This window comes from Melanotaenia boesemani, chromosome 15 (assembly GCF_017639745.1).
Source record: "Melanotaenia boesemani isolate fMelBoe1 chromosome 15, fMelBoe1.pri, whole genome shotgun sequence".
Taxonomy (NCBI): Eukaryota; Metazoa; Chordata; class Actinopteri; order Atheriniformes; family Melanotaeniidae; genus Melanotaenia; species Melanotaenia boesemani.
Window position 1 is genome coordinate 28607002 of NC_055696.1, and position 72089 is coordinate 28679090.

A 72089-nucleotide genomic window follows, 5' to 3' on the forward strand; every position below is an offset into this window, starting at 1 on the left:
TTACTTTTTTTAAAAAAAGAATTGTAGTTAATAGCTTCCATGTTATTAATTATTTATTAAATTCATCCTGTGGGTTAGAGTAGACCCTCTGATGGGCTGATTTAGACAAAAGGCTGAATTTGGGGAGTAAAACTGAACTAATACAAGTTAGTATAGTGTAATTATATCTGTATATAGAGGATTAAATAAAATGTACCATAAGCGAGGTCATGGCTATCTAAAATCCAGTTTTACAGCAGATAAAGTGTCAGAGTGGGTCCATCCTGTTATGATACCAGTACATGCTGGAGACGTGTATTAGTCTGTCCACCTGACATGTGTGTCTCAGTCTGAATGGGACTTTTATAGCAGCTAGAGTTAAACACAAACACGTCATGAAAAATGTAAAGATAATTAATAAATTATTTGGATTTAATCACATCAAACGTAACCAAATTATTGTGAATGAAAATATCTAATAATAATGAATAATAATAATAATAAAAATAATAATAATAATGCAGTGTATCTTTACCCATGTATTAGCTATAAATAAAATCTGTGAGTGAGAGACAGGCATCCCTACAGTGAATACCAAAACAGGGACTTTAAGCACAGGCAGAATATTGGAAACATGCATTGATCCTTCTTGCTTTTGTAGCCCAATGATGATGAAAACATCTGGTGTGCTGTACCCAGGAGGACACGAACTAACCTGAACTAAACTGACTTATATATCAGTGGCAGTTTGATAAAGTTCAGTGTAGAAAATAACTGTGTTGAGATGAAGACACACAACAAGATGAGTAATGAAAGGTGGACAGAAAGGTGGGCCCAGACACAGGATGCAAGAATAAATTTACTCTATTTATCCAAAGGTAAACTAAACAGATTCCCAAACAAAACACTGAAATGAGGAATGGAATGAGATGGGAGGAAGAAACGATGGAACAAATAAGTCAAGGTTAAATTTGTAGCACATTTCTAACAGCTCATGGTTCCCAAAGTGCTTTATCACCTCCATGGTTCCAATGGAGCATGAATAAGCAAGATAAGAAGAAGCTCGGCCACTAAGAGACTTAAAAACAAAGAGTAAAATTTTAATCCAGATCCTGTAAGTAACTGGAAGCCAATAAAGAGCTGTAATATTGGAGTTATTTTCTCTTGCTTTGTACCAGTCAGCAGATAAGTGGCCGCATTTTGGACCAAAGATGACAAACAGAGGACTAAACCAGTACAAAGAGTTGCAGCAGTCCAGTCTGCAAGTAATGAACAGGTGGCAGGAAGGTTTGGCTTTACCTTAACTAACTGTCTGAGATGGAAAAAGCTAGGTTGGACTACTGCACTCACCTGTCAACAAAGTTTAAAGGAACCATCCAAGTACACTCCGAGGTTTTTAACGTTCTTACAATAAGATAAATAACCAAGAGCACGGTCAACATCTGGAATAACAGAGTTACCAAAGAAAGACAATTTCTGTTTAATTTTGATTTAATATTTAATGCTGACAAGGCAACACAATAACAGATTAAATGAGTCTCTCCCTGATTTTAAAAGCAAATAAATCTGTAGGTCATCTGTAAAGCAGTGAAAAGAGATGTTAGAATTAGAAAAGATGGACCCCAGGGGCAACCTTTACAGTGCAAGCAAAGCTGGACCCACAACTGAGCCTTGCGGCAGACCACAAGAGGAGCCATTTTTAAGCAGTTTAGACCCATGTTTACAGAAAAAGTACTTCCAGATAAATATGACTGTAACCACTGAAGAACAGATCCTGTAAGGTCAACACAACATTCCAGCCACGGAGTATATCTACTGTGTGTGTGTAGCTTAAAGTAAGTGAACCCAGGTGTGAAATAAAAAGTATGCAAGACTAAACAAAAACAAGAGGAGAAAAAGCTGTTCAGACTCAAACGTGAAGAGAAACTGAAGAAGGAGCAAAGGAAAAATTGATTTGGAAAAGGCCAAAGGGATTTGGGGCTTAATAGATTTAAATGTGTGTGTGTAAAGGTTAGGATAAATTAATAAAAGGAAGACAGAATGTGTTTGTCACGAAAAATGCTTCATACACAGATAGAGTCCACTAAATTTTATTCAGACTTTGTGTGTTAAATTCATTCCTAAAGCCCTGCTGAGCCTCATATCCTCACAAAAGAGCAAATCTGAATTTTAGATTCACTGCTGAATAGATGAATGGCTAGGAGGGAGACCACACACTCCCATGAGTACAAGGTTTTGCATTCAAGGTTTACCAATAAAGAAAAAATTAATAACTAAGTACATCCTGGACAGGTCGCCAGTCCATCGAAGGGCAGACAGACAACCAACCACATACACTCACATTTACTCCCAGGGAGAATTTAGAGTGACTAATAAACCTCACATGGAAATACAAATGTAATAACTGCAACCAGTAATATAAAAGTGGATAAATTGGATCACATTCTTAGATTCTTTTATAGTTTTTGTGCAGTTTGCTCATCATAAATACATACAGTGGATATCAAGAGTTCTCTCTATGCAGCCTTCTTTCTCTCAATGATGGTGGTTGTAAAAGACAATTTGAGAATTATTTGCTGCTAAAAATCTTTATTTAGGACATTCTTTGAGATTCAAGCTGTTTATTTGTCACATGCTCGATTGTACATCCAGATACTGTACAATATGTAACATAATAAGGATAATATTCATATATGTTATCACTATTAATATTATTGCTATATTTTTTGTATAACATGATTATTATTATTATGATATAGGTTTTATTGTGTAGACTGAGTATTGTTACTTAGCACTACTGTCTCTATAAGATTATCTAGTGGCGGGTAGTGGTTGTGTTATTGTTATAATCTCTGAAGATTGTTGTAATTTACTGAGGTGGGATTTTATAAGTTTATGCTTCCACCCACTCCTTTTAAACTGTGTTTCCTTTTTTTTTAATTAATTTAATTTTGTTTTGGTTTTTATATTTGTCATTATGTTCAAATAAATTTTCAATCAATCAATCAATCAATCAATCAATCAATCAATCAATCAATCAATCAATCAATCAATCAATCAATCAATCAATCAATCAATCAATCAATCAATCAATCAATCAATGTCTAGAAAATAAATAAGAAAAAAACCCATATATATATATATATATATGTGTGTGTGTGTGTGTATGTGTGTGTATTATTGTATTAATGGCTGCTCTTATTATTTTTCCAAAGGATTTGTTTGTCATGCTATGCCAATAATGTGATAAATATTTTTTTATTTGCTTTATTACATTTAAACCTGCCAAATTGATTACATCATTGGCTGTTGTTTTCTCATAAATAGCTGATAACATACAGTTTAGAGGGACAGCTGAATGATGGGTTGAAGCACAGAAGACTCATGACATTACAAGCAACATTCATGTTCAGTTTCAGGTTTAACCAACTGCATCTAAATGATGAAGACCACCTGAAGATGTGAGGAGGTCTTTGCTACATGTGAAAACACAAGCAGCTCCTGTGATGAAAGCAGGTAAATCCAGGTGAATCTTAGATGTCTGCACAGCTTTGTATCCTCAGTCTGCCTCTGCTGGTGCAGATGAAAGGCCAGAGGAAGGTTTAAACACATCAGTGTTTGGAGCCTGAAGCTGCAAATCAGAAAGGTGTTACATTTGTACTCCGTCTTTCCTCCCTGTGGCAGTACAACTCTGCTAAAATATCCAAAGAAACAAGGAGGAAAAATACTAATTAAAAATCTAACAGACGCTCTGAGTTCATCCTCACCTCTCTCAGGCTTCAGTAGAAGTGATTCATGGTCTGGCAGCTCTGACATGATCCGCCTTAACATCACCTTAGGCTACCATCAGCTTCAATGTGGATCAGCTGCCAGCAGAGAGCAGAGGTGGGCTACTTTCTCTGAGGGATGTGGACCAGCAGGTTTCAGCTATAAGTCGCCACCAGGTGGTGGTAGAAGTCAGACTTCCAGGTCAACAACACAGTTTCCTCCTCTTGGCAGAGAGCCACATTTATATTAGGCACAAGTTATTCTGGGCTAATTTGCACCTGATGTTCACTTAACGAAGACAGAGACAGCCGAGGGGGGCCTGGGGAGAGCAGCCGGGGCAAATCTCTTGACATCATGTAACAGTGATCCCACCTCCCAGTAATTAACACTCCACCATCTACTTAACACACAAAAACACACAAAACACTAATGAGCTCAACAACCCGTTTTAATCAAAACATCATCAAGCCAATTAACAGGAGAATCTCTCACTTATCCAGATTTTATTTAATGATTAGTATCTGACTGCTCTTCAACAGATTAGCTAAAAAAATGTTTTAAGCCAGATTAACTTATTTCCAGCATTGTTTACAGAAGCAAAGTTTAGAAAAAGATTATCAGCAGTCCATTCCTTTTATTAAAATAAAAAAAAAATCATTTTTATATAATTTATTAAATACTTTGTGGAACATTCAGTTCCCAGGCGCAACTCTTTCACCATCTACAGTAATTTAACCGCCAATAAAAATGTCAGAGTAAGAAAGTGCAGGTTTAAATTCTGAACTTGGCTTCTGGATCCTGGTATTCTGCTATGTGATTAATAATTCATGAGAAACACTGACACAAGTGTCCTGTAATTTCATTTGAGCATCTAAAACAGTGTGTAAATAAAGACCCACTTTATCAGCTCCACCTGTTCAATAGCTTGTTAACGCAAGTATCTAATTGGCCAATCACATGGCAGCAACTCAATACATGTAGACATGGTAAGTATGACTTTCTGAAGTTCAAACTGAGCATCAGAATGAGGAAGAAAAGGGATTTAAGTTGCTTTGTATGTGACATGGTTGTTGGTCTGAGTATTCACTGGGATTTTCACACACACCCATCTCTAGGGTTTACAGAGAATGGTCTGAAGAAGAGGAAATATCCAGTGAGCAGCAGTTGTCTGGACCAGAATGACTTGTTGATGTCAGAGGTTAGAGGAGAATGGGCAGACTGGTTGGAGATGATAGAAAGACAACAGGAAATCCAATAAGTACTGGTTCCAGCAGAATAGCATCTCTGAACACACAACACGTCCAACCTTGAAGCAGATGGACTACAGCAGCAGAAGACCACACCGGGTGCCTCCTGTCAGCTAAGAACAAGAAACTGAGGCTACAATTCACACAGACTCACCAACACTAGACAATAGAAGATGGAGAAACGTTGCTGGTCTGACGAGTCTCCATTTCAGCTCCACATTCAGATGCTAGAATCAGAATTTGGTGGAAACATCATAAAAACATGGATCCATCCTGCCTTGTATCAACGCTTCAGGCTGCTGCTGGTGTAATGGTGTGGGGGATATTTTCTTGGTCCACTTTGGGCCCCTTAGTACCAACATTGCCTGGTTTAACCAGCACAGCCTACCTGAGTATTGTTGCTAACCATGTCCATCCCTTTATGACCACAGTGTAGCATCTTCTGATGCTACTTCCAGCAGGATAATGCACCATGTCACAAACTAGAACATGACAATGAGTTCACTGGACTCCAACGGCCTCCACAGTCACCAGATCTCAGTCCAGTAGAGCAGCTTTGGGATGTGGTGGAACGGGAGATTCTCATCATGGATGCAGCCGACAAACCTGCAGCAACTGTGTGATGCTGTCATGTCAACATGGAGCAAAACCTCTGAGACATGTTTCCAACACCTTGTTCTGTCTAACACACCAAGAAGCAAGACAGTTCTGAAGATAAAAGGGTGTCCAACTAAAAGGTGGACCTGATGAAATGGACGGTGAGTTTACACTGTCACTGATGATATAATATGATTCTTTATGAATATCTATAATTTCATTCTGTTAATAACTGCACATTACAGACAGAATTAAAAGTAGAGAATGATTTTGGAAAACAAACAAACAAACAAACAAAAATAAATAGATTTCATCCATCAGTTGTCACATTTGTCCAAAATAAAAAAAGCTGTTCATTTAAATAAATATTAATTGTCATCTACAATATCATCAATTACTCAACATGGCAAATAAGTTACATTATAAGTGCTTCTTCATACTTTCACAGCCATGTTGTGATAAGAAATTTTGACCCATTTTTTAAAATTATAAACCTTTTTAATAATGTCTGTGGCTAATATCAGTACAATGTATTTATATTTTATTTTAGTGTCAACAGTGGCAGAGGATGAATTACTGCTTCATAAAGGATTTGCTTACAGTATTTATTTTATTTAAAATTTAACTTTACAGTGTATTCTACGCTTCTCTCTACACAATTTTTTTTCTTTATAAACTCTCCAGACTGCAATTAGCAGTGTGGAGTTGACACACATCCTAGAAAACCTGATATATTTCTACATGCTGACTTTAGCATTTGCTCTAAAAAAAAAAAAAAAAAAAAAAATATATATATATACAGTATATATATATATATATATATATACATATATATATATATATATATATTCATATATATATATATATTTATATATATATTAGTGCTGGGCAACGAATAAAATTTTTTAATCGTGATTAATTGCATCGTTACGCGCAAAATGTCTCTTTCCTTTAAAAAAAGGCCTACAGCTATAAAAAGAAAATGCAGTAAGTTTTGGTTTACAAACACGACATCAGGGGTCTCCAGCCTGCGACTCTGGAGCTGCAAGTGTCTCTCTGGACCTTCCACAATGCCTCTAAATACGTGGCTAAAATATCTTTTTAAATCTATCTTTCTTGTCATTAGGTTGGAAACCATGGACTTTTTTTTCCTTTCTTTTACATCATTTTCCACAAATATCTACATTCCTTAGCAGAAAGTCTGTCTATCCTCTTTTTTTTTATAAAGGTTTTAGGTTTTTCTTTATTTTAAAACCTTAAAAATGGAAATAAAAATGTGGTTCTTCAAAAATAACAAACATCCTATGGTGGCTCTTCATTAAAAATATATATTAACTTACCTTTTTGAAAAGTTTCGTAACATTTGCGTCTCTAAAGGAGTTTTATTTAGCTGGCAAAGGGAAAAATGGCTCTTTGGATTGGAAAGGCTGCAGACCCCTGCACTAAACACATAAACAGGTTTAGCAGCAATTTTCAGATAAAATATTTCTTTATATATATTTATAAAATCAAATATTTATGACAAAGAAGGATGAAATGTTCAGGATTTACTAACTAAAAGGTAAAAAGTCAGCAGGATGAATTTAAAGCTGTGAAGCTGCTTCCTTCTAAACACAGAAGGAACAATATGTGATGAATATCAGCATCAGGTGAACAGACAGAAAGCAGGATGAGAATCTCACAGCTTCTAGATGGTGAGGAGAGAGAAATATTCACAATATGCACAATAACTTCCATCCATGCACCTTTACTGCTTCATTATCCAGGTTTCTGGCCTATAATTTCTCTAAACTTTAATTTTCAGCCTCTGCTACCGGGAGTTAAGGGGTTAACAGACTAACTGCTGCTGCCAGTAACAGAGGAAAATCGGCCTGACTGCCACATAACATAACGTTTTCCATTTTTTGCCGTGCTATGTGAATGCAAGTCTTCTTAACCTAACTGACTCTGTGTTTCATTAGTACAAAGATTTATGAAAAGACTTCATTAAAATTGCATTCAGCATTTCTGTGGCTGTAATGAAAGATAGTGTGAGTGTCAAAACCTCTTCCATTAACCAAACTCCCCCTGCGCTGCTCCTCTGGAGCTTCATCTGGTCTAAACCCTGGACTCGCTGCTCTGAGACAAAAAAGTCAGCATTCGCAGTCAAACAAGGATCATGTTCTTCAGCAAGCTGGTAAATTATCTGCAAAGCTGCAGATAGGTGTGTTAACTTAACACCCTGCTCATAAATATTGTCCTCCTTTTCTGTTGTTATAGATGGTAAATGGACTGTACTTATGCACCATAGGAAACAGATGTACAGCTAAAAGGCAGGTGAAACAATTCTGCTTCATCACAACATCAACCAAGTATACTGAACTTCATCCAACTTTTTCTTTTCACATTCAGCATTATTTATGTTTCAGGGTCTATTATAGATGTAACATATATAAATTTCATTATTTTCAAATTGCTGTAAAATAGACAAATAATAATGACAATAAATAAATAAATAAATAAATAAAATTCTGCAGTATTTTGTCTGTTTACCTTCTCTGCTTGTGGGGAGCAGGTCTGATTACTGTTCAAAGAACATGATTAGTCATATATATATATATATATATATATATATATATATAATAGAAATACTTTATTAATCCTTTTGGAGAGTCCTCAGGGAAATTTGGGTACCAGCAGCAATACAACACCAACAGTAAAGCAGGACAAGCAGAAGACACAATATATAAAGGTACAAAGCAAAATAGAGGCAACAAGGTGCAAGAAAAGCACAAATAAAATGCAATAAATAACAATAAGATAAGTTAAATAAAACAATATAAACAAGCATATATATATATATATATATATATAATTATATATATATATATATATAAAGAAAACATTAGGCTGTGACCAGCTGGGAGAGAAAAGGTTTTGTTTAATACTCGTTTTACAGTAGTTAATGAGACAAAAACAAATCAAAACAATAAACAAACAAAAAAAATTAAGGATTCCCTGAGGATTTCATTGTGTAATTGTGTCTAAACCTAAACAAAGAAAAGAAGCAAACAGACAGAAAAAAACCCCTAAAAACATGACTTCTTGTCACACAACTTTGTCTCTCCAATGAAATTCTTGAAGCTGATTTGTCCACCAACCTCAAAAAATGGATCATTCCTAACTCAGGAAGCTGCAGGTCAATGATGCTAAAGGTGTAGCAACAGCATGAAAGTGTGTCACCATAGGTGTGTCCCAATTCACGGTCTGCACTTACGCCACATACGTCATCGCGGTGCGTGAAGTGGAGGGTGACAGAGGAGTGCATTATTACTCCTGTCCCATCCCACTCCCACAGAAAAAAATCTTGTCCCGACCCAATCCTGAGCCAAAGCAAAAGAAAAAATCCTGTCCTGTCCCAATCCCAAAAAATTACTCCCGATCCCATCCTGCTCCCATTTAGAATGACTCCCACTCCCATTTTTTTAAAATTTATTTAGTCTTTAGGTAATACATTGAATTTGATTAAATGTTCTCATCCTTCTTTTTTAGACCAGCTGCAAAGTGTTTCTAGCTTTTTTTAGTGGTAAATTACAATTATAAAAAAACAAAAAAAACAAAAAAACAAACAAAAAACAAACAAACAAAAAAAAAAACACACAGGGGGGAACAGCAATCAAACAGTACATGGTTCCCACCATGTCTACCAAAATCGAATAAACCCAAACAGAACATATAAAGTTGTATTTCACTCATTTCTAAATGTCATTAACTAAACATGTTTTACAAGCGGCATACACTGTGTTGACATATGTCCGCCTTTTCTAACCAGTTCTGCCAACCTAATACACACGTCATTACTTCTAACTTTGAGTTGTAAATAATTTTTTGCCATATCGGTTTCTCCGCGGGTGTTTGCTAACTCCATTCCTTTTCTTATTTCAATTCCGGCAGGGAAGCAGTGGCCAGAAAGCAGTGTTGGCTTCTGGGTAGTGTAGTTTTTTTTTTTATACTTGGTTACAGTTTAGGTTTATTGAGCAAAAACTACAAAATGCCTGTCTTTTTTTTTTTTGGTTCCTGCTCCCGTCTGCTCCTGTTAACTTTTTATCCTGTACCGTCCCAATCACGTAATTAATAGTAACTCCCATCCTGTGGGAATCCCGCAGGAATCCCGTGACCCATGGGATTCCTGAAAAAATCTCAGCATGTAGAGCGAAGTACTGTCCCAATTTATGGAATTTGAAGGACCCTCCAGAATTCATTGCACATAGGATGGTGGTGAATAAAGAAAAAAAAAAAAAAGGATGTTTTTTTTTAACTACACTTTAGTCGAAACGTTACAAAACGTTAAGGGGTTAATGATGTGTGTACCAACTGGAAAACAACAGCGCTTAAGACTGTTTTTTTTTTTTTTTTACTGTTGGTGTTACCGCTCGGTTTTAACGCCCACTGAGGTGTCCTATGAGTAATTTCAGAGGTTTAAATGATTCAGCATCCTGTGTTGTTGCCATGGGAAATTCTTGTTGATTAGATAGACTGTCCCATTTCACAAATGTTAAGCGGACTTCGAAGTGTGTAGACTACGGAGGACACTATGTAGCCTACGTAGTCTGCCACAAACATTTGATACTGAATTTGGTATTGATTTTATGAATTTGTACAGTGTTTTAATTTTAATAAAAATAAGGAAACAATTCTTTTTGTCAGAAGCTACAGATTAAGTTAGTAGAGAAACTTTAATTATTGCTCTTCTATTTTCACTAAAACATTGCCATCCCCTGCTTTTTAAAAATGTTTTAGGACTGAGGACACCCACAGTTCATGAATATCTCCATCCATACTTTTAGATTAGATTCTGGCTCACCGTAATTAAAGAGACACAAAGCCTGAGACACAAACATTAGCTGTACCACAGACTTTCAGTCAGCTAAAACTATTCATTGTTCCCAGTTTATTGAGTCTTTCATAGACCAGCTGGACACTAAATGCATCGCTATTTGTTTAAAATTACTTTTCAGTCTCCTACTTTGTGTGTCAGATTGACTTCAAATCATTAAAATGACAAAATCATGAAAAAAAAAGTGCTCCAAACAACATGTGGATGCTAACACACCACCGAATAAAGTCTAAAACAAGCTCCCGGACAAGCCCCCACTTATGACACCACAACAATGCAGAGAAATCCTTTTCTTTTCTTTTTACTGGAAAAATCACTTCCAAGTTGTCCAGATGATGAATAGTTCAGGGGTCTGAGCTGTGGGAGTCACTCCAGGTCCATCAGCACCAGTCCTCACCGACTCTCTCTCCTCTTCTAATTGCTTAGACAGTATCCCATTAGTATAATAGCCATTAGTCTTCCTTTCCTTCCCTCAGACCACCACTCCCCATCTTTACTACACCTCTGAGACACTTGCAGGAAAAAGTGTCTGCAAGCAGAATAACAAGAGTTGAGTTTTTTCTTTGTACATATTTATTGTGTTTTTTTAACATTCTAATTTGCTTCAGTTTAAATTTTACCTTAAAATGCCCCAAATAACACCATAATAACCTTTAAACAACATAAAATTCAACATTTTTTCTGTTGTTTTAGCATGAGAACATTATGAAAAAGTTTACATGTAATGAGCTTTGAAGCCAAATGATTTTATCATTTACATTTATCATCTCATGTTTATAACAGCTTACATATCACAATGGATGTAGTCAATCACAAAACATTAATCAAAGGTATCTGGAACTGGAAAAACATAGGAAATGATATGACTAGAATAACTTGTCATGATGTGGAAATTATTTTAAATATAAACACATTTGGCCACCTGAACTGTCTCAAGTCAGAAAGATGTTAGATAAAAGGTATTAAAGTTGTCGCCCTGCTTTGTATGTTTTATGTTTTTACATATAAAATACAAACTTCAGTGTAAGGAACTGCACTAACTTCTATTAAAAAATTGCATTTAATGTTTACTAATACTAAAAGAAATGGATGTAATAATACTCTGGAGTTGATACTTTGATATCTGCCAGTCATATATTGGATTTGATATTGTGCTCATACAAAACATGCAATCTGCTTTCACTTCTTAGTAGTTAAAATTGGCAGTAAATCCAGTCATGGTGTATTCCTGTGTCTTCTGTGTCACATGACTATGGCAACAAATCAGATGTTATTATGTCATGATGGTACTGCTAATCTCAGTGATGATGATGATGATGTGTTTTAATTAAGGCCGTTAACAATGCGTTAACGTAATTTAAGCATTTTTTTTTCAAGTGTAGTTTCAGGAAGTGATGCAGAAATAAAGCTGTGGTTCTGAAGCAGAAATGGACCCAGAATGGTTCCACTTCTTCCAGCAGAGACGTCCTGATAATTCAAACATTCAACAGCTGATTTGGATAAACTGAAGAAGTTGAAAATGGTGCTCAGAGCCTCACCACTCATAGGTGCTCAGAGCCAGATACCACTTCACCTGTTCCTTATTGGTCCCTGTGTAATTATGCCCATTGGTTTCGGTTTTCCTCTGTCAGATCCTTGTTGTGTTTCTTGTTGAGTTTTTTGGTGTGTTCAAACTAAATTTTGTTTGGACCCATCTACCTCCTGCCTCTCAGTCCTGCTATTGGGTCCTCACCTCTGCCGCACCATGACAAGATCATTACAATAATTACTCATTGTTGTTTTCAACTCATCACCATCATGATTTCACTACTGACTGAAAGGAGCAGGTTTGCATGTCATCTCCTGAGGGCTAAGCCAACCCCCCTACATTTAAATCCAAGCCACATCCCGGCATCAGAATCAATGAACCACGTTCATTTTTTCGCTAAGTTTTTGTCATATGCACTTTCCTATTTTCACATTAAGTGTGAAATCCAATCACTGATGCTAGGTTGATTTAAAGTTGAAGGTTCTGGATATATGAACTGGAGACATGACAGAAAATTAAAACAAAGACAGAAATAATCTGGTGCCAGAAGATGAGAGACAACAGGCTCTCGTAGCATCATTATTTCATAGTCTGAGGACGCAGATCAACATGAAGCTTCGCACCATGTCAAACAGTCACCCAGCATCAAGGTTTGCGTGTACTGTATGTATGTGGTGAGGGGGGGTCAGGGGGGTGTCTGTCACTGGTACATTTTAAAAATTTCATTCAGTGCTATGTATCTGTCATTCATTGCTTTGGGGCAATAGAAATGGCAGAATTGCAGGTGAATTTCACAAAGCTCAAAAGATTAAATATTAAATTTGTACCCCTTTGACTGACCTGGAAATATGCAGCAAACTGATCAGAGAGAGGTCAGGCCTTTAAAAGGTCAGAGGCTGAAATGTAGTATGCCAGTACAGAGGACGAGGAGGTGCTGGGGGACCTGTCATCCTCCCTCATCTCCATCCTCGGCCTGCAGCCTCGAGGCAATTTACTGCAGCAGTTTCAGACAGCTAAAGAGCAGCCTGACTCTGGCCCATCAGTTGTCCAGGAGCAGGAGAAGTTATGGTGATACCTGGTGTCAGTCACAGGAGATGAAGCACGGCGTCGCTCGGCTTGGTGGGATTCTCCTGCGTCCAGCTGTAGAGACCCAAACCTGCTTCAGTCTGGACTCAAGTTTGCATTACATGTGTCAGCCAAACAAACATGAGCTGACTCTCACTCTCCCCCAGGCATGAAAGAAAGATGATGGCATGAATGATGTATTGTACTGTTACACACTACAAACACAGACACACTTAGAAGGCACAGGCCAAAAACCAGAGCGAGATGATGGTTTCTATAATACAGTCTGCTGTAGGGACATGAAGAAGAGCAGGCTGAGTGACACAATGTTCTCCCACCTTATCAAGTCCATATAAAAAGGTATGAGTGAGCCTCAGGTATTTAATCCACACTGGCACAACTCAATGGGATATTTTAATTGCTTTGAGAAGAGAAATTTATCTACTGTAGCTCTGAAGTTTTCCTGTAAAATAAAAAGAAATGACTCTGAGGTATTCTATAAGTTATGAGCTGCACCATACTCGCCTCTTTTTTTCTTCTTTCTGTACAATGATTTACAGTTTTCTATCATTGTTTACCTGCTAAAAAATAACTCATCCCACAGTTGGCAAAACTTTACACTCAAGGAGCAGAACAGCAGCCCAGATGTGTACAGCTATACACACAATCTGAGCTTCATACTTTCTGCAAAACATTAAACACATTCATCTGCATGTGATACAGAAAGATGTCATGGTTTCATTTCAAAGCTCTGGCTTTCCATATGATCCCACCTATGAACTAGTGATGTGCGGATTGATACTTAAATATCGATACTTCCGATACCAGCTTTTCATGTTTTAGAATATTTATTTAGTTTGGGGTAAAAATGTATGGAATACAGTGGAAAGTAACTATAATATCAGGATCTTCTCTAAATTATACCCCAGTTGGCAGAAACTAGTCATATGTGAAACGGTCCAGGGTAGCGGCGCAGCAGCACATCTCTCAGGCCGTGGCATCACATGTGGAGCTAAACAGCAAAGGTACGATGTATGTGTGTGGGAAGAATGGTGTTATAGCAACACCACAAACCTTAAACATCTGAGAGTCAGTCATAACACAGAATATAATGAAAGTAGGATGAGGAAGATGAGGAAGAGGAGGAGAGGAGAGGGAGGTGCTGCAAGGACAGGACAGTCACTCGTGGAGTCCCGTGATTCTGCAGGCAGGTACTAACCACCATTCAGGGGGAGAAAATGTGGAGCTGTGGACTACTGATGCTAAATTTTGGCAAAGTGATTTTCATCTATCTGCTAGGTTCAGGTCTTTGTGTTGATGTTCAAACAACAGGCGCTCCCCTCGTTCTAAAGACTATTGCGTCCTGTTTTGTTATGCAGAGTAATAAATATGCTTATGAAATAAGAAATTGCTACAATTAATATCTGTGTGAGTTTAGCTTGAAGTGAAACGTGTCCCTGAGATCAACTCACATCAATTCATCAGGCCTAGATTCAGTCGGTAGGAAGCTACAGAGGCCGATGTCATTAAATATTTCGTACAACAGCCATTTTAGAGTTTTTAAAAATAAAAAGATGGATGAAAAATATTTAAAAGGATAGAAAGACAACATCAATCCCTCTCATTTGCTTAGACTGATGGTTAATATTCAGATTTGATTATTTTTTATTTATATTTAATAGATGTTGACACACACATGCAATTATTGTTGCCTTTATATATATTTATTTGTGCACTTTACTGACAATTTCAGTTTGAGTCACAAGGTATTCTATAAAAATGTCAGCATAGGCTGCTTTGAAAGTGATTTTCCAAATACATTTTTTTGTACAAGTATCGGTATTGGATCAGAATCGCTGATACTGGCTTGAAAATGAGTGGTATTCCTTTTTACCTTTTTAAAAGGAAAAAACTCAGCAGATATACGGTGGGGTCCATCATCTGGACCTTTCATCAAGAACACTGATAAAAACTGTTTTCTGTCTCCAGAAAACACTCTTCAATAAATCAGCAGCTTACATCAGCACCTTTGGCAGCCATTACTTACCTTATCTTTAAGGAGGATACATGGATTGTTTCTTGGTCTTTTGCAGGATTTAGGGTCAACAATGCGAAGGTGGAGCTCCATGTTCACTTGGGAACAGAGAGCTATTCTAAACATTTTGACAAAAATGCTTAGACTATGAGCCAGTGACCAGTTTTCACATCCATTTGGTGTGTCTGTCACCACTAACCTGAAACCTTAAAAAACAAAAATCAGGCACATATGAAGCAACTTTTTCAGGTCCTGTTTGGCACAGATTCAGAGAGGATAAACTTCTGTTATTTTTCCCTAAAGTCACTATAAGTGTACTAGATACAGTATTTTTATTTGTTCAAATTTTTATTCTTAAATTTATCATTTATTTTTGAAAAAAAATTCAGCTCTATCTGCTAATTTTTGCGTATGGATGTAATTGGTACTAAGGGGCCTAAAGTGGACCAAGAAAATATCCCCCACACCATCACACCAGCAGCAGCCTGAAGTGTTGATCCAAGGGAGGATGGATCCATGTTTTCATGATGTTAACCAACAGATTCTGAGCCTAGCATCTGAACGTGGAGCTGAAATGGAGACTCATCAGACCAGGTAACATTTTTCCATCTTTTATTGTCCAGTTTTGGTGAGTCTGTGTGAATTGTAGCTGACAGGAGTAGCATTCAGTACAACACAGTTCATGTCACAAGAAACTGTTTTTTTTTACTCTGTCTCCTTGTTTAGGTTAAATACATATGGTATATTCCATATAAGTACTAACTGCAGTTCCTAAAGATTATCAAATATTCTTCTTGCAACATCGACAACATGAAAAATTTCTATCAAAGAGCAACCTGTTTGTATATAAAGTCTGAAGAACGTTGCATTTACATCAGAAACATATGGGCAGATAATGTTCTTCTGTAGAAAATGACATGATTGTAATCTTTGATGCAGGCTCCATATTTACATGCCAACTGCCATGAGGCGATAACATCATCAACCTTCTGACATGGTGGTGATTTGGAAATCTTAAAAACATCAACGAAAGTGTTTTTTCTGAAGCGTTACCTCACCTGAGACCACTAAAGTATTTCTGTCAGTGAGAGCTTAAGACCAGTCTAAATAAAATCTGGATCATCATTGCGTGCTGTCTTTTACCGCTGTGTGACTTTTACTAGAATCAAGCTCATTTGACAACTTTAATGACATTTGATTGAATAAAGTAGACAGCGCTGTTATCATACTGGTCATGATGGTCTGGTAAACATTATGCAACATAACATGCACAATTAGAGAAAGTCCCTTTCAATATCAGAACCTGTTTATGGGAGAATAATAATACCACCCACACCACTTCTCAACACTGCTGGAGAAAAACAATGAAATGATCAAAAACAAACACAGTGAGTCACCAGCCATCCAGTCACAAACAAAATAACAGTGTTTTAATCAAGCCAGTTCAATGATGGTTCCTCTTTCTGAGCTCAGTTGGCGTCAGATGTTAGCACACTTCATTAAATGTCTTTTTAAAACCATCAGCAGAGATAAGAATAACAGAAATTTATCCAAAACTTAGTGAGTCATGCAGCTCACAAAGACTCACCCTAAACAACATAACTGTCAATATTTGGAAATTCTCCATATCATATTTAATCCGTTTAATCGTTGGAAGCTTTGACCTGTGTGTACTTTTCTATAAGCTTTTGTTCAGGTATTTATGCTTTTAAAATATACGTGTGCAATGCAGTTCTCATGAATTCTTTATTGAATTTAGTGCAAAAAAAATGTTCTGTGATTAATCATGATTTATCACAGAGAATCATATGATTAGTCAAAGAATGTAATTATTATGCAGCAATAGTTAAAATGAGTTAATTTCTAATATGTTCAGAGTAAAACTGACTTTATTCCTTGTTGATTAAGGGAACAGAGAATGATGTTGCTTGGTACTTTAATAAAATTAATTTAAAGAAACATGCATAATTAAATGCATTCAGTTGATGGTAGATAATATAAATATTATACTTACACACACACACACACACACACACATATATATATATATATATATATATCAACCCAGCTGGCATCAAGTCAATGTTAAATCAGCGTCAGGTGCCAGTGTTGAATAACCCTTGAATTTTGTTTCGATTTTGCAAATCCAATCAACGTTGAAATTTCAACATCACTATGAAGTCCTGCTTTTCAACATAGCTTGACATGTATATATAGTTATGATACACTGTTTTACTAAGTATTTGTGTTGAACAGTTTAGCTCCAGTAACAGCAAATACCTTGAAAAGCTTAAGGAGCTCCATCTTGGACCCTAAATTCTGCATAGTCCAAGAAATAATCCATGTATCCTCCTGTAAGATGCCAGGAATGAAGATGCTGATGTAAGTTGCTGATTTATTGTTCTGGAGGCAGAAAACAGTTTGTATCTGTGTTCTTTAGGAACTGTCTAGACGATGGACACCACTGTATATTTGCTGAGTTTTATCTTGTTTTGCTGAGTTGGGTGATGTGTTTTCAGTTAAGCACATATGTGTTTGCATACCTTGTAGACATGTTTAACCAACTGGTTCAAAGGTGGGATCATCTGGAGAGCCAAAATAAAAGGAAATTAAATACTGACATCTTTCTATGTAACATGCAGACAAATGTGTGTGTGGTAAAGTCATTCCTTTTTCTTAAGCCAAGGTTTTTAAGATGGTCACATATGGCAAGGCAAGGCAAATTTATTTGTATAGCACATTTCATGTACAAGACAATCAAAGTGCTTTACATAAAACATTTTAGCAGGGTGTAGAAAGCAATACAAGTACATAAAAAACAAACAAAAAACAAAGATTAAAAGAAATACAATTAATGAAATAAAAACAGAAGGAAGATGGTAAATTAAAATAGATAAAATGCAAGAAATAAAATTCCAGTGTGGGGAAAGACAATATTAAACATGATTCCAGCTTAAAAGAACCAGATGTAGATTTTGACTTCTAAATAAAAACTGCTGAAATGGTCTTTAACCTGAATTTAAATAAACTGAGTGGTTCAGCTGATCTGAGGCTTTCTGGGAGTTTGTTCCAGACATGTGGAGCATAGAAGCTCAATGCAGCTTTTCCATGTCTGGTTCTGACTCTGGGAACTGATAAGAAACTGGATCCTGATGACCTGAGGGTTCTGGTAGGTTCATACTGGGTCAAGAGGTCACTGATGTATTTTGGTCCTAAGCCATTCAGAGCTTTATAGACCAGCAGCAGAACTTTAAAGTCTATCCTCTGACAAACAGACAGCCAGTGTAAAGACCTCAGAGCTGGACTGATGTGGTCCACTCTCTTGGTCTTAGTGAGGACTCAAGCAGCAGAGTTCTGAAAAAGCTGCAGGTGTCTAACTGACTTTTTAGGTAGACCTGTGAAGACACTGTTACAATAATCAAGCCGACTAAAGATGAATGCATGGACTAGTTTTTCCAGGTCCTGCTGACACATCAGATCTTTTACCTTTGATATATTCTTAAGGTGATAGTAGGCTGACTTTGTAAATCTCTTAATGTGTTTCTCAAAGTTAAGGTCTGAGTCCATCAATACACCCAGATTTCTGGCCTGGTTGGTGGTTTTTAGGTGTATAGACTGAAGCTCTGTGGTGACCTTTAATCGTTTCTCTTTGGCTCCAAATACAATAACCTCAATTTTGTTTTTGTTTAACTGAAGAAAGTTTAGACACATCCAGTCATTAATCTCCTCAATGCACTTACTAAGAGCTTGTACGGGGCCTCGGTCTCCTGGTGACATTGTAATATATATCTGTGTGTCATCTGCATAGCTATGGTAACTAATTTTGTTTTTCTGTATAACCTGTGCCAGTGGGAGCATGTAGATGTTAAACAGAAGAGGCCCCAGGATGGAACCTTGGGGAACTCCACATGTAATTCTGGCCTGCTCAGATGTAAAATTACCTATTGGCACAAAGTACTTTCTATTCTTTAATAAGATTTAAACCAGTGCAGTACCAGAGAGGCCCACCCAGTTCTCCAGTTGTTTAAGCAATATATTGTGGTCAAGTGTATCAAATGCAGCATTGAGGTCCAGTAAGACTAAGACTGACATTTTTCCATCGTCTGTGTTCAAACATATGTCATTAATGACTTTGGTCAGAGCATCTCAGTGCTGTGGTGCTGTCTAAAACCTGACTGGAAGACATCTTAGCAGTTGTTTTGTGTTAAAAAGTTGTTTAGTTGATGAAAAATGGCTTTTTCAATTATCTTACTTAGAAAAGGAAGATTTGAGATCGGCATGTAGTTGCTCATTTGTGTCTTGTCTAGATTGTCCCTTTTTTAGCAGAGGTTTGATTACCGCTGTTTTTAGAAGATCTGGAAAGATGCCGCAAATTAAAGACAAGTTCACAATCTGTAACAGATCTGGCTCCAGAGACCTTGAGACCTTTTTGTAGAAACCTGTGGGCAGGTTTCTTCAAAAGCAGCAAGAGGAGGAGTTCAGCTGACATAAGATGTCGCCCAGATATTTGCTATTAATGGGATTAAACTGTGTCACGGTGCTTAAACTGGTTTTCAATGGACACAGTATGTCTGTTGAACCTGCTGTTGATGAACAAACTGCTTGTCTCATATTCTGGATTTTTTCAGTGAAAAATTTAGCAAACTCATTGTAGGCTTTGGTGGAATAAAGTTCAGGTGCTACTGACACAGGAGAGTTTGTTAACCTGTCAACCATAGCAAATAAGACCCGAGCATTATGATAGTTTTTGCTATTAATGTCAGAGAAATAGGACTTTCTTGCATTCCTTAGTTGTAAATTGTAAGAGTGAAGTTTCTCTTTATACATGTTATAATGAACCTGCCGATTTGTTTTTCTCCATCTACGCTCGGCTTTCCGACACTCTCTTTTCCCATGCTTCACCAGTGTGGAATTTCTCCATGGAGACTTTTTCTTTCTAGAGACAACCTTCACCTTAATAGCAGAAATAGTATCCATAATATTTAACATTTTAGCATTTTAGTTTGGGGGCATGCTGTGGCTCACAGGGTATGTTAACTCTACTTGGAAACCTTTTAGAAAGCAGGTCTCTGTGTTCTGACCGAGCTACTTTTCTCCTTCTGTTACCAAACACTACAGATATTTTTGAACCTTCTAATAAACAGGGATCCAGCTGCTCCTGGGAAAAATCATGACTGCTGTTATCTATGCAGTCTGGACCCTCCACACATCATACATCCGAAACATAAAGCTGAAATGGTGGTACAGGAGGGGCTGGGTGTCCTCTTTTCAGCCGCTCTGGTGGGGGGTTTATGGGGGACAAAAGCATACTGGGGCATGGGGTTAGTTTGGTCACAATAGTGACCAGCTCCTTAATCTGGGAAGTGAAGTCCAGGCGGGGTGGGGAGGATGGGGAGAGGGAGGGTGACTTGGATGGAGTATGATGAGATGAAGGGGGTGGGTCCTCGCTGAGAGCCTTTGGGCTTTCTTCGGGAGGGGGCTGAAGTGTTTTTTTCCTAAGGTTTCCTCTAGGCTCTGTCTTATCACGTTGTTTTGGTCTCTCTTGTCTGTTGTCCTTGTCCGAGGGAACAGAGTGTCTGTTCAGAAAATAAAACAGGTTGGAGGTGAACAGCTTCACTCCTGACCTGTTCAGGCAGAATCCATCTGTCTTAAAAAGTGCCTGCGGTCCCAGAAGAAGTTGAAGTTGTCTATGAAATGAACTGGATGTGTGGTACATACAGCCGACAGCCATGCATTCAGACTAAACAGCCTACTGAATCTTTCCACTCCTCCTTTGATGGAAGGGAGAGGGCCACTGATGACTATCCGGGCATTCAGACAGCTGATCGTATCCAGCAGTTCAGTAAAATCCTGCTTCAGCACCTCAGACTGTTGTTTCACAACGTCATTCGACCCCACATCCAGGATGAGGTTTTCCACAGTTGGATCCGCCGCCACAATTTGCGTAATTTTGCCTCTCACATCTGATACCATATCTTTGGGGAAGCACAGTACTTTTGTACATTTTCCACACACATTTCCCACGTCTTTAACACCGACGTCACCAACAATCAGAGTCTGATGCCCAGCTGTTTGCTTTTCTTGTCGCCTTTTACTTTCTGATTTGTTTTTTGGTCTAACCTCGGTGTGTAGGGAGATTTTATTCCGATCATCAGATGTAGATCCAGAATCCTGCAGCAGTGGAACAAACCTGTTGCTCCAACATATGTACAAAGACTATTTCTCACCTCATAAATATTAAATCTGGAACAATAATAATATCAAATATCAAACCGAGTTTCATAGAAAAGTGCTGTATTTTAATTAAAGTATACTCCTAGTCAGTCAGCTATTCCATTCAGATGGTCTCTTGTTATCATATTAACAATTAATTTCACTTTATCAGTTTCTTGCTATTGCCTTTGATGCAATTCCCAGTGGTGTATTAGGACTCGTATCATCTGCACCCAAAGGAAAAGACTGCACTACATCATCATCATAATCCATGAACCATCTACTGACTATGATTGTCCCTTTGTAAGCAAATATGTGTCCTACAAGGTAATCAGAAATGAGAGAAACTGTATCTTCACCGTCCTGTATTTTCTACTCACCTAACATTTTTGAAAATATTATTTGGAGCTGATCTTGGTTGTTGCCAAGGAAATATTTCATCAGCAAAATAATAATAATACAAAAATTCCTTTGAAACTATTCCTAACTGTTATCTGGTGAAAGACATCTTTAAAGAACTGGACTTTGAATTGTTTGTGTACATTTTTTAAAAACTATGATTAAACTCTGTGCCATCGGTTCTGGAAATGCACTTATATGAAAATATTTCGGACTGAACTTTTAAAATAAAAAAGGCATGGATGTCTCTAAACACTAAGAATGTGCTACTTGGTAAAGAGAAAAATGACAATGATTAGTTATCCATTCATAATTTACTTGTAATTTAACTTTTTCTGCAGGGCCCCCTTTTCATCCACAACAATAATGTCAAACCCTCCTCATCCCACTACCACATGCACCTCGATGCTTACAAAGAAATGTATGAAGAAATGTGCCACTAAATAGTCTTCAGTTTAATGGCTGCTACTTTGTTACCTATAGTTAAAACCATGTCAGTGGCAGAAGGAATTATCAGTTCCTCTGCTGTAGTGTGAGATGTCTGCAAACTACTTCAAGAGCATTTAGTGTTCGATGAGACGGATGCTGCTTTACTTAAACAACTCTGCTATATATGACAGTTGAGTAGTTTATTTCTAAAGGAGTCAACAGGCTTTTCTTTGTGTTCAGGATGAGAAGTCCCCAAGTGGTGCTGTAACTTGTTTGACTTCATTCTTTTAGATGCTGATATTTTCAGACATACAACACACTGTGGTCTGTCTTTGTTACCCAGCACTGACCATTACTATGACTTGACCATTACCTATCAAGCCTAGAGCAATAAATGCTTCATCACATTTTCTTGTCTTTGTTTTTGGTAGTTGTAATCTCTTTTGTCAATTCATCATTGTTGTATCATTGGTACTTTCACAAATTTGTCCATGTTTTGCTGGCAGTGCAAAAACTATAAATTGTATTCTGCCTCCCTGCATCTCCTCCTGTCATAACACTGGGCCCTGCCCCCCAGTTTGGTAACCACTGAATAAATGAGAAATTTATCCCTCCCCCGGGTTTTAGCATTGTAACCCTAATTTTAATTAATTCTTAGCATCCTTTTATATTTATTTAGATAATCCTAGATTTAACTCCAATTTAAAGGCAATAAAAATGTTTTTTTCCCTTGAAAAGATTATTTCAAACCCCCGAGCATCAGATCTGTTGTAATTGTAATGTTGATGGTTTTTGTTGCATAAATATGTCCTGTTTTATATCATTGCTTCATTTCTGCAAATGTTCTATTTGTTACATGTATAAAAACAAAAAAAGATTCAATCAAGTTTCTGACTTAACTCTGATAATATTTTAGTCAGATTGTAAAGTACAGATTTTTACACTGATTGCTTATGGTGACCAGCGTCTGTGATCCTCCCTCCACAAACATTTCCTCTTTTCTGTTCTGTCTTCCCCTTTGTTTGGAATCAATACAGAGTAAAGATAAAAACCAAAAGATGAACTCTAAATGAACAGCTAAGTGGTGTAAATTGACTGTCCTGTTGCATCACTGTGTATGTAAACGTGCATTTGTGCTCCTGTCTATGGTTATGTACTGCTCTGTGTGTGTGTGAGTGTGTGTGTGCCCCACTGGGAGTGTGTGCTCTGTGATCCAGGTAATGTAGACCAGAGAGTGAAAAGGAGAGCAAACGAGAGGCATTCACTCTCCATCCATCTTCTCCCTCTCACTGACCTCGTTCGTCCTGTCTCTATTTATTGATCGATGAGATGACGCTGTGTGTTGTGTTTGCAGGGTGGTTGTGACATCCTGGTGACAAGTCTCCACAGGGGACACGGGGGTCCCACAGTGAGTACAGACAGCAAGATAAATATTGCTCTTCAGGGCTAAGTCCAACCAACAGTGAGACTGTGAATTTGATCCCAGATCAAAAACATGACTGTAGTTTTATTATTGCATTGTAACGAACTGAACAACAGCAAACAGCACAAAAGTTGACTTTGTTCAATTGTCCTGAATGTTTGTAGTTTGTTCTTAGCCAGGATACAAAGATTTTGGTGAGTGCTACAAGCTTCGTAAAACATTCATAAGGATTTAAGAATAAGTTTGTTGAGAAGAACGTTTTGTGAGTGAGGTCCAATGAGCCAAATTTAATTCCTCCACTGCTTTGTTTAATGACTGATTGGATATAAAACTGCAGGCCCATTATTCTTCCAATCAGCAAGGCATCTCAGTGGCTTCAACCCACATCACTGCAGACATTTCCCTGTCGGTCGGTCGATAGTGGTCGCACGCAATCTGCACCCAACATTTTAGCATGCAGCGTCCTTATTGGCATCCTCCTCAAAAGCAACATTTGATTATGAATGTTGACATTCAGAGCGATCAGCCACTGACCTGATAATTAGTAACACTGTGTTGATTCAAATGATCCATCACGGCTGTGTCTTGCAGTGCAAGCCAGTGATTTATCATCATGTAGAATGAATCAGGCATGATTTTTTTCTTTTTTTAAACTGGGTGCTCACCTAATAAAACTGGATCAGGAAGATTCTGCAAGTGGAGAATCCATTTTGAGCCTTAACTGTTAAATCTGCCTTGTAATACTGCTTAGATGCATGACACCTGTAAATACATCCTATATTAACTCTTTAAGCCTTAAATTTGTGCAAAAAACTTCCAACTCAGGCAGGCCTCTTCACTACCTGTTTTTAATCTCATTTAAAAGCCCATATTGTTAAGAAGTAATGTCTTTGTTATATGTGTGCAAATGTGTGCAAATGCATTATTATTCTGGATTATTTTAACTATAATTTTGCTCTACAATATTTGATTGTACAGCATTTGGTACCATGCTGTTTGTTTAACCCCTTGATACCTTGTGTGGCAAAGCTGAAACAAACCACCTCTGGCCTTATTTAACTTTTCTTCATTTAACTAATTAATTTTATATTTTATTTTTAATCATTCATATTTATGTATCTTTATTCAATAACTCTTATCTTATTTGATATTTATTTGTATTTGTAACTGTAAATAAATTAAGGTGTTAAGGAGTTTTAATGGGCTTTTTAGATAAAATAGATTGGAAAATTAAGGAATTAACCCATTCATGCCATTGGCCACTACAGTGGACAGCTACTCCAAATGTTTTTTTTTTTTTCCTATTAAGCAAGGCTGTTGGCAGCATACTTGCATATGAGCCACAACATTGGACACTAGCTACGGAGTGTCCTATGTAGTCTGCAAACTTTGAAGTCCTCTTAACGTTTGTGAAATGGGACAGCCTACCTAGCCAATGAGAATTTCCCATAGCAGCAGCGTAGGATGTTGAATCACTAAAACTACTGAAATTACTGTTTCATATCAATGGATGTAATAATGTAAAAAAAAAAAAACAACAAAACAAAATATTGTCTTAGGCTCTGTTGTTTTCCAGTCGGTTATATGAACTTATTTATTTTATTACGCTGTAACTTACACTAACAAAAAGCAATATTTTGTCTAGATTATAGTAACAGGTAGTGTTTATCTTTTGTAGGGCTCAAGTGCAGTAAGGGACAGAAAGAACAACAGGTTTGTGGAGGAATTACCTGAGTCAAGTGAGGATGATAATAGTGGCAGTGAAGATAAATGGCTGTCAGAAAAGAAAGGACTAGTGCCTTTCAGCAGAAGACCTGCTGCCACCCCACATCCTCTGAAACACAGAGCTGTGCCCAAGGCATCCGTAAGATCAGGTTTGGCCCTAGAGACCACTGGCCCAAGCTTACAGAAGCAAAAGATGCAAACAGATGCCTTTATGCTGCATGCGCATGGGAAACAAAGTAAATCTTTGTGCTTTGTGCCCTGCTGCTTTGCTAATTTCCATAGAAGAAATCCTTGCTTGATGACTTACAAGTTCACAAAACTAACGAGTTGCTTCTGTATTACACCTGAATGAGTGTTTGCTGAGCCATAAACCTTTATTGTAGAAAATTCTGAATATTCATGTTAATTACCATCTAATTAACTATTTTCTGAATCCATATTCGTTTTAAAAGTATATAAAGATTAGCTCAACATGTGTCAGTGAAGCTGTGGGTTATGTGGCAGCCTTGTATTTGTGTTCCTTAATTATAATGACAAATTTTTGTACTTTACTGAGTTCAGTCATCATTGAACATCACCTTGTTTAGTTTCACATACAATATATATATATATATATATATATATATATTTTAAGACCTGAATGCGGGATGGATGAGACCTTGAGGACCGGTTTCCTGCAGGTTTTAGATGTTTCCCTGCTGTAACACATGTGACTCACATCTATGGGTCATAATGCAGAACTTGACAACCATCTCATATGGATGGTGGCCCTGGAGGGTCAAAGGTGACTGGCCCTGCTCTACAGCATTTATTAACTTTTGATCTGTTAAAAAAAAAAAAAAAAGTGTGTTCAGTTTTTGAGGAAAGGTGAGTAATTTGATGTTTTGTGGTGCTGCCAGGTTGTGTGATACAAATTAATGATTGAGTGTCACACCCTGTTTGGAATACCATCCTGTGGTTTAATGGCTGGGGGGCCTCTGTTTTCAGCAGGAGGCCAGACAGCAACAGACACCAAACAGGTCAATAGTGCTAACAGCAGCAGTTGGAGGATTGTCTGAGAACGACACAACAGAGACAGATGAGGCTGATTCACGCTGAATTATCTGCTCAGCCTCAGGCCAAACAGCCAATCAGGTTACAGCAAGAAAAACTGATTCTTTAAAACAACCCTGTCCTGATGACCGGGTGTGTGGTCAATGCTCTGTTCTGTTAAAGAATTTTGAAATGGTGATACGAGAACTTTCTTGATGTGACTGCATCAAAAACAGAAGAATTAATAATTTGTTTTAGGAAGAAATAATCAGCTTAAAGTCAGAATTACTGGAACTTGTCCCCCCTCTAAAACCCAGAGATAAACTATTTTTAATCAACCTGACAACATTCTGTCGTGTGAATTCATGTTGCTGCAGTCCTTTGTTGAAAAAAACAAACAGATGTTCAGTTAAAGTATTTGGGGGGGATCGATCCTCCATGCTGGGGGAACCAGTGTTCTGTTCCCAGCAGTTCAGTAGTGACTTTTTTATGTTGGGATGTGTTTATCAAACCTCCTAAGAGATCAGGTGAGGTGCTGCACCTGAGAATTCATGTGTAAAGAGATACTGGCTGCAGGATTTTACATGAAACGCTACAGATCTGGATGAAGCTCCCACATACAGATCAGAACATGACTTTCCTCGACTAGATTGTGATGTTTGTTGTTCTCCGATTAACATGAGTCCCAGTGTTGTTCTGTCACACATTCAGACACGACATTCAGGACTGTTCACTGGTTTAAGACTGGAGGTTCTTTTTGGTATATTTTATTGTTCTTGTAATAAATAAATATACTTTGAAATATTTTTGCTTGCTGTCCCATTTCCACTGCTTAAACAGGATGTATTAATGATTTAATCCTGCATATTTCCCAGAAATCCCAGAATACATTCATTCATCTGAAATGAATCCAGATGAACAGATATGTTTGATTTCAGAAACAAAATATCAGAAGAGTAAATATTTAATATATAAATGATGAGTAAGATGGTGTAGTTGCATCCGATAGTTTGTAGACTTGCAGGTTTTTATCCGTCTGGTTGTAAAATGGCTGCATGAACATTTAATAATCAGGAGTTTATAAATTCATGACAGGTGTAGGAACTTCCACCAAACACCAGGTAAACACCGACTAATGAGACTAAAACAGGTGGAAAACTCTAAACCTGAACTTCATTCATTGTTCAGCAGCTTGTAAGGATATGAGTTAATAAGTAGTGTTTCTGCTTTGTGGTGAAGACTTTCCTCTCTAGCATGTTTTTAAACATGTTTTTAACACAGTTTACAGTGAGAAACCTGAACCCAAACATGGCAAACAAAGCCTTGGTGATGCTGCATGAGCATCCTCTATTCAAACAGCTTTAAATTGAGCTTTAAATAATAACCTGTCACTTCTTCTCAGCTAGTCCTGGTACAGTACATTTTATCCTGTGTCTTCTTCTAGTTCTGCAGCAGCTGATGGCAGATTCCCATTCCTTTTACAACGTACCCATCACATTGTTTTTATTTATCACATACCCCTCCCATCCACACTCACACACACACACACCCTCGCCAGTCACCCTTTCACAAGTCTTCACTTGTAGTAAACACTGACTGGAAACATCATTTCACATTTATCTTGTTCATTTATCAACAGGTGGCAACATAAGGTGGTCAGACAGGTGGGAGGGTGAAGTTACCTGACTGGTGTTGGAGAACTGCTGGAGAACGGTACTCCTGCTTTTTACTTCCTCCTTTTCAAGTGTTACGTAATAAGCTGAGGAGACCCTATATTTCCCAAAATGACATTTTCAGGGTACTGGTGCTAGAGCCAGTTCTAAGGTTGTTCTAGCTAGGATCTGGTTTAGTTGCCAATGCCAATTTTAACCCCCACCCCTGAAATTTCATTGGTTCCCCAATTCTGGTTGGTAACTCATCAAGTTTAAAGTACATGCCTGTCTTGTTATTATTCATTATTTCTAATTTGCTTTTGCAATTAGACATTTTTAATCTTTATTGATTTTAATTGTTTTATTTAAAGTGTTTTAACTGTGTTCTTTTATGTCCTTTGTTTTGTTCTGCATGGTTTGCTCTTATCTGTTTGCTAAAGCGCTGTATGAAGAATTATTATCGAGAATTATTTTGAAATATAAATTTGTGTTTTTGACTAAAGGTGACAGTATGTTTCCAATATACTGTATTTGTTCACTAGAGCTAGCAGTTATAAATGTGACTAACCAATGCATGAAATATGGAAGGACATGGGGCTGGGCTAGTGGAATTTGAGGGTATTGTGGGTAAAGCTTGATACATACTCCACGAGAAGCAAGATGTTTGTTCTTGTTCTTGAGGCTGCAAGAACAAGAAAAAAGTTTGCGTTGGTCTGGTCATTTCATACACGGCATATCTAAAGTTACAAATTTTACAGCTTTGTTTATATATATATATATATATATATATATATATATATTAGGGCTGCAACGATTAGTTGACAATAAAAATAGTCGACAACGAATTTAGCCGTCGACTCTTGTCAGGATAAAAAAAAAAAAAAACTACAGCGTGAGACATCGTCTTCTTTTTATTCTCTGCTGAGAGTTGCACATGTGCAATAAAGTCCGCCAGGGGAAAAATATGGCGCCGGACTAGGAAGCAAAATGGCGGCAGAGGATGTCAAAAGGCTGGGATAACTTCACGTTAAACTTATAAAATAAATTAGATACATGTGAGATTTGTAAAGTGGTACCTTGCGTACCACGGAAGTACGTCTGCAAAGCTCGAACACTTAAAGAGGAGGCACATCGGACTTACGTAACAACCTCATGCAAGATTTCAAAGCTGAAAGTGAAATAAGATCCATTTATAATAAACATGAGATACATAATCTCATTGGTCGACTAGTCTTTTTAATAGTCAGTGACTAATCGACCATCAGAATAGTCATTAGCTGCAGCCCTAATATATATATATATATATATATATATATATATATATATATATATATATATATATATAAACAATACAAAACTAATATGTTGTAGCAGTTGCTGTGGTTGGTTTTCTAGAACTGGGTTTGTTTGCATTTTACCCATCATGCTTTGTAGCAACCCTGCCATAGTTTCAATAGGTGACATCCATAATTTAGGTTTCCAATCCTTAATTTTAAAGACCTGTTGTTGTTTTGGCTAAATGTGAGCAACTAGTTTATTGAGTGCTTACTTATGACCTCTGATGACCAGAGAAGAAGTGATGATACATCCTCAGCAATCATACAGTGTCTTCCTGTGAATTGTATTTCTTTGCTTCTGACTAAATTGAGGCAAAGGTGCTCAAACATTTTGGAGATTTTTTTTTATATCTTTTTTAATTTAAAATATTTTAAAATCTAGTTTTTTGCATTCTTGTCCGACCAACCTTTCAAGATCTAGAAGTTATTATATACGTGCACAATGCCACGTGTATAATCCTGACCACCTGAACTGAATCACCTCATAATACAAACTGATGTCAGATCTGAAGTCAGAAAGATAGAAAAATAGAGCAAGTTACCCCCCTGCCTTGGAAATGTTTTATATTTAAATATTACTGTAACTATAATTAAAAAACAAAAAACAAAAAAGAGCTTCTGGTTTGCTGGTTTTGGCCACCGGCTCGTATGTTTGACTCTCCTGTTATAGATGGATTTAAACATACACCAACTCACCACAGAAACACAAAACAGATTTCAAACATCGCGCCAACTCAGCACAGCCATGTTATCCAATACATGCACCATGAATAACACACACGCCTTGAAACAAAAGATGGTGTTTTGAACAATGAGACAGCAGCACACGCCACAGAAAGCTGAGGAGATGTCAGGGTGGAGAAACCATGCGTTGGTTTGAGTCCAGTGATCCCTGTTGTTCTGAAAACAATGAAAGATACAAGAAGAGGTTTATTCAAAGAACCACCAACACCTGACAGAAAATCCGTTGTCTGGATGCAGTTAGAAGATGTGATTTGGTAGACAGTTACAGATGGGAGATGAGAGGTTAACGGAAAAAAAACAAAGCCACCAGAAACCTGAAACACTAAAGAAACATACATGTGCAGTTACTCTTTGTCTTCTGCTCATTTCTTTGTTTTGTTTTTTTACTCTTCCTTAGCTCGTTTTTTTATTTTAACATGTGAGCTCTGATGGTACAGTGACCCTGGCATTAAAAAAACAAAACAGGGAAACATTGCCGTTATAAGCTGTACACTACTTGGGTACAAAGATTGTCTTCAGGTAATTTTTGCCCGGCAGTTGATATCAGACACAGAGTCAGTTACAGACTGCAAAAAACATACAGACATAGACACATACACACATGAAAACACTCATGCACATATACACTACTGATCATAAGTTTTGGGAAACTTTTCCTTTGGATTTAATGGGAATGGGTTTCCCAAAAACTTATGACCGATTGTGCACATGCACGTGTATGCACATGTACAATGCTAGTGTACAAATTCAAACTGTATCAGATACAACCACCAGGAAATTGTCTATAAAAAATTCTACATTCAGCCTCCAAATGTGCTGCAGAAGACTGAATCTTTCAGACAGAAAATGCCCAGCAAGCAGAAAAATATGAAATATTTGACCACATTTGAGTGGTTTGTGATGCGCAGTGCTATGATAGATACATAGGAAAACTAACCAATGGAGGTCCAGAGAAGAACCAAGGGATGCAGGCTGTGCTTGATGTGAGGTGGCACCATTTCACATGACATTTTCTTTACCTCTAACGAACTCAGACTGCAGTTTTATGAGCGGAAGATCACCATGCACACTTAGAAGAAAAAAAGCCTGAGCTCCTGCTGGTACTGCTTTCACCAAAGGAGAGAGGAGCCCTCTAACCAAAGTTTCCCTTCACCCCGACCACCCACGTTCCTTACACTTCTGGTGCAACCCAGATGTATAGAAAAACAAAGCTCCATACATTCAGAGAAAAGAGCATCTCTCCTGCACCATCATTGGAAGGTTTCCCTGCTGCAACAAAACTGTTTTAACAACCCATTGATTTAAGTTTGTTGTGTTGCAGCAGAGAAACGTCTAAAACCTGCAGGAGAATGGACCTCGAGGACTAAGGATGCTCATCCCTGAGCTATACAAGAATTTTCTCTTGATAAAAAAAACGATATATATATATTGTTTACAGTCTTTGAAGAAATAATAATTAGAATAATAAATCTACTTGAGCAAAGAAAATGTATTTGACAGCTGTGTTGAATGTTCACTGAATGAATGCAGGATCTCTGTACTGTAAAAGGGACAACTCAGTTTCTGATGAATAACTAATAAATAATCATTTTTGCTTCATGCTAAATAGGTTTTAGCATTTAAAGTAAAGTAAATTGGTTTATTTTAGACTTATAGTGAAGGTATATTGACCCTGAGGACAGATAACAGAAAAATCATAAAATTCCAAGTTGAGAAAATAACGTTAAAAAGGTTTTCTTTGCAGTTAAACACAGTTTTGGGTCATTTCCGACCAGAAGACAATAAGAGGGTTACCACAGAGCCCAGACTGCAGACTGGAAACACCGACACATCTTTAGCTCAAACTTTCTTCAAGATAAGGTTTGCAAAAAATTCCTATCACAAAAATATAAAATAATATCATAATATAAAATTAAGTGAAAACGATTAGGATGCCAGCATCCAGTTTAGACCTTCAGTCTTGTCCCATACACACAGAGATTCCTCCTGATTCTCTGAATCTTTTAATGATATTATACACTGTAGATGTTGGGATCTTCTAAGTCTTCACAATTTTATGTTGAGGAATATTTTTCTGAAATTATTTCACAGTTTTTAGAGCCAGTTTGTCTCAGATTGGTGAACCTCTGTTCAGCTTTCCATCTGAGAGACTTTGGCTTTCTGAAATGCTCCTTTTATACCCAATCATGTCACTGACTTGTTGCCAGTTAACGTAATTAGTTGTCAAATGCTCCTTCAGTTGTTTTTGATTTGTACCAGTTACGTTTCCAGCCTTTTGTTGCTCCTGTTCCAACTTTTTACAAACATGTTGCTGCCATCAGATTCACTGTCAGCTCATGTTTCCATGAAATGATAAAATGTCTCTTGTTGATGTTTTATTGGAAAGAAAATCGAGGATGATAAGATTTGCAAATCATTTATTTTGGTTTTTATTTACATTTCCACAGCAACTCGACTTTCTTTTGGAACTGGGGGTGTATTTGAACAGATGTTAAGTGAAAGCCAAGTCAAAATCTAATTAATCATCCAATTATACAAGAAATAATTGTGTGTGTGTGTGTGTGTGTGTGTGTGTGTGTGGGTGTGTGTGTGTGTGTGTGTGTGTGCAGTGAAGCCAGCACTAAGAGGTCCAGACATGAACGTATGGTAACGCGGTCGACCCCCCGGCGCTCCAACACTTGTAGAGCAGCTCACTGGCCTGCAGGTCCTTTTGTTCTGTGACCATCAGCTTCAGCAGGAACTGGGCTGCACAGGTCAAAGGTCAATGGGGTCTTTAATAAAAGGGGACCTAGTTTTTCAGATGACCCCAATTAAACACCCCCTGCCTTCCCATATCATTCTCCAATTGACCTGATGAGATTTTGCTGACGGAAATGTCTGAGTACAATGAGAAACAGAGAATAACATGAGGTATACCTGTGTTATTGATATGATTGATGTTTTTCTAATTTCTTTTACATTAAATATACAGTAAAGTCACACATTTTTAGAAAACATTAGATAAACTGAAATACAAAATGTTGGATTTGTTTTAACTGAAAGCATGTATTTGAAAAGCAACTGCTCCTCTGAAATTTAAGGATGCCAGTCATGTTATTTAATGAATAATTTGCACTTGCACTACTGTGCATGCTATGTTTTTACACACAAGCGAACTTCATATACACAGGAGTGCTTAAAGGTTTAGAAAATTTCAATATTTCTACCAAAAACTGACTGAAAATGTAATCTTATGTTTTCACAAGTCCAACAGCTGTATAAAAGAAAATCAATGAAAAGAAATGAGACAAAATGTTCACTATGTTTTCTGTTTTTTATTTTTAAATTTAATCTTATGTCTTAAGACAAGTGTTTGAATTTTCAAGATAATAATTTAGGGTTGTTGATACTCATCAAGCTTAAAAAACATGAGAAAACTATCAGGAGTTCAGACTCCTCCAGCCAGATACAGCCAGATTGTGAACAAATGTGAAGAACTTTGAGGCCAATGTTGGGCTCCACCGGAGTGCTTTATTGGTAAAATAATGTCAACAGCATGATGGGAAATTTGTGAGCTAATAATGGATCAAATCTGAAGGTTTCTCTCAGATCAGCTATTATCAGCTGATTTCATCACCACCATCAGTAAACAGAAGAGATACAGATGTCCAAACTAAGAGGATAGACTTCGAGTCCCAAAGAACACTTCTATCCATCAGCACTTTGTTGAAGATCACATGCCCCCCCCAGTACAGGAGGCAGTACAGTACAGGAGATTTACACAGACACTAGGAAGCATAAATTCGAGCATGTAGCATACAAATTGACAGAGAAACTCTGTTAAGACTCTACCAAGCACTGGCATTCAAACCAATTACTACTCAGAGTTCAAACCACAAGCAATTATATGGGAATGTAAGAAAAGCATGAGAACATCACTGTCACTTTTAGAGCTTCTGCGAATTTCTCTACGTCACGCAAACCACACAAACACTGTGTCAAATGAAAGCAGAGACTCTGTTGGTTACAAAGACGTCTGTCTCATCATGGTGGGACAAATACTCAGGGAGCTAGCAGCCAGAATCTGAAATCATGTCTTACTTTTGCTGTTTTGTGTTGAAAAGTTTGATTCCAGCTCTTAAAACTCTGCTAATGTGTTCGCCTATGACTCTGCCTTTGTTTGAAATGAATCATGAAGGTCCTGCTGGTTTTCATGGTGATGAAGGAGGTTTTATAGTAAAGGATTCACTCTTCCTATCATAGACTATCTTGGGCTTCACTGCTTTCTGGATCCTCATGGTGTTTCCAAGGTGAATGTGGGGGCTATCCCTGGATTCTCCTGACTCAGACCAGTGATAGAACACTCAACATCGGCTGATGGCTTCGTGATATATTTACCTGTGTAATGTCTCTATTAAAACACCTGGAAAACTGCTCTTTTTACCTTCTACCGTGGCACAGCTCCTCATCAGACTCTACTTTAATAATTCGTGGGGCTACTCTACTTATTCCTAGATGAATTGGGCTGCTAACCTGAAAGTAATGTGGTTATCCTTTAGATGGAGAAAACATTTACATTTTCAACTAAATTTCAGGTGAATTTACTGACACTGTAACACATATCTTGATTCTGACACTTGTGTAATAATCTCTCATCTCTTAGCTTTCTGTAGAGATTACAGAGATTAAACATATAACCCTTGTAGTTATGAAAATATTCTTAATTTATTTTGGGTTTGTAATTTTGGACAAAGTGCAGAAAAATAGGTCTCGTTATGAGGTTAAATAAAATGTTCTTGTTTGGAAAATAAATGAATAAATAAAAAAAAGCACTTCCACATAAGAACCTAATCCCATCTGTAAAACACGGTGGTGTTAGTATTATGGTTTAATGACTTGCTGTTTTTAATTTAACAATGTTTTCTGAAGGAGAATGTAAGTGCATGTGCCTTCAAGTAAATCTCAAGAGGCAAAAAGTCAATGTTTTATAACAGCACCAGCTGTTCTACCAGAGAACAGATGAAGAGTACATGATTAGGTACAAGTTTTAGACATCAATGTTCTGACCTTAATTCAGCAGAAAACCTGACATTAGCAGTTAATATGAGAAAAAAATTTAATCTATTCTGTGAAAAGCGATGAGCTTAAATTCCTTTGAGATCAAAACTGATTGATATGTACTGGAAATATTTAGATGCTTCTAAAATGACAGTATTGTTTCATTGTCTGTTTAAGTGGTTTCTCTTTATCTACATTTAGAACATGTTAAAAATTAAGACAATGAAGTCAGGGAAAATTAATGCAGGACATGGAAAAATTTAATAGTGGTCCACATCAGACAAAAATCTAGAGGCCACAGCAAAGCTAGAGGCTCCCTGAAGTTTTATAATGCCACTATGAGCTTTATGCTCTCAGTTACAATGAGCTAGTGTTAAGTGGGTTAACCACTGTGCAGGGGATCAACAAAGCTAACATCACTTCACCCCCTGGACACCCTGTTTACCTGTAAAAGCTGCAGTGGTTTCCACGATATCTGAGGTGTGAGAGGAAAAGCCAGGGGGTCACCAAAGGAGGCCTTGGTGTCTGGGGACCAAAAGGATCTGCTCAAAATTTCATGTTAAATCGTCCAAGAATGGTAGAGATATACAACATGTGCACCTCAGCATCATATGCTGTGCCTGGAGGAAGGGCTGAGGGTCTGGACAGGATGAGGGGAGGAGGAAACTGGTGGGTGACAGCACCTATAAAACAACACAAAGTGATCATCACCCCCATTCTGCTCATTTTCTCCTCCTCGCCTCAGGGTGTTGTGGAACTCCCCCCATCCTTTCTTTCCTTTAATCCTCCTCTCTGATCTTTGAGCTTCATGTAGCTTTTGTTTAATCCCCAGCCTGCTGCTCTTTTACTGTTCTGCATATCTTCTATGAGGCATAATGGCATTGAGCCACTCAGTTTACAGAGAGAGCCAGAAAAATGGAATTTAGCTGATTAAACATACACTAATTATAGAGACGGACCTACTAATATCAAACCAAATTTTTAATAGTTTCATTTATTAATTCTTGGGTTGAGTTCAGAAGAAAAATTTAAAGTTTACACATAATAAAATCTTGAGAAAAGATTTTCGTAAATGCACAAGTGGAAGCAGGCGTATAAGAAATTAACTATTTAGGTGCTAAAGTAGAAAGAGATTGAAAAAAAAATAGACTGTCCTCCCAAAAACATCCCATTGGGAATTTTGTTTGGAAGTTTTCACATGTTTTTGTTATCTCAAGATCACAAAGCTTGCTGCCACTTAATTTGATGAATGCTTCAGGCTGCTGGTGGTGTAATGATGTGGGAGATATTTTCTTGGTCCACTTTGTGCCCCTTAGTATCAGCGTGGCCTGGTTTAACCACCATAGCCTACCTGAGTATTGTTGCTGACCATGTCCATCCTTTATGACCACAGTGTAACATCTTCTGATCCTACTTCCAGCAGGATAATGCACCATGTCACAAAGCTCAGATCATCTCCAGCTGCTTTGTAGAACATGACCATGAGTTCACTGGACTCCACAGTCACTAGATCTCAGTCCAGTAGAGCAGCTTTGGGATGTGGTGGAACGGGAGATTCTCATCATGGATGCAGCACCTGTGTGATGCTGTCATATCAATATGGAGCAAAATCTCAGCGAATGTTTTCAACACCTTGCTGAATCTATGATACCAAGAATGAAGACAGTTCTGGAGGTAAAAAGGCATCCTTGCACTACTAGCAAGGTGGACCCGATAAAGTGGAATTGATTTAGTTTTATGTTTATTTATTTATTGTACATCGCTATATAAAAATACATTTTTTCTCTATAGAAAAGTTTAGGAGCCAGATGATACAGGATGTCCTTCTCACCAAAAACATAGCTGTGGTTGTGCAGCTCAGTCCTCTGAGAGCTGACTTAATCAATGAGTGTATTTGTCTAAGTAACACTGTAGAGACCCACACAGTGAGGACAGAGTTGTGGCCTGTGGAGTGGCTTGTTGAATGTGAGAATGTGTAATGAACAAGAGGCATTCATTATAGATCACACACATCATTTATTCATCCGTCGGCTCTGTCTGTCTGTAAACATGCCTGTTGTCCACAGTGTGTGTGTTGGTATGTGATTCCTCTGTTGATGATGCTGCGTGTGTTTGCTCATGTGCATGCAATTCTGCACACTTGTTGCATCATCAGAGAGTCAAAGTTATTTTTACAGCTTTTCATTGATAATATGGATAAAACTAAAACAATAGTATAGGCCTACAGAAGAGACTGTAAGATAAAAAAATTACCAAAATACGTCTAAATATTCATATAAAAATGTTTATTGTTATATCTAAGAACCACTATGGGTGTGGCTTGTTCTTGAAACATAAAAATAAAAACAACAGAAATGATAATAATATGGAAAAGTCAATCAAACCCTAAAAGGCTCGCATTCAGGGAGGTGTGTAACTTTCTGTGCTCTCTGTTCATAGTTTTTCCTTCAGGGCTCTCTGCTCATGTTAATGGCTTCTAAAATGCTGATATCATCAAAATACATTAATGCCCCTGTGAGTGAGACAGCTTAATGAGCACCAAGTGCAGATGATCTATGGATCAAATCCTAGGGAGTCTCTCAACAAGACAGCAGGATGGTAATTTGTTGTGCTTTGACGTGTGTGGATGTCAGTAAGGTGCATTATGCCTGTTCACTTCATTTCAGCCATACCCAACAGGGAGTATGAATAAAGCACAAAACAGAGATTTTTTCCAAGAAATCACAGAGTCTGAGGATTAACATGACAAAGATGAGCAAATATGTTTAAGACATGTTTGTCATTTAGTGGATTTATTTGCTTATTGCAGGCAGTTCCACTGAGACTGATGGGAAGAGGGAACTTAGTCCCAGCAGGAGGTTAAAGCTTAGAGTCGACAGGTGAATGACAGGAACTGATGACAGCAGCAGTAGAGGATGTATGTAGTTGAGGTCAGGTCAGAGGCTCAGTAAGCCTCTAAGATGGGAGAGTAATTTGCCTTGTTTGACATGTTCAATATCAATATGGTGCATTATGCTCTTGCACTTAATTTCACCTCAGTGCTCAGGGGAATAAAACCAGAAAACTGCTTTTGACTGCATGATAGAAAACTGATCATGACTGAAAGGTTGGAAATTGGCTTTTAAAAGTGATTTTTTTTCCTAGCTTTGTTTTTTATCTCTCTCTTTTGTGCTCTTGAGGAGTGTTTTCTTCTTCTTTATGTTTATTGTTTACATGGCTATTTACATAGATGTATAGATTTAGATTAACGTTCTTCCTGAACTAACTTGCTAAAAGAGACAATAATACATATATTTAATATAAAATACATCTTTACCACACATTATCCATCCAATCTAAATGCAAATTAAAATTTTGGATAATAACTTACTGAATTAAAACTCAAATCACACTGTTTAGAATGTAAATAAAAACAGAATGTAATGATTTTCAAATCTCATCAACCCATATTTTTTCCTAATAGAACATCAACAACATATCAGACGTTAAAAAGGAGACATTTTATCATTTTATGGAAAATATGAGCTGATGTGAATCTATAGCAGCTACACATCTGTACAAAGTTGGAACAGGAGCAACAAAAGGTTAGAAAAGTATTTTGGCACAACTAGAGGAGCATTTAACAAGTAATCCGGTAAACTAGCAGGAGGACTGGGTATTACAGGAGTATTTTAGAGAGACAGAGTCTCTCAGATGGCAAGATAGAAAGAGGTTCACCGATCTGAGACAAACAGGCCCTAAGAACTGTAGACTAATTTCAGAAAATGCACCTCAACATAAAATTCTGAAGACGTTCAAGACCCCCCCATCTACAGTGTATAATATCATCAAAAGATTCAGAGAATCAGGAGGAATCTCTGTGTGCATGGGACAAGGCTGAAGGTCAGACTGGATGCCGGTGATCTTCATTAAAACCACACATGACCCTCTAGTGCAGTGTTATTCAATTCAGCCCTACAAGGTCTGCAATCTAGCAGGTTTTTCATGTATGCCTGCTTCAACACACCAGACTCAAATTAATTAGTCATTGTGCAGAACTTGATTGGCTGTTAGATCCATTTAATTTGATGCAGGTGTGAAGCAGAGATACAAGGAAAAACCTACTGGATTGTGGACCTCGTAGGACTGAACTGAATAACCCTGCTCTACTTGAACCTACTGCATGGACTCAGTAAGACTTCCAGAAATCACTGTGAACACAGTTCACCCTGAAATCCACAAACGCAGGTTAAAGCTTCATCATGCAAAAAAGAAGCTATATGTGAACAGGATCCAGAAACAGTGCTATCTTTTCTGGACCAAAGCTCATTTGAAATGGTCTGAGACAAGTGGAAAACTTTTCTGTGGTCAGATGGATGAAAATGTGAAATTGTTTCTGGAAAGCATGGACGTATCCTGCAGACTAAAGAGGAGAGGGAGCATCCAGCTTGTTATCAGTGGACAGGTGAACAGCCTGCATCTCTGATGGGATGGGGCTGCATTAGTGACAATGGCATGGACACCATCCACATCTGTGAAGCTCCATCAGTGCTGAAAAGTACATGGAAGTTTGAGAGCAACATCTGCTCCCATCCAGACAACGTCTGTTTCAGGGAAGGCCTTGCAGATTTCAGCAAGACGATGCTGAACCACATCCTGCATCCATCACAGCAGCATGGCTTCACAGGAGAAGAGTCCGGCTGCTGAACTTGCCTGCCTGCAGTCCAGACCTTTCACCAATACACAACATCTGGACCATCATGGAAGCAGAAATCCGGCAACCAAGGTCCAGGACTGTAGAGCAACTAGAATCCTGCATCAGACCAGAATGGGACAACATTCCTAAAACTCCAGATCTGTTCTCCTCACTTCCCAGATGTTTACAGACAGTTGTTAGAAGAAAAGGAGATGCTATTGCTAAATATCACTCTGGAAATACTTTTTACAGCCATGTTGCTGCCATCAGATTTAAAATGAGTTCTGATTTTCCATGAGATGGTCAAATTTCTTGTTTCAAATCTGACATGTTGTCTGTGTTCTACTGTGAATAAAATAAGAGTTAATGAGATTTGGAAAACTTTGCATTCTGTTTTTATTTACTTCTTTAAAACTATGTTGTAATTTTAGAACTTAATAAATTAGGAGGACAATCTATCTTGAAACAGAGACAGATCTTGAGAGCTTGGTGCTGTATTCTTTCAGTGTTTCCTCACTGTGAAGACAATTAACCCATCTTTTCTCCATTATGCTAAGCACATCCTAAGATCTTTAACTGAAGGTGTGCATGTTGTTCTGGCCTCAATAAGAAGGTTGGCACAACGGCAGCATTCATGAGCAGCAGCTGTCAGTGGCAACAACTAGCTTTATGTCACTACAGAGTAACAGGATAGCGTTCAGTACTTTGCATAGCTGATCCTTTGGCCCATGTGCCATATGTTCTCTCATGGCTCCAGGTTGAGCTTAACCAGAAAGGCTGCTGTATGGGATGGAAGTTCCATTTCTGGGCACTGACAAAACAATGAAAAATATAAGAAGCCAAGAAAATCTTTACATTTAATCTAAATTTGACCAATTTGTATTCTAACCACAACTGCATGGTGCCTTCAAGTAAGTTGAGAACTCACTGATTTGCAAGAAATACCTCATACTTCCATGAATAATAATTTTTTATCTATTTTTTTTTATTAAAAACCCAAGTCAAATATAGTAAATATAGTGTATCTTTGGCATTTAAATTTGTTCTGTATTATTACTCTAAATAGTATTACAGTATTATCATGAAAAGGTGGGAAAATTGTCTAAATTTACCAGGAAAAATTGAGGTTTCTTCTGTGGAGCTTGGACTCTGAAGCAATGGATGAAGGCCATGTGGTCTGATGAGTTCAGATTTACCCTGTTCCAGAGTGGTGGGAGCATCAGGGTAAGAAGAGAAGCAGATGAAGTGATGCAGCCATCATACATAGTGCCTACTGTACAAGCCTGTGGGAGCAGTCTATTATCTGGGGTTGCTGCAGTTAGTCAGGTCTAGGTTCAGCAACATTATGTGTCCAAAGAATGAGGTCAGCTGACTACCTGAATATACTGAATGAGCAGGTTACTCCATCGTCCCTGATGGCACGGCCATATTCCAAGATGACAGTGCCAGGATTCATGGGGCTCACATTGTGAGAGAGTGGTTCAGGGAAAAGGAGACATCATTTTCACACATGGATTGGTTACCACAGCGTCCAGACCTGAAACCCATGGAGAATCTTTGGAATGTCCTGGAGATCCGATTCTCCCATCACTACTAAAAGATCTTGGAGAAAAATTAAGGCAACTCTGTATGGAAATAAATGATACCACAGATAATGCTGCTGTAATGAAATATTAGAGTGTGTAACTTTATCTTTGCACAGGCTGTTTATGCATGCAGGAAGACACACACAATAATTATGCTCAAGGAATGTGGTTATTGTGTCATGTTGAGAGTCACTTAATTCCCCTTTCTTCCTTAAATCCATTCCTTAAATCCAAATTTGGTCCTTTACTTTACTTTCTGGTTTTTTGTTCAGTGTTTTTTGGCTTTTGTATGCTTCAAAACATCAGATCCGCTTATCATATAGAGAGATGTTGTAAACCAAAAAGTTACCAGAGGAAGACACACAAGTCTGTGCAGTAAAAAACTAATGTTATCTGTTTAATCACATGTTTTTTAAAAAATAAAAACACCACATAAAGTATTTCTAAACTTCATACATAGACACTGAGAGGCATTAACACTGTAAGACAACCAATCAATATCCTCAGTTCAATGAGTCTTCCATTACCACCAGAGCAACCTTCATCCCTGGTACAGCCCATCATCGTCTAACCTCCTCATTCTCCAATCAATCAGACTCTCTAAAGATCTCCTCCTCAACATTGTCATCTATTCAATTAATAATTCAAACATTTGATTGGCAAAACAGGATCAATTAACCAATTAATGGCCTTGTACAAGATTTGGATTTTCCTCTGTTTTAGCTCATCTTTGTTGAAGTTATAGTTACTTGGGGGAGTTTTGATTGACAGGCCACACTGTAGCCATCACTCTTGTCACCTCAGGGCACAAACTGAATGGTCCATCTGATCAGACGTGCATCTGCCAATCTGCCATCTCGTATTCACCGTAATTGTGAATCCTCCTCTGCTGAATCCTCTGGTGACAGAAGTTACATTCTTAAATCAGAGCAGTGATACCAATGTGGACTAAAAGGTAAACAATTCTTTACTTCTCCATTCTCCTTCTACTCTTGCTTCAAAGCTCAGCTCTAGTCTAAGTGCTGGAAAGTTTTCAGTGTGAATCAACTGTGGTTGAAGAAGTCAATAAATACCAAAAAAAAAAAAACTACAAGTACCACGATGTCAAAAGTTCATAGTAATTTCTCCATGAACTTCAGTTTGAGGGTAAACTCAATGAAGTTTTTGAGAAAAATTATGAATTCCATAAAAGACCATTTTCAAATTTCAAAGTGAGATAAAATGAAGTGAGAGGAAGAAAGAAACTGGTCGGTTTGGGCAGCGCTGAGCAGCCCGGTGCTGCCATTTTCCAGTCACTGAGATCAAAATCATGTGCTGTGAATACCTTCCTCTGATAAAGAAGTTTAATTTAGCTAGAAGTTACCTTTTAACAGGAATCAAATTCATCCATTCATTTCGTATCGTTTATCTAGAGTTGGGTTGCGATGTAGCAGCTTAAACAGAGAAACCCAGACAGTAATGTCATCATTAAATCTCAGCAGATCTTCCTGGCTAAACGTTGTGATGCCCGTTGTCTCCTTCCTGTCCTCTCCACCTCAACCCGTCGCTGCAGATGGCCGCCCTCCCTGAGTGGGGGTCTGCTGGGAGGTTTCCTTCCTGGTAAACAGGAGTTTTTTCCTTTCCTCTGTTGCCCGCTGCACCCTCCCCTTCTGTCACACATCTCTACATCTCTGTCCTCCTCTACACCCTGGACCACCGCCACCAATAGATCAGGTGCTGCAGTACATTCTCATCACCAGATGGACGTCAGTCATTCCTTTTCAGAAAGGAACACCACCTTCCCATCAGCCCGGCAGTTTGCAGTGGTAATTTTAAAAGCAACATCTAATATCATAACATCATAATATTTTAATACCCAATAGTGACAACTTGCAGCTCTAACTTTGTACATGATGCTTCTCACACTCCACTGTAATACTATTAATGTTTTATGTGAAGCACTTTTAATTGTCTTGCACATTAAATATGCTATATAAATAAACTTGCTTTCCTAGTATAAACAGGCAAACTAGCATTAGCTACCATTAGCTTACCCTCAAACATCTTTTTATACCCTCTCATGTTTGGCGGTTTGCAAACTCTCTTTCTTTCCCAGAGTGTTTTGTCTTGCCGCCTCCAGCCTTCTCTCCATTTTTCCTGTAAGAGTGAACCCGACCACAGACCAAGCAGCAGGTATATAATCACGTCAGTGTTTGGTCCATTGTTGTGTTTGTGTTTATGTCCATACAAGTGACATCACTGGACATTGGAGCCACCTTGTTACATGGAACAAACCTACTTTGAGAGGATCCTCAATTTTAATAGAAAACCATCTAAACTAAGTAGAGTGGAGCCAAATGTGGAAAAAGGCCAGAAGAGGACGGCCGCTCATTACGTTACTTCCTCCTTACAAAAAATGTGAGGAGATGTCTTAAGGTCTTATGTTTCATACATGCTGAGAAATGTAAAAATAATATATATATATATATATATATATATTTTTTTTTTTCCTTCACCCCCCTCTCCTCTTCCTTGTGGCAGGCTTTGTTCTCTGTCTGGTATGACTCTTCCCTTGGCTGTCCCAGGTTTCCCTCTCTCATCCTTGTCCACCCCAACCCCCCTCCTAACCTCACGATGGATGTCATTAAATATTCACCGCTCCATTCCAGGCTAATTGTCCTCAACATGGCAGAGAGCAGTGGAATGAAATTAACCCATTAGCCAGAAACTGCTTTCATCAGAGCAGAGGGCCGGGATGTGTATGAGTGTGCAGGTGAAAAACTATCTTTGCTTTTTTTTACATCTGACATTTACTCATGGAAGTGTGGAAGAACATCATCACATGGGATGTCATTATCAGGGACCTAGAGGTATGTTTGGATGCAGATGTCTCACTCTAGCAGTTATTTATCACCCAAAAGCTCATTTAAGCTCCTCAAAACTGTCAATTTAGAAGTGTTTTCCATGAGAGAAACAGAGAGGCTCCTAGTTTGAGTTGATATTGTATGTTATTCCTGCAGTGAAGCGGTGAGTCTCTCAGTAAACAGGACTGCTCCCAGCATGCTTGAAGCATCCAGTTAGAAGACATGCCCACTCATTCTCTGCATGTTGCCCAGATACATGGGTGAAAAAGCAGGTATAGATAATGGATGAATGGGTGTTGTATTTTTTTGTCTTTGGTAAGACACACAAACTTCTCTTGTAGATGTTGCACACCCTGTAAACAAAAAGCCCATCGTAGCAAGTAGACAGGAGCAGTTCTTCCAGTCTTCAATGTGGAATATGTGGGTTGTCCAACCTCACCTTTGTGATGCTGGTGATGCAGCTCTGCAGATCCAATGAAAGTGCAGCATTGGTGGCATTGATGATCAATGGTAAAGGATTTTTTTTCAAACTACAGTATTACCTTCATTAAAGTCTCTCCAAACTAGAAAATCAGTTATTACCTGTGTGTCTGAAACTGACACATTATCACAAAAAGAAGAAGAAAAACAAAAAAAAAAGTTGGGCACTAGATCGTTAGATTGCTTATTTCCTTCTTTGCTCATCTCTTTTTATTATTCTCTTTTTTATTTGCTTTTTAAAACAAATATTCCCTCTTTAAATATTTTTTAATCTGTCTTTTAATCTTCTTTTTCCTTTACCCCTTCCGTTCATCATTTCTGACCAGCAGCCTCTCATACAGCCCAGTTCAATAATGCTCTGTTGAATGTATTGACAGGATAAAGTGGTCCTGCTTAACAGCAATGTCTCAGGGGTGAGGGGAGGAGGATGAGGAGGGGGGAGAGCGGGGCAAAGAGGGAAAAGAAAGGATAAATCAAGGCAGACTGACCAGATTTTAGTATACATACAAATACACACACACACACACATGTGTGTGTGTGTGTGTGAGCACAGCAAATGTGAGAAATAAATAATCCAATAAGGTTCATAGTGTTTATAATTTCTGTAGCTTAAAAGCTGACGTGTTTGAGATTTGTACATCTAAGTGTCTAATGACATAAGAACTAAATCAGCTATCAGAAATGAAGATTAAAAAGAAGAAATCTGCCGAGTGAAGTTAACTCAGCAGATTTCACCTCTGGGACTTAGCTGCTACCTGTCTGCTAATTAAGACGTTGCCTCATTTCTTTCTCATTAGTGCTAATTTCCCTCCCCTCCCACCCCCTTTGTTTGGTTTCTATTCTCCTTTTCCTTTTCAGCTTCCTCCCTCCAGAAAAACAAAAAAACCCTTCCATTTGTTTGTTTTCCCCATTTCACTGTTTCTACAGCGATGCAGAAATTAAATTTGATAAATGTGTCAATCTTTAAATATTAATTATGTATTAATTACATTCGCAAGGCAAAACAAACCTTGCTTAATGATTTATGAGGATCAGTCCCACTTTACTCCAGATTTCATTGTCCAATGAGAATCAGGAGAGAGAAGGGAAATGGAAGGGCTGGCAAATTAAAACAATGAGACTAAATGCAATTAGAGAGCGAGCGATGGTGACTGTGTGTTGTTCTGTAGCTGCATTCAGGCTGCAGAAAGCTTCACAGAGATAAGAAAAAAAAACAGATTGGGAAGAAAAAGGTGTCATAAAAGAAAAAGTAATGAGTAAAAATTTATTACCACTTTCTAGTTGGGTTTCACCTCTGACTGCTCTGATCAAGAGTTTCTATTTTTTAATTTTCCACTGATGACGTGTCCTCTGTGGTCACGTAACTGTATTATTAAATAATAATAATAATAATAAATATTATTATTAGTATTATTATATTATTATTTCACCATTTCATGGAAAATATGAGCTCATTTTTATTCTGATGGCAGCAACATGTCTGTAAAAGGTTTTTTTATAAACAGGTGTTTATAAGATGTGTAAATCATTGCAGGCTTCCTTTTTTTCACATTTTACCCAGTGTCCCAGCATTTTTGTTGTTGTGGTTGTTTTTTGGTCTTATTATTTCAGTGTACTGTATCATTCTGATTTATTTATTTATTTTAATCTTTGTTAGCATAAAAATTATTGAAACTGTCTGATTTTTAGTAGCAATGCCAGAAAGGCGTATTATTAAAAGCCTCTTGTCTTTTCATTCATTAACATAACTAGTGTAATGAAAGTTACTCGTTCGGTCATGTTGAGCTTGACGGAGAATCTAGTGTCGGATTCACAACTCTTCATCTGAATTATCTGCGTTGTTGTTGTTGGGTATAAAATCCAGCAATTCCTCCAGCATTATATCCCGGGACCATCACTTCAGTTTTCCACTTCTGTTTGAGCAACCAAGAACTGCATAAGTTCTGCCAAATTTCCTCAGTATTGTTAAGAAAATATTGCGATTCTCTTCTCTTCTGCTCTAATATACACAAAAATACCACCGCAGTGATGGACGAAGGTCTAGTTCAGGTATTTGCCAGATTTTGTCTATGCTACTTGTCTTCTGTCCCCTGGTGGTTTCCTTTTACACTACAATAACTCTGACATGTCAAACAGTAATATACTGTACATAAATGCTAATTATTTTTGCTAATTTTTCACATTTTGTTAAAGGGCTAAATGAGGCTGTCCACTACTTATGGATCAGGCATTAACGAGTTAGTCACTGTTCATGTTTACAGTTTTTAATTCATGATGCGCATCTCTGATTGTCTTACTGTCAACAGAGAAGAACCAGCAGAAAGTAAGAAAACAGCATATTTCTACCCTCTTTGTTATTTTGCTTCATAAAAGTTAAACAAAAACATTTGATCTTTTTTATAAAATGTATGAAAATGTTGGACTCCCGGAGACCGACGTGTGATGATCTCCAGGTGATGAGTCCCTATGGGAGCCAGACCATCTGTTACCACACACCATCTTCTTGTCAATGAAAACACTTCTTTTACTCTAGGTGTGTGTGTGAACTAATGCTCATTTACACACTCTGTCACACAGGTATGACAGAGGTCTCCCTCTCTTACACACACTTATGACCTGTTCCCCTGATAACTGGCTGTCTCATGGGCAACCATCCACCACTTTACACACACAAACAAAAGCTCACTCCCACACACACACACACACACACACACACACACACACACACACACACACACACACACACACACACACACACACACACACACACACACACACACACAAATGCAAACATGTACACAAACAAACACAAACACACTGAGCCTCCCAACGCTAATAAATATTTCAAAGCCGGAAAGTTTAGTAAACAAAGGTGTGTGTGTGTGTGTGTGCTTGGGTGTGTGTAGGTGTGTGTGTGTGCATGTGGCTTCTGAGAGATGCTGAACAGAGGTGTCATATTTGCCTTCTACCCTTCTCAGTTCTCTTTTTCTTCTTCTCTTGTGTTTGTCAGAGTCCAGCTCCTCTGTGAAATTTGATCTTGTTGTTCTGCACTTTGAACCAAACAAAGCTGACCAGAGGAGGAGGAGGAGGAGGAAGAGGAGGGTGGACCATACACTACAGTGTGTGTTTGTGTGCTCTGTATTTTCATGTGGGGAGGTCCATCCAATCCAAGGAGCCACTTGGGTTCAATGCAGCTTTGTATGATTTTAAACTTCAGTGGATAGATTTTGTATTATTTTTCACAAGATCATAATTTAGTGTCCATTTGCATTTAAAGATTAAACCCATCAAGAAACAGCCCCGTGTGACTGGTTGAGCAGTGCGATAGTGCATGGAATAAATGACAGAAATGTCCACCTGATGCTGGCCACTAATCCTTGGACTGGATGGAGAAGCAGTGCCTGGCTAACAAGATGGTTTTCTCCACAGGTTGGCCCACTGTGTTGTGGCAGATGTTAAGCTGTGTTAATATCCTGGAATTCAACTGGACAGAGAAGCAACAGAGCCAGACTAAACATGATATCAACACTGACACAGTAAATGGATTTTTAGTTGTCAAATAAACTGACTGAGTCGCTCTGAAGAGGAAGGTTATGACTAGCAGCTAACTTAATGTTTAAATGCATTTTTCCTCATATCACAGAGAACATTACAATATCCCCTTTATTTATGTCTTGTAGCCAGGAAACAGTTGAAATCTTATGTTTATCACTGCAAATCAACCTAGCAAAAAATTAGCACTGTGAGAGGAGCTCACTGCCTGTCAATCATCTTGATGTGAACATTAAATAAGTATTCAAAACAATGACACAGTGCTTCAAACTGAGAGTAAAACTCTTCTTTCCAGTGTTGCTTCAGCTCATTGAGGTTTGCAGCATTGGTTTCTGCAGCTCTGAAGGTCCCCTCACAGCATCTCAGTCAGGTTGAGGTCTGGATCTTGTCAACATTGATTCCCCTCCTTTTCAGCCATTCTGTTGTAGATCTGCTGCAGTTTGGGATCATTGTCCTGTTGATGAAACCGTTTCAGCCAAGCTTTAGTTGTCATATGGATTTTTGACGGGCTGCATGGTGGTGTGGTGGTAAGCACTGTGACCCCAGCCTTGGCTCTGGGGAGGTTCAATTAGTGGCCATTAAGTGTGGAGTTTGTGATGGACTGGCAACCTGTCCAGGGTTTACCTGCCTCCCGCTTGCTAATTGCTGGGATAGGCTCCAACTTCCCTGTGACCCTGAATTGGACTAAGTAGTATAGAAAATTATGACAGATATTTTCCTCTGCATATTTTGGTATCCAGAGGAGTTCATGGTCCATTCAATGACTCTAAGGTGTCCAGACCATCATCCCTCCACCACCGTGCTGATAGCTGCTATGAGGTGTTTGTGACAAACAGCTTCACTTTGGTCTGGTCTGTCTAAAGGATGTTGTTCCAGAAGTCTTGTGATTCGTTCAGATGCAGCTTTGCCGACCTAAGCCATGCTGCCATGTTGTTTTTAGAGAAAAGAAGATTTCCCCTGCAACCCTTCCAAACAAACCATGGATTCCAGATAGACAGTTTGAAAAAGACCTCATAACCCTTTCCAGATTAATGGGGAGTAACATTTGCTTCTATAAAACCATTACTGATGTCTTTCCTCCTTGGCATTGTGTTCAAACACATATGAATGTGCAGAGAGACAAAATTCACCATGTCACAGCACATCATGCAGCAAAGCACCTGCACAATCCCATATCCACTAGCATGTCTGTGAGAGTTTTAAACTGAGGGAGGCTAACGAGGGCCTGATACTTGGCTGTATTTTAAAAACCAAGCCAAGCAGAGTACATGAATGCCTTCTTTCTAAACTCAGTGCGAGTTCTGGGCACTGAGGCGAAAGACAGACTTGGGATCACAGATTGTACCTTGAGTTGTATTGAAATGCAAGAAAAAAAGCAGAGGTATGGAGGGAATGGTTCAATAATAGCTTTATAGATGAAACTGTACCCACGAAGAAGCCTGCGAGCGGATCAGTGATGATAATCAATTAATCAGAGTATTGATCAGCAGCTCCTGGCTGCTACTGACCCTCTAAATTCCTGTGGAAGTAGTGAGGATTGACACAGTTTTATTTATTTATACTGATATTGAATCAACTCAAATACAAGACTTATTTATACCTTTTACAAGTTACTAATAGAATATAGACTCACCTAATTGTGACGATGTTGAAGGAAAGAATTCATGTTATTGGGATTAAGAAGAAATTATGCTGCTCAATAAAACTGTATTTTCTTCCACTCTGTGTAGTTTTATTCCTTAAGTGTGTTTTCTTTTAGTTTTCAAAGAAGCTCTGCCTCACGTTCAAACTCACATGCAGCTACATGATGCATGCATATTCATTTTATCTGTGTCTGAATCCATGTTTATGCATTTCTGTCCGTGGCTGTGCATACCAGTCCATATGTGCCTGTGTATGTGTGCATGTGCCAAAACATCAAACTGTCACCCAGAAGTGTGTGACTTGAGAATTCCCACCTCCCCTCAGCAGAGGCGAAAATTACCATACTGCTGCTCACTAGCTCCAAGTAAATAAAACATTAAAGACTCACAAATTTGGCTCACAAATTTGGAGAGTGGGAAAAATTTAAAGTGCTTAATACTTAATACACACTTTACAGTATGTTCTGCAGTATCAATATGTAATGAGGACTAACTGTCGGTCCATTAATACACTTTTGCTTCTGTACAGTGAAGATTAAAACATATTGTTAGTGTGTGGACCGAGAAGGCGCATCAGACTGCAGTCCAATAAAAGAATGAGTTTTGGCCTGATTACTCATCCAAGGTGAAGTTTTGTACTATTTTTGCTGTGTTCTGAGGCGCTAATGAGACACAGAGAAAGTCAAGGTGACCAGGCAAAAAGATGATTTTAAAGTTTTGATAATTTAAGGAGCTTTTTTGAAATTTGTTTTTGTGGGGGAAAGAAGTAAAAGATACATAAAATGAGTATGGCAAACAAGAACAACTGTGGAAATAATGTTTCTAACTGGTTGATGAATGTTTTGGTGTAAATTTGTTAATTGGTTCCATGTAACATCAGAACATCACTACAACTTAATGAGAAAGTAGAGATTCGCAAGACTCTTTTTCTTATTTTTCTTTTGATATTAAACTAAACAGCTGTTATTTAAAGGAAAACACTTGGGAAATTTTAACAATGAGTAAATATGAAATGGTACACTCATCAGCATGTAACATTAATAAGATGGGATGCTAACAATGAGGTTATGATGATGTAAAGTTTAATTATACATTTAAATTGTTTAGAGAGCTTTATTAGTGTATTTTTTCTCAAAATTTATGTGTCAGCTGTAACATATAATGTTTGTCGTTAATGAGAATGTTGAATGATGACGTATATAAAGTTAACAAAGACAAGAGAGATATGAAAACAGAAGGAGGAGGGGGTAAAAAAAAACAGCATTGATGGCATGGCTATGTGGCTTTGTGTGTGTGTGTGTGTGTGAGAGAGAGAGAGAGAGTGTGTGTGTGTAGGGGGTCGGCTAAGTAGGTAAGTGACAGCAGTTAGAGCAGGAATTGTGAAACTGTAGATGGCCCCAAGCCTCTGCCAGGGGCCCACACAGGATGAGAGATGGAGGATGAGGGTGGTGTGGAAGGCTGGCTGCTGGGTGGCTGCTTATTCTTACTGTCACATGAAAACATTCATGTTTAACATTAAAAAAAAACAACAAAAATAATAAAATTTAGTAGAAAAAGGAAGCACTGACCAGGTTTTCTTCTTTAGTTTCTGATATTTGAAACAAATATTAGAGTTAAGAATTGGAAGGTTTTTATTTCTGTGTTTTTTTTTCAGTCAAATTGATTTTAGTTTTTTTTTTCTTAGATAAATATTTACATTTTTTCTTTTTAGACTTGACACAGATTTAATCTAATAATATCAGTATTGTGCTCTACTGACTTGATTCATCGATCAGATATCAGACGGAATAATACTTTTTACAAACTATAAGAATTACGCATTGTTTAAGCCTTCCAAATACGTAAATATACAGTACACACACACACACACACACACACACACACACACACACACACACACACACACACACACATATTATATATATATATATATATACACACATATATATATATATATATATATATATATATATATATATATATATATATATATAGAGAGAGAGAGAGAGAGAGAGAGAGAGAGAGAGATTTTTATCTGATTAACTGTGGATTGAACACGATTAATCACGTTCCAGTATTCTTCTTCTTTATCTTCTTTGGCTCCTTCACAATAATTTGTAACATGATTGTGTTGCCACAAATGAATTTAATTATTGTCACCAGAAGGGCTCCATAGTTTCCTGTCTCAGCCAGCAATAAAAAATTTAATTAAAACTGACTTGCATCTTCCCAGATAATGATAAAATGTCCCAGATATTCCCAGAGATTACGTTAACTCCAGAGGACGAGCTTTCTCCATTTTCCGCTAGGGGCCGTCCGCCTCAGTCGTCTTTCTTCTTCTTCAGGTTTGTTTGCTGTTTGGAGAACAGTGTAGCCTATATGGCCACCCTCTGGTCACACCACACAGCAGCTGTATTGTTAAAATCTAGTAAACGATAAAATTTCCGGTGCATATATTTCTTGTTATGGCATTTTAAAAGTTCTATTCAGACTTGATTAATGGACATAATGATAAGGAATTAACAATCGCCTGCCATGGAGGACAGCAGCACAACAGTTGGTTTGTTCACTGAAACAGAATAAATAAAGTAATTTCTCTCACTAAAATTACTGGATGTTGTAAGAAGAAAAAAAGGTTTTAGTTTGAACACATATGACGTAAGTAGATCAAATATTCTATGGGAAACTTCTCAGATTTAACAAGGAGCTTGATTCTTATTTATTCATTAAATCTACAAAGTAGTTCCTACGGTCATAACTTAGAACTCAGAATAAAAAGTTTTGGCCGATTCAGCCAACATCAGAAGTTACATCGCTTTGTGTCAAATTTCTTCAGCTCTCTGACCTCATGTCAGTTTTCAATAATATAACTGTTTTTTTCCCCATCTGCTGGTAACATACTGGTACAGACATGAACACTTGGCCAGGTTTTGTCATTCAGGCTGCAGGTCTTTTTAGTTTAGAACTAATGTTACAAGAATTTGCTTTATTTCATAAAACTGAAGTCATGATGAATGAATGAACGAATGAATGAATGAATGAATGAATGAATGAATGAATGAATGAATGAAAAGCATTAATAGGAAATGAGAAATACTGTTTGTTAACTTATTATCCAGCCAGTCCTCCAGTCTGTAAATACACTTTGTGTCTTTAAATTCGACTGTAAGAAAATTAAAATAGAAAATAATCACATACCACGTTCTCATAACTGGAAATTAAAATAAGTAAAAAAATAATAATAAATAAAATAAGACAACAAATAAATAGAGAATTATTTAATTTAGGAAGGTCTCTCTGGAAATAGTCTTTTAATTTTTTAATTAATGGAAACAAAAAAGGATGTACAGTATTTTTTAAACCATTAATAAAATAGAAATAAACACATTCCATGTTCTAATCACAGGAAATTTGTTTGACCATAAACAAAAAGTAAATAAACTATGAGACGTCTTCATCAGCGTTTCTGTGATAACATGTTTTCAGAAAAAGGAGAACAATTGATGATGTGTTTTAGTCTTTTATTAAAAAAACCAAACATAATAGCTGTGTTGAGGGCTGAAGTGGTGGTGGGTTGGGGGGAATGAGGACATTGTAATACTGGTAGTTTGGGACAGGGGAGGGGATGGAGGGGGCGAGGCTGCTCCACTGAGGATAATGGGAGCAGTGGGAGCAGCCCAGGGAGCATATGGCCAGGCTGGGCTGCCTGCTGGTGCACCAGCTGTGGAACTGGTGGCCATGATCACACAGCCACTAAAGAACTCATCCTCCCTCCCTCCCCCCTCCCCTCCATCACTCACTTATTCTCTCACGCATGTGACTTCAGTTCATTTTGGTAAGAAACTTCCAGAGCCCACACAGAAAAACAGCGCTTCATATTCTGATAATAGATAATTTAGATTTAGATTAACATCTTTAATTATTAACATTGTATGTGTACATTACAAATCCTCTTATTACAAAGTCAGGTAGTTCATTAATTTACAATTATTTAGTTGTTTTTTTCTATGTTCCATCTCATAAGTTTCCTTGTCAGCAACCTGACCCTGCAGATATGTCTGCATTGTAAACGATGAAGATCTGTTTTGTTAGTTGAGGTGTTCTACGGAAAATCCTGTGAAAATATTTCAAGGTTGCAGCCTTTTTTAAAGTACAGCATCCTGTCTTTATGTTGCTCTGGATGCTGTCTAAATGAGGATATGTACAAGAAACATAAATAATGAATAGAAATAAGTGTCAGTACAACAACAACGTTTGTTTCTTCTCAACAGAGCAGCAGTTTGAACCTGGACCAAAAAACATATTTGTCTGAGTATTTATTTCTTTAACTTTGATCCCCGCCAACTGGTGTTGTGTTTGATTTTGTATCCCACAGCAACCAAACTGTATCAAAGCTTTGATGAATTCAGAGGAGTACACAGTAGTATTTTTGAGTGGAATGAAACAGTACATGTTGTCCTGCAGACTGTACCATTTGGGTACAAAAGCAGTATTTTATTCAACCTGGATCCGAGATACCTTCATGTGGAGTTTTAGATTAATGCCAACAAACAAACGTTCACCTGCAAGGAAAAAAACATCCGTTTTATGTGGCATCAGCCGGTGAGATTAAGTGATTGACATAGTTCATTTCTACTAGTTTCTACCATTTGTATTCTTATTGCTACTCATTTGTTTATTAGTAGAATAACTAGAAAATGATGGTGTTCTCTGGAAGAAGATTTTACCAGAGGAGGACTGTGGCATTTTCAAAGGAAATTTAATATTAATCAACCCAACTCCACAGCAGAAAGTGTTGGTCTACAGCACAAAACAGTGCAGTTTTTACAATGAAGGCACAAAAAGAAAGAAAAAAAAAACATTCTCCATCTGAACACAGCGACAGGTCTCCCTGTGAAACACACATTCAACAATCATCTGTCAGAACCTATGTTCAACATCTGGCTACATCATGACAGACATTTTCCACTGCTGTTTTCATAAAAAAAAACAAAAAAACTCAACTGGTTGAGTTGCAGCCCCTCAGTGCAGCAAACCCAGGTTTTGTTACGACCTTAGGCTCTTTGCTGCATGTCATTTCCCGCGTTCATGTCAAGGTCACTTGAGCCCCCCAACCCCACTCTAAAAAAAACCCTTTTCAAGTATGCAGAGGTGGCGCTTGCCAACAGGCAAACCAACAAACGCTTGCGGCCCTGAGCCAATAGGTTACCGCAGAAGGCCGATCAATGTCTTATTTAAACAAACAGAAGAAAGCTCGTTTATCTACATGAAGAGAAGTTTTCTATCTGGTACTGAGAAAAGAAAGATGAGAAACAGAAAGAGCAAGAAAAGAGAATGAGACCTGGGTGTCACAAGGCTAAAAATAATAGGTAACTTGGATCATACAAAATTACAGCTGTGCCCAGTAGTGTTTAAAAAAAAAAGATTATCAGATACCAATTTATTCAAACATATTTAACTTTAACAATTTAGATATTAAATTGTCGCGGTTGCTGTACTCATGCACTATTTAGTCATGTTCATTGTCATCTTCTCTGATCGTGGCAATCAGCCTCTGATCAGCCCCTGATTACCCCGATCTTTGATATTTGATATCCCAGGTTCTGCAACAAACATCTGTGAGTCTCACTATTATTCAGTAAAAGAATTTTCATCAGTTGAAAAACCCATCCAACTCCAACTAGCAACAAATCTAGCAACTTTTTCTGGTGTCATTGGAGACATTTGTATGCTGACATGAAAACCCACACTGTTCTTCTTAATGATCTGCGGGTGCGGCCTCAGGCCCTTCCCCTGTCCAAACTCACACGCAAAAGGTTCGGCCGTCATGCAGCATCAGCCCCAGCTCCCGGCATCAGCCCCAGCTCCCGGCATCAGCCCCAGCATCAACCCCAACTCCCGGCATCAGTCCCAGCTCCAGGCATCAGCCCCAGCTCCCGGCATCAGCCCCAGCATCAGCCCCAACCCCCAGCATCAGTCCCAATTCCCAGCATCAGTCCCAATTCAGCCCCAGCTCCAGGCATCAGCCCCAACTCCCGGCATCAGTCCCAGCTCCAGGCATCAGCCCCAGCTCCCGGCATCAGCCCCAGCATCAGCCCCAACTCCCAGCATCAGCCCCAACTCCCAGCATCAGTCCCAATTCCCAGCATCAGTCCCAATTCAGCCCCAGCTCCAGGCATCAGCCCCAACTCCCAGCATCAGTCCCAGCTCTCGGCATCAGCCCCAGCTCCTGGCATCAGCCCTAGCTCCTGGCATCAGCCCCAGCATCAGCCCCAACTCCCAGCATCAGTCCCAATTCAGCCCCAGCTCCAGGCATCAGCCCCAACTCCCAGCATCAGCCCCAGCTCTCGGCATCAGCCCCAGCTCCTGGCATCAGCCCCAGCTCCCGGCATCAGCCCCAACTCCCGGCATCAGCCCCAATTCAGCCCCAGCTCCAGGCATCAGCCCCAACTCCCAGCATCAGCCCCAGCTCTCGGCATCAGCCCCAGCTCCTGGCATCAGCCCCAGCTCCCGGCATCAGCCCCAACTCCCGGCATCAGCCCCAGCATCAGCCAGACTCCCGGCATCAGCCCCAGCTCTAGGCATCAGCCCCAGCTCCTGGCATCAGCCCCAGCATCAGCCTGACTCCCAGCTGAGGTCAGAGTATGTGAACAGCATGGAGAGCTGGTGGAGCTGGACGTGGTGACGACCACACAACCCTGGTTCAGCTTGGCTCAACCCAAACACTAATACGTGATGACAGCCATTTCAATCCCTTGTCAGATTTCTTGCCCATGTAACCAATCATTTTATTTTCTTAAACTTTACAGTTAAGCTTAAATGGACACCAGGGTGGTCGATTCATTAAAGTTTCCAACTCAATACTGAAACTAAGGATGGTGTTTATTACTTTTTTGATACTATAGATACTGATGTTTAAAAAAATAGTCAGAACACCACAAAAACACAACCAAAAGAATATAACTAAAATATATTAATATAAGACATAAAAATAAATGCATTGTTTTAAAGCTGTAAGCTTGTGAATAGATGCAGTTTTCTCAGACTGTTTCATTACTGTAGTCCAAAAAAATACAAAAAACTAAAGACTTCAACCACTAGTAAGTGTAATTTACATAAATGTCTCTCACCAAAATACTGGAGAACACAAAAATAGAACAAACTAGTTATGATTTAGTTTACAAGATTTAACAACATTTACAAAATTCATTTGAAAAAAGATAATTTTTTTAAATGTTTTGTCTGTGTAAAGAGAAAACTGCTGGTGCAGTTTGTTTTTAACCAAAAGTTACTGAACTTTGAAATTGCAGGACTTAAAAAAAAGAAAAAGGCTGACACTGCTTTAGAATTCATTATTTTGCACATAACAATGCAATTTATCGTGATTTATTGCGGTATACATTTTTTTTTTTTTTTTTTTTGTCTAGCTGTGTGGGGCTGAAATTAGCTCCTCGACATCCAATAAAAAATATAAACCTTAGCTGATTATCTCAGAGTGGTGATCATCAGAAACCCAGCCTGCAGGATGCAGTGCGAGGCCATCCCCTTATGTTGTCTAGAGACACACCGGTCGTCTGGGAGGTGGAGGTGGACCAGACCAGCATGTTGTCATTCACAGAACAGCAATGAAAAACAACCCAAAGCTTTAATTGGTTTGTTGTAGCAGGTATATTCATTTTATTCCTATTCAATCACAACACTTTTGGTGTAAAAACAGACCATCTCTCCCACGAATAATAATTCCCTCAGCTAACTTTATTTAAAAGACAGCTTTTAACAGACTGAACTCCCCCTTCCTCTACTCCTCTATCTCTCACTCTCTTAGTATGTCTTTGCCTCGCATGCCCCAAGGCATCTCCTAATGCAGAGGGACAGGAGGTTGATGGGAGTGGGATGGAGGCGTGGGGGGAACATAAAAATGACTCAAGAGTTGGGTGTGTCATTTAACATAAAAACATCTCAGTTTCTTTCATTTATTTCCTTCTTGTTTCCTTTTTCTTATAGTCATCTTCCTCATCCCCCCATCACATTCTTCATCTCCCCCTTTCCTCTCCTTCTCTCCGCCATCCCCTGCTGCTCACATCTTTTTTATTTTTCCTCACTTCTTCTTTCCCTCTCAGTTTTGCTTTCTATTCCCTATCAAGTCTTCCTTTGGTCTCTTCCATCATTTTCTTTCATTTCCTGTCCACCCCCCACCCCCATGTCCCCTCTCTGTGCTTCTTTATGTTTCCATGAGGAGCGATCAGAGCTCATGGTAAAGATTATGTAATATGGATGAGGTTGTGTCAAAGGCATCAAACTACCAGCAGAGCACCCCAGAAGGACGGAGGGACCGACTTCACACTCAAAAAAAACGCTTAGAGACGCTTTTCGCTGGTCGCTTTCATCCGCCATTCGGGCTCCCCTCGGCAGTGTTTCCATTTTCTTCTTTAGGGCTCTTCCTCTGTGAGCGGTTAGTTTGTTTTTTTCTGAACATGTTTGTTCTCTCTCCCCTTTGTAAAGTGCCCTTTCAACTGACTTGATGCATCCAGTGTCAGCCACTACTTTTAATAAATCACAGATAAAGTATTCAAAACTTACTTTTTATATAAAATTCAAACTTACATACATGTCTGAAAATGCTGAATCCACAATAATAAATATAAGCTCATTTAAACTTATATTGGATTATGTTGGATTTTCTTGTTACTTTTGGTGTGAATCAGACTTTTACATTCACTTTATCAGGTTCACCTATAGTACCCGTTTTTCTCAAGAATTGTCTTCATTCTTGGTGTGATTGGTGGAACAAGGTGTTGGAAACCTTCCTCAGAGGTTTTGCTCCATATCGACATGACAGCGTCACAAAGTTGCTGCAGATTTGTCGGCTGCATCCATGATGAGAATCTCCTGTTCCACCACATCTCAAAGCTGCTCTACTGGACTGAGATCTGGTGACTGTGGAGGATTGGAGTCCAGTGAACATGAAGTGTCATGTTCTAGAAAGCAGCTGGAGAAGATCTGAGCTTTGTGACATGGTGCATTATCCTGCTGGAAGTAGCATCAGAAGATGTATCACTGTGGTCATAAAGGGATGGACATGGTCAACAACAATACTCAGGTAGGCTGTGGTGGTTAAACCAGGCCACGCTGGTACTATGGAGCTCAAAGTGGGCCAAGAAAATATCCCCCACACCATTACACCAGCAGCAGCCTGAAGTGTTGATCCAAGGCAGGATGGATCCATGTTTTCATGATGCTTCCACCAAATTCTGAGCCTAGCATCTGAATGTGGAGCTGAAATGGAGACTCATCAGACCAGCAATGTTTCTCCATCTTCTATTGTCCAGTGTTGGTGGGTCTGTGTGAATTGTAGCCTCAGTTTCCTGTTCTTGGCTTTGGCAGGAGACACCCGGCGTGGTCTTCTGCTGCTGTAGCCCATCTGCTTCCAGACTGGATGTGTTGCATTTTTAGAGATGATTTTCTGGTTGGATGATGACCAAGATGTTTCCAACCATCTTGATTGGAAGCATTAAAATTTTTGAGCGTGCTTATTTGAAATTTAAATGAATGCAATAATAATAATAATAATAATAATAATAAAGAAATAATCAAACACTGGTAAACAGGTATTTAAGGACTTCAGGGAGATTTTGGGGAGGCATATATTTATTATCTTGGTGGTCATAATTAGGTTAGAAAATACAACTGTTAAATATGCAGAGTCTGAAACAATCACAGCAGTAGTGGAGATATTTAATGAATACATATACTATACATGTGCATGTACTGAGCTCCATAAATGGTTTACACATCTGTTGATTTCTTTCAGACCTCGTAAATAAGAAATTGCTCTTGTACAGCTTAAATTAAGGTCAAGTAAAAACATAAAAAATGCATCCCCTCTTCAATAGAAGACTGTCAGGGCAGCCAACAAAGGTGATAGTTTATTCTGCAAGGCAGAGAAATTATTTATGATGATGCTGCACTTCAAGCAGTCTGCCAATCAATAACATGTGGCCTTAATCACCCAGACAAAGTTGTATAATACCCCCTCACACACACATACAAAGATACACAAGGAGTGACATTTCCCATCAGTCTCAAGCATCCACCAAAGCGCTCTCGTACAGGGGATGGCTATCATCACAGCATCAAGTATTAATCATGCTTTAGAGAAGAAAAGAGGGGAAGAAGGAGTCCTTACCCACTAGAGAGAGAGGAGAGAGTCTGACTAGTCCCAGTCCACTATCTGTCAGAGGTAGAGATGTTTCACTGGGGGAACTGGGAGAAATGAATAGCTAATAAGGAAGTAAGTCATCTGTCACAACACAAAACAATCCATTTATGAAAAGATTAATTTTTCTTGCTCTTCAACAGAAATCAAAAGTCCATCCAGCAAAGTTAAAAGTGATAAAAATGAAAATAGAAAAATAAGTTTACTCTCCAGATTTGGACCATCTTCTTTGAAGATGAGTGATGATGACAGTAGGTCAGAGCAAAGACGACAGAAACTAACAAAACAATTTTTCAGATCAACATGTAAACCAAGGATGAGAAAAAGAAGCAACTATGTGAATAACTGAAAAAAACAGGTGAGGGTTAAATAATTTACTGCTACAAATCAGGGAGGAGGGGAGTGATGAATGTTTTAAACACAGCAAGAGACGCTTTAACTGACCGCTGGACACACATCCTTGTTTTTATGTCTTTCTGGGGGCCTGCTGTTCACCTAATGCCCCTCACCTAACCCCCATCAGCCTGAACATTCACCATAACCAAAAGCTACTGCTTATAACCAAATTCTGAACCATTCATTATCAACTTGATAGTCAGTTTTTTTGAAGCTCACAAACATAGTGGGCACCAAGATTAGAGTGGGCTTCCAGTTTCTGGACACAGTAAGAAAGCAAAAGAGAAGGAAGGTTTAGAAAAAATTATGTTCTTTAAGTTTCAGTCACAGACTATACGGATAGATTAAGACTGACATCTTTTTCTTTTTTGGGGGGATGGGTATTTTAGGGTTAATTTTTATGATTAAATTATATCGATTTTAGGCATCTATCATGTTTATTTATGGCCATGCAGGTTTCATCTCAGTCTAAAAAATACTAAGAAGGTAACAGGAAAATCTTCACCTCTTATGATTGACTGTGGTTAGAGTTTCAGAGACAAGAACAATGGATATCAAGAAGCATGGACCATGTGATGAAGGCTGATGATGGAGGGATTTCCTTTGTCATTATTCTTTATGAAAAGTTATGGTGAGAACATGAGTGTACAGGAGGGCCATCAAGATTCCACCTCGGTTTCCCAGTAATCACGACTGAACAGCAGGACTGTTAGACTGTAAGCAGCTGCATCCCTGCAGGGATACTCTGACTTTGGTTCTCTTGTAATGTGAACTCAAATTAAACTTGTATCAGTGAAACTACATGAAAGAACCCAGAGAGGATCTGTTTGTTACATTAACAGAAACAGTAAAATCCCCACCCAGCAACTGTTGCTGCAAGTACTGATGTTATGGTGAAGTTTGTTCAGAATACCGAGGAAAGCAGATGGGAGACCAGCCACCAAACAGTCTGTCAAACAACCATCTAATCTGCTGTTCTGGTTTTATTTGTCTTGTTCAATCAGATAACAACAACTTGCAGACATAGAAAACTACAGAAAAACATCTGTTAGAGTCCAACCCTCCCATCCATCCTGTCTATCTTCCTATTCTTTACCTCATTCATCATCCCTTCTTCTCTCATCCACTCGCTCTGCTCATATTTCTCAAAATCTTAATCTTCTCTCTTGTTCACTCCCACTCCCATCCATACAGTATACAGGTGCTGCACCCGCGGTTGCCAGGCTGTTACCATTGAAACATATTGCATTATTGATGGAGCTCGCTCATGGTGTTCAGTGAGCAGAACTCAGACTGTTGTAGCAGCGTCGAGGAGACAACGAAGGAGCGGAACAAACAAATAGTTGTAAAAGGAGTCGTGAGCAAATAAATAAATAAATAAAACAAAAAACAGCAGCAAAAAAGTTTGGTGGAAGAATTTATCATTATTTATTTATCACTTATAAAAACTGATGATTAGACACTGCTTTGAAATAGTCTGACAGGATTATCATGAACTGTAAATGATAAAATCATCAAATCAAAATAATTAAAAACATGCCTTAATTACATGCAAATGTGATTTCTGCTTATATAGATCAGTATAAACATATACTTGCATATAAATGCACACAACAGGAGTAAATCACATTACTTCAATGATTTAACTAGTTAAAAAAAAAAAAAAAGAAAAGATAAAAGTTCCCTGTGTTAAGTATGAAACCTCCACAATGTGGAGCCTCGAACCTTAGCTGATGATGAGAGAGTAATTTCATACAGATAAATTCTGGTTTTAGGTCATCAAATGTGTCGTTGCTCTTTTCAGAAAACAAACAAAAAAAAAAACAAAAAAAAAAAAAACTGCAGGACCAACTGCTGCCTAACATGTCTATGTCTTGTTTTATGTTTCCTAAAATATGAACTTAATATTAAACTGAATGTTAAAATGGGGTTGCTGGCCATCAATCCCACTGAGAAGAATTTTCAAAAGCCAATTAGACCTGAACATGTGAGCATCGCCAAGCAGTTAACCCATTCAGAAGAGAACTGATCTCAGCTATTGAATTAACTCTTAACAGTCTGCTCTACTGTTTGGTTTAGGACATTTTTCATTGACTAGAATGTTTAAAAAAAAAAAAAAAAAAACGTGGTAAAAAATCTCTGAATCATCTTGGTTCGGGGCTGTAGCAACCAATTATGTAATTAGGGTCTATAATGTAAAGAGTTTGGCATTTTAAATGTAGTAAAGTCAATAATGTAACTTGTCAATAAAATAATCGCACCTATTTTTCAAGAGCAAATTACACAAAAAATGGTAATCGATTATTACATTATCTACTTACATTTTCAAAGTAAATACTTTTCATGCTTGGTCAATATACCAATTAATAATATAATAACTTTTTACATTACTGGTCAAAGATTTCTCTCATATTATTGGGAACTAAGTATGAGCTTTATTGCATTTAAAACAGCCAAAATACCACTATACTGGTTGCTATGGAATACCAAAAGAAAGCTTTTGCTAACCCATTACTGTTCATTAGTTTTATTTCATCATTGTCATCTCACCTGTTTTCTAAAAAAATACATTTTTGTCTTGTTGCTTTCTCAGTGTGAAATTTAACATGATGATCAAATCAAATCTTCCTAGTTTTGTAGCTGTATATTTGTGTTTGCTCCATCTGATCAGCACCTTCGACCGACCAGCCAATCAGCGACACTGTAATTAGCAACTGCTGAGTGCCTCCATCCAAGCAGCCAGACCGTCAGCCGGGGAGCAGCATCACTCACCTGGCATGCCCCAGGCGGCGCCGCCCCCCTGATCCCTATGATGCAGCTGTCATTGCAGCCACTCTGCAGCCCTCTCTTGTCTCTCTCCCTTTTTATTATCCATCGTCCTCTGCACCACCTCCACATCCAGGGCTGCTTCTGAATGGGGCCTATTGTGCAGCAGGCATGCTGTTGCTGCAGTGTTGTCCTCTGTGACCGGCTGTGCTCTGAAAAGTTTCTCCTTACAGACCTGGGAAAGTTGTCCAGCCGTCATAATGCAACATTATTTTTTCTGTGAATCCGGTGAGCAGAGTATAAATGACCACCAGCCATCAGGGAACTGTAGAAATATGCCATATATGTTCAAATAATCCATATTGCAGAGTAATGATACCTTAAAAAGACAATAAAACATCCTGAATACCCTTTCCTTTCTCGGTGGGTTGCTCCACTTGTTGCAAAAGAAAACAACAGAAAGAAGAAAAAAAAATGTTTACAAGGTCACAGGGCCCAAGAGATGCTGCTGAAGTAAAAAAAAAGTAACTGGAAAAGAGCGTGAGCAATGATCCTCCTCTTTGAGCAGCAAACAGGAGCGTGAATGAAGAGGAGAGCAGCGAGGCTGGAAGTTTATATGTGTTCTCTCCCTCTGAACCAGGGGACAGGCTGAATAAATAATACAATAGATATTCTTGTGATGAGGTCTCTGCGCGGCATTCATAATTATTTCATTGTAGCTGTAATGAGAGCACCGGCCCTCCCAATGCGTCCTACATTGACAGGTAGGCCTCTCCAGAACCCAGAGCCCAAAGGCAAGAGATGGACCTGCTCTGCACACACACTATGAAGGTCGTTAATTCTTCTCCAATGTTTATTGCATGATGATTGAAATGATGGGATCATTTAATAATCCTTCTATATATTCACCAAACTTAAAATCATTACTAAGCAAGCACAGATTACTAACAGCTTTGTCAGTTTAAGATAATAGTTTAATTTCTCAAACATATAAAGCAAAACACACACACAACCATAGTTGCAGACACAAGGCTGAAGAAAAACAGACAAACTCCTCCTGGGGTCTCTACTCCCCTGAGGCCACCATCTCAAAGCTTTCGGGATCTGCCACTACTAACTGCACGAGAGAGCATTTTCCCAATAAGGACACACACACACGCACACACACACACACACGCACACGCACACGCACACACACACACATACACATATGTACACACAGAGACCACCTCTATAACTCTTTGTTTACCACATTCACATACGTTCTGAGGTCTGCCGAGCGAGCACCTTCGTCGTCTAATCCTGTTAGTGTGAGACGGAGGAACTGGGGGGCTGGACAGGCAACTGACTGGGGGGAGCATTGGACACAAAGACCCCCACCAAGCCCGCACCAGCTGGAGCCCTGAGGTGTGTGTGAGGCCTGAATACCCTCTTTTACAATCCACACATACAGTATATTCATTCATTCATTCATTCATTCACTCATTCATTCATTCATTCATTTATGGTTCTGTTAGAATAATGAAAGAATGTTCTGGCTCTGAAGACAGATCCTGGTGCATTAAGGAAGTTTAAATCAGACCAAAGCTCTAGTTTTACTTTGCAATGTAAATTTATTGTTGATCCAGTTTTCCAACTGTCTGAACTGAGTCCAGCATCCAAACTGTCATTACGTCAACATATCGTAATCCCACACTTGAAAAGTTACAACTAGTGGAAGGCATAACAGGAAAAAAACAGAACTGGTCAGTATGTATGTATGTATGTATGTATGTATGTATGTATGTATGTATGTATGTATCTATCTATCTATCTATCTATCTATCTATCTATCTATCTATCTATCTATCTATCTATCTATCTATCTATCTATCTATCTATCTATCTATCTATCATTTTTTCCATCTTTCCATCTATCCATCTATCCATCCATCCATCCATCCATCCATCCATCCATCCATCCATCCATCCATCCAATGGAGACTGATTGATGTTATTTTCTATCTTATCAAATTTTTTTTCCCTTTTTTAGTTCTTTTGTTTTTTTCATAGTGACTGTTTTATTCCCAGTACTGAATATTTTAAAGTAAACTGGCCTATGGATCGATTTATTCTGCAGACAACCTTTTCTAGGGACATATTACTATGTCTACTATGTCCATACTAAGTTATTACTCCAAGCTGATGATATGACATATGATAACCATATTTATTACTGCACATTTGAAGAAAATAGGAAGCCTTAGTTTTAAGATTACAAGGATTTCCTGTTGTTCGATTATCAACACAAAATTCTAGACCTGGCCGACAGATGGAAACGACTTTACTAATAATCAGCGACAGCGTTACATGTCTCAAACATGGTACCTAATAGTACCTGGGTAGTATGTGATAGTACTGGGATTGTACCTAATAGTACCTGGATTGTACCTGGTAGTACCTAGGTTGTACCTGATAGTATCTGGGTAGTACATGATAGTACCTGGATTGTACCTGATGGTACCTAGGTAGTACCTGATAGTACCTGCCTGCAGCACCCAAAGACTCCGGAGTGACGTCTTTCTTGCCCTATAGCAGCACCTGTCCTTCTCTTCTTCAGATCACCTCATCATAACCTCATCACGTCTGCCTCTGTGTTCTAATTGGTTTTTAGATGTTTAAGGAGCTTTGTGTTCTCCTCACACACCAAACTGCACATTGTTGCTGTTTGTGGAGCTGACATATCTCGTCATATGACAGCTCTTCAGACTGACTGATCCCTGATCAGTGACTGAGCGGTGTGTGGAAGCAAGGCTATTTCACATATGACAAGGGAAGAGGGAAGAAGAGGCAGTTCCTACCTATCCTAGTTTCTTTCCACTGTGTTCATGTTAATGATAATTATTAATATAAGAATAACATTTATTCTGAAAACCAGTTCTAGAAGATAAATAGTTGGTATGGGAGGAATCAATATTTCAATATCAATCCACACATCACTGCTAATTAGTCTTCTCAGATAATTACCTAGCTCAAAAGCATTAATTTTTATTAATTATATTACATACACAGCAGGAAAATACAGAGTCCCAGACCTCTGTGTACTCTGTGGTAGCTACGACCATGTCTTGATGTGACTGTTAAACCTAAGTTCATAGTCAAATATGATCATGAGGTTTCTCACGTGTTCCTGTGGTTCTATTGCCAGAATTCAAAGTTTGTTGTTTAGGTTCTCTCTTTTCAAACCAGTGCCAAGAACTAAAACTTCAGTTTTGTCCTGTCTGAGCTGGAGGAAGTTTGCTGCCATTCATGGTTTGATTTCTAGGATACTGTTAAAGTGAGCCCCGTGGGACACCGTAGCTCAGTTTGTAGATGTTCATCAAATAAACCTTTATCACTGAGATATGATTTAAACCAGTTTAAACAAAATGTGCCCAAGAGTCCAATCACCATGTGTCTGTTTTAAAGAATGGAGTGACCTGCAGTATCAAAGGCTACATTAGGGTAAAAAACACAGCATAGACAGTTTCTTCTGGTCCACGTTGGTTCTGAGGTTGTTTAAAATCTTGACCAATCTTGACCTGTCTCTGTATCCTATGTCATGCTCTAAAACCTGACTTGAATTTTTCAAATATTACAAGTTGTCATACTATACAAACATTCAACCATTTTTATTAAAAATGGAAGATTGGACACTGTTTTGTAGTTGTTAAGAAATTATGCATCCAAATTGTTCTTCAGAAGAGGACTAACTGCTGCTTTCTTGAGAGCCACTGGAAAGATCCTCACATGAATAAAGCAATGTATGATTTGCAGAAGTTCCTCAATATAGGAGCCTCAAACTGATGCAAAAGGGAAGTGAGGATGGAATCTAAAATGCCTGTGGTTGTACTTAGTTGTAAAACAGTTTTATTTACCATCTCAGCATCAAACGGAACAAATTTCTCCATTGTCTCTCTGTTAAAGGCATACATTGTAAAGGGTTAAATGTGAGTTTTGATAAGAGACAGGGTTTCATCTAATTTTGTCAAGTTTTCTTTTAAGTGGGCTGGAATGTTCAGATCTCAGCAGAGCTATGCATCCCTAGAGATTTTAACAGAATTTAACATTATTAAGGAGAAACTGGAATCTGTAATAAATATGCACACTGTGAGCTACCACTGTAAAGTTCTTGAAATCATATTCTGATCAAGAAGAAACCAACTGTTGGCACGGTGGTTGGACCCACTTCAGTTGTTGTGGTCCTTTGGCTTTTAAACCTGTTTTAGTTTATTTAATTTTCCTTGAATATGTTTCTGTGTGTGACCTACATTCATCTCTGCCAGCTTGTCGGCTTTTCTTTCAGATGCTCTATGACAATGAGCTCAAAAGATCCTGGACCTTGTTGTCTGTCCTCTTCTTAAAGCTTCATTTCACTATTTTTAATGAAGAAAACAGTTTTACAGTGTGACCTTACAGAGCTAAGTTTGTAGAAGGAAAAAATAGTAGAAGCTGCACATTGGCTTTTACATGTAAGTGCAGAACTCTACAAGATGTTCAACCAATAAGAGCTCTTTGGCACACAGCCCTGCCCTTCAACAATTTCTTGAGTCCTAACTCTGTACTCGGTCCTTTTTTCAGGGAGGGTTTGGGGGTGAGGGAAAGTTTTTTCCTGGGGTAAAGTTAGTGGAAATGCATTAAAGTTATTTTTTTTAAAATCCCAAGTAAATCAAATAAGTTCCTGTGGTGGAAAAGGGACTTTTGTTGCACAACTATAAATTAGTAACTGTGTTTTCTTAAAGCTTGAATAACACACACACACACACACACACATATATATATATATATATATATATATATATATATATATATATATATATATATATACATTTATGTGTCTATATAGACAACATTCACATATTTTGCAGAAACACAAAAGGTTTTTAGACTTAAGGAAGGTGGAAAACCACATAGCATCTTTGAGTTATGTCCTCTTGTTTTGTGCTTTTTCTCAGTGTTTCTGGTTGAATAATCACCTCAGTGAATCAATCAAGTTGATACAATGGCTAAATACATCTAAACCACAATCACACGGCAAGGTAAACTACTTTGGTGATACATTGCACATTTGATTTTTATTTCTGTTGCTTTTCACTCTAAAAAAAATCAGAAAAATCTCTGTAGTTTTGTGTAGAAAGTTGACTTTGTAAAACTGAGGGTTTGAAGTATGCAAAGCTGTTAGAGAGAATGTTGTGAAGGTGACACTTTTGTCCTCATGAGGACAACATTTCTGCTGTTTTATCCTGTTTCTTGTTGGCAAGAGTTGGGTCTTCCCAGCGTAGATTTATTTTTAGCTAATCTACATTTGAACAACAAGTAGCTTTGCAGGCCCTGCATTGTTAGCTTTATGAAGAACTGCATGTCTGTCTGTCTGTGTTAAAAAATGACTCAGAATCCTTCAGGCTCTGGCTGCTCAGAGCTATGCAAACAGACACATCCATACTTACTATGCAACAGATGTTTTAAATCCCCCTTTTCACTGTTTAAAGCAGATTTCATGTTGTGTTCAAGTACTGTTCACTACCATTGTGAGGAGATCCACCAGAGCCTCACATCGGCCTCGTCCCTCCTGTAGCAGTGACTCTTCACATCAGTTTGTTGTCTAAGAGCCTTTTATTACAGTATAATTTATCTTATGCAGTATAAGACATCTTGAAGACACACTGCAAAAGTTTTCCACAATGTTTTCACTTTTCAAATTATTGCATTCTTCTGTTCATTATTCACACGGTTAGGGTCGGGAGTTAAAAAGGGTTGACATTAATGTGTATGCTTAGAAAACACATTTACAGGTTATCTTTGCTTGCAGCAGGTCCTGTTGACAAGTGAGTACCTGTTTAACAAGTCTTTGCAGTGCTGGGCCAAAATTCAACAACTTGAATTTGAATTGAACCTGATGGTGATAAAAATCTAAACATCAGGGATTCATTATGTTTCACAAAAAAAACATATAGTCAGGAAACCAATCATGATCCATGTGACATGTCAAAATATTTCAGTAGAAAACAAAATAACAAGTGCTGGTATATCCTCTCTGGGGTCCTTGGAGTCAGTATGGATCAGTGTCAGAGGAAAGCTGAATTTTTTATCCTGCATGTTAATATTTCACAGTGATTAACCAGAAGCTGCAGCACGCACTGGAGAGCACGTTCAAATTCTGGAGTTCAGCAAAGACTCTGTTTCACTCCCACCCATGCTTGTTTCATTAGGGGAGAAATGAGCTTATCTGTAACAGATATGTAAAATACTGTAACTCCACAGTATTATACATTCACTCTGATTAAAATTTTAGGGCCATTCTGCAAAGCTATCCTTACATTCTGACTTGTCTAGTCTCATAATCTGATTTCAGCCAAATGGGAAGCCTGAAATCACGTCCATATTTAATACACTCACATGCACACACACACACACACACACACACACACACACACACACACACACACACACACACACGCACAAGAGCAGACTGATCAGCCAATGAGCAACTGATCTTAATCAGAGGGAATAAACACAAATGACCCCTGGCATTTGCTATTAATATTTTACTAAATGAAGAGGAAAGAGAAGCAGGGAATCCAGCTCTGATATTAATCTCATCGGTTTTCTGTCTCTCTTCCTGTCTCATTGAGGAAATTTTTCCCTTTTTATCTAGTTCCTGTAGCCACGATCATCATCACTCTGTCACCATCTTCATCAATCCCCACAAAACAGTTTTGAATAAATATATTTGAAAACATTTGCAACAAACTTCTGTGTCAGCAAGTTTTTCTTGGAAAAACTGTGTACTATCTACACTGGTACTTATTCAATTACCTTTAATATAAATCATACTTGTCATATTCTGTTCCAACAACTAGATGTGCTGTGTAACAATGGTTTATCACTGAGTTTGTTTTCTATATTTTAATAAACACATTTTCCTTCAAGGTTTCATTAAGGTGATGAATTTAAGTGGTGTTTTTCTTCGGCTTTTGTATTATAAACTTTTGCTTTTGTGTTCAGATTTATTATCCACTCAAAAGCATGATATTGCAAATAAACATCTAACAAAAGTACAAAAACATTTGGCTTGCAGGGGCCTCTGTGGGCCACTTACATGTCCCTACCAATGTCAAAATCAAACTTACATCTAAAAATACAGGGCCGGTACACCAGCACAATTTTACTCATGTGTGGCAGAGCAAAGTGACATAGGTTTTGAAAGGGCTGTCCAATACCTGTCCTGGAGGACTGCTGTCCTGCAAGTTTTAGATGTTTCCCCTATTCAAACTAAATGGACAGCTTGTTGTCAAGTCCTGCATAAGCCTGCTGACACCATTGTTGTGAGTCTAGTGTTTTGAAGCTGGGGAACATCTAAGACCTGCAGAACAGCTGCCATCCAGGACTGGAACTGGACAGCTGGGGTTTATGAAGCAAATTCAATATGCAAATTTGAATTAAATGAAATATAGCAACACATATGTTCCTTGGATCCAAAAGGGTTTTTATATTCAGCCATATCCATATTTGAGGTTTAAGGTATTTGCTTTTTTCAGTTCCAGTCAAAAAATTTATTTAGATTTATTTAAACTGACTGAATTAATCATTACTGTCTGTATAGTCTATGTTTAATCGGTCTGCTAAATGTGTATTTAAGTATTAAAATAATTAAATAAAAAAATTAGGGATGTGCCTTGCAGTGGCTCAGATCATACCTGACGGACCAAACTTTTTGTGTCTGTATTGGGTGTGCTGAATCATCCACAGTACCGCTTACTTGTGGTGTCCCCCAAGGTTCTGGTCTTGGGCCTCTCCTCTTCTCCCTTTATCTCCTCCCACTTGGGTCTATCCTCCAAAAGCATGGCATCGTTTTTCATTTTTATGCTGATGACAGCCAGATTTATGCCCCTAAAGCAAAGTAATGCTTACTGCTTACCACTTTTATGTTGTATTGAAGAAATCAAAGCCTGGATGTCCTTGAACTTTCTTCTTTTTAACGGCAGTAAAACTGAGGTGCTGTTGCTTGGCCCAAAGGATGTTTCCTCAGCTAGCTTAGACCTGGGGTACTTGGGTCAGTCCTTGTGACCTATCGGTTCTTCCAAAAAGGGTAGATTGACAGGCTAAAAAGTATTAAAAACAGCAGTGGCAAAAAGGGGAATGAACGGGTTATGAGTCGAAAGAGTTATAAGGGACCTTGTGCTGCCTATTTTGTTGACAAAGAAAACTTCTCACAAACCTCAAGCAGGGTGTTTGAGAGGCATTAAAATTGTGGTTAATAGTCTTAAACAAGACGCAAGGATTGTGACAGTTGGATGTTATAATTTCAGAGAAATGGCGTGTTCTAGCATCTTTCATGATTTTATTATATGTACGCCAGCTGTCTTTTAGCATTTGGAAAGACACTTGTAACTTGTCCTTTTTGCGCTCAGCTCTTCTACAAGCACATCTTGCCTCACGAGTTACCTCATTAAGCCAAGGTTCACAGTTGGGTTAAAGGATTCTTCTTTTAAGTGGAGCAACACAATCTAAAATGGCCTGACAAATAAGATTAAGATGAGAACACAGTGCGTCAACATCAATATCACAATATTGAGAGTCCAGCTGGGTCTCTAAGAAGTGTTTATTAAATACAGTGGAAAACCGAGCAGCAGTGGAGGAATCAAACATACGACAAAGTTGCGGACCCTAGATACATGGTTTAACCATTTTACACAGCAGGGATATCAAAAAACCACAAGCATATGATCAGAACAAACAGCATCACCCACATTCAAATTAGAAACAGTAAAACCATGAGATAAAACCGGGTCAAGCATGTTCCCCCATTCCTGTGTGCACACTGCACA

General features: G+C 38.3%; 3 long non-coding RNA genes across 3 annotated transcripts; 1 reads left to right on the forward strand and 2 right to left on the reverse strand.

The window, feature by feature from the left end:
• Positions 1–9907: 9907 nt before the first annotated feature.
• On the reverse strand, positions 9908–31874 carry LOC121654054. The gene is made up of 4 exons (XR_006012898.1): positions 31865–31874; positions 18669–18678; positions 15659–15664; positions 9908–10171 (listed from the first exon to the last, which is right to left on the reverse strand). It is a non-coding gene; the product is annotated as an uncharacterized LOC121654054 (long non-coding RNA).
• Positions 31875–34617: 2743 nt separating this feature from the next.
• LOC121654058 lies at positions 34618–44532 on the reverse strand. The gene is made up of 3 exons (XR_006012902.1): positions 44521–44532; positions 42319–42327; positions 34618–34684 (listed from the first exon to the last, which is right to left on the reverse strand). It is a non-coding gene; the product is annotated as an uncharacterized LOC121654058 (long non-coding RNA).
• Positions 38492–58581, forward strand: LOC121654056. Its single transcript, XR_006012900.1, has 3 exons — positions 38492–38570; positions 48593–48598; positions 58571–58581. It is a non-coding gene; the product is annotated as an uncharacterized LOC121654056 (long non-coding RNA).
• The last annotated feature ends 13508 nt before the right edge of the window (positions 58582–72089 follow it).